The sequence below is a fragment of the Homo sapiens genome, chromosome 3 (genome assembly GCF_000001405.40).
Source record: "Homo sapiens chromosome 3, GRCh38.p14 Primary Assembly".
Lineage (NCBI taxonomy): Eukaryota > Metazoa > Chordata > Mammalia > Primates > Hominidae > Homo > Homo sapiens.
In genome coordinates this window covers 170,967,602-171,033,591 of record NC_000003.12, presented here as the reverse complement: position 1 = coordinate 171,033,591, position 65,990 = coordinate 170,967,602, and the positions used below count along the sequence as shown (strand labels likewise).

General features: G+C 38.0%; 1 protein-coding gene and 1 pseudogene across 5 annotated transcripts; both read left to right on the top strand.

The window, feature by feature from the left end:
* SLC2A2 (solute carrier family 2 member 2) lies at positions 6,872-37,245 on the top strand. 5 transcript variants are annotated; one of them, NM_000340.2, is made up of 11 exons: positions 6,872-6,936; positions 14,969-15,061; positions 18,861-19,123; positions 23,510-23,634; positions 26,329-26,444; positions 27,487-27,649; positions 28,120-28,307; positions 30,912-31,016; positions 34,426-34,527; positions 35,196-35,399; positions 35,489-37,245. In NM_000340.2, exons 1-11 carry the CDS (start codon positions 6,922-6,924, stop codon positions 35,687-35,689), a joined length of 1,575 nt encoding a protein of 524 aa, NP_000331.1. In that variant the 5' UTR covers positions 6,872-6,921; the 3' UTR covers positions 35,690-37,245. The 5 variants fall into 5 exon arrangements, with proteins under 5 accessions (NP_000331.1, NP_001265587.1, NP_001265588.1 ...); XM_011513087.3 differs by lacking the exon at positions 6,872-6,936 and adding an exon at positions 15,137-15,185; NM_001278658.2 differs by lacking the exon at positions 18,861-19,123.
* RNU1-70P (RNA, U1 small nuclear 70, pseudogene) lies at positions 38,560-38,722 on the top strand (annotated as a pseudogene).

The window sequence follows — 65,990 nt, the reverse complement described above, 5'->3', positions numbered from 1 at the left end:
GTACAAAAGCAATTCAGTGAAGGAAAGAGAGCCTGTTCAACAAATGGTGCTGCAGCAACTGGACATCCACAGGCAAAAAGCGAACCTCAACCCAGTTCTCATACCTCATATTTTAAAGAACTCAAAATGAATCATAGACTTACATATAAAATATAAAACTATAATAGGCTGGGCGCGGTGGCTCACGCCTGTAATCCCAGCACTTTGGGAGGCCAAAGCGGGCAGATCACGAGGTCAGGAGTTCAAGACCAGCCTGATCAACATAGTGAAACCCCATCTCTATTAAAAACACCAAAAAAAAAAAAATTAACCAGGAGTGATGACAGGTGCCTATAATCCCAGCTACTTGGAAGGCTGAGGCAGGGAGAATCGCTTGAACCTGGAGGGCGGAGGTTGGGTTGCAGTGAGCCGAGATCGCGCCACTGCACTCTAGCCCGGGTGACAGAGCAAGACCCAGTCAAAAAAAAGAGAAGAGAAGAGAAGCGAAGCAAAGCAAAGCATAACTTAGGAGAAAAATCTTCATAAACTAGGGCCAGGCAAAAAGTTCTTAAATCTGATACCAAAAGCAAAATCCATAAAAAGAAAAATTTATAAATTGGACTTCATCAAAATTAAAATTGTTTACGTGGTGAAAGATCCTCCTAAAAGGAGGAAAAGACAAGCTATGGAGTGAAAGAAAATACTTGCCAACCACATATCCAACAAAAAACTAGTATCTAAAATATATAAAGAACTGTTAAAACTAAAAAATACACACACACACGCACAAACCCCAAATAACAACAAAAAATTCAATTAACAAATAATCAAAAGACATTTCACCAGAGAGAATATACAGATGTCAAATAAGCAAATAAAAATATGTCCAACATCACTGGCCATTAAAGAAATGCAAATTAAAACCACAATAAGATATCACTACATACATTTCAGAATGACTAAAATAAAAAATAATGAAAATCAAATGTTGGCTGGGCATGGCAGCATGCACCTGTAATCCCAGCCAGAAAAACTGAATCATTCATTTATTGCTGGTGGGAAAATGGGACAGCCATTTTAGAAACAGTATGGCAATTTCTTAAAAAACTCAACAAGCAACTACCACATATAACCCAACAATTGCATTTATCCCAAAGAAAAGATTTATATTCACACGCAGAGTTTTTTATACAAATACTTACATTAGCTTTATTTCTAATAGCAAAAAAATGGAAACAACCCAGATGTCCTTCAAAGGTAAAAGGATAAACTGTGATCTATCCATACCATTGAATATTACTCAGTAATAAAAAGGAACAAGCTAACGATATGCACAACAAGTTGGATGCATCTCGAAGGAATTTCACTGAGTGAAAACAGCCAATCTCTAAGGTTACATACTGTGATCCTTAACTGTATGTGTCAACTTGACTGAACCATGGTGTCCAGATATTTGTCAAACATTATTCTGGATGTTTCTGTAAAGATGTTTTTAGATGATATTTACATTTAAGCCAGTGAATTTTGAGGAAATCAGATTATCCTCTATAATGTGAGTGGGCCGCATCCAATCCATTGAAAGCCTAATAGAATAAAAGGATGACATCCCTGAGCAAGAAGGAATTTTCTAGCAGACTGCCTCTGGACTTTGTGTACAACATCTGCTCTTCCTGGTTTTCCAGCAGACTGCCTTTAGACTCAAATGCAAGTCTTTCTTGAGTCTCCAGCCTACCAGCTTCTCCCATCAGATATTGAACTCACCAAGCCTCCATAACTATGTCAGCAATTCCTTAAAGTAAGTCTCTCCATATATACACACATTATATTGCTTCTATTTCTCTGGAGAACTCTAATACATATACTATATGATTCTATTTATATAATATTCTTGCAATGACAGAGTTATAGACATGTAATAGATTGGTGATTGCCAAGATTTAAGAATGAGTAAGGGTAAGAGGGATTCAGTGGGGCTATAAATGGGCAACATGAGGTATCCTCGTGGTGATAGGAATGTTCTGTAACTTGACTATTGGGGTTAATATCCTCATTGTGATATTGTACTATAGTCTTGTAAGATGTTACCATTGGAGAAAATTGGGTAAAGGATACATGGGCTGTGTTATTTCTTAGAACTGCATGTGAATCTACAATTATCTCAAAAACTCTGATTTTTTTTTTTTTTTTTTGAGACAGGGTCTCACTCTATTCTCTAGGCTGGAGTGCAGTGGCACAATCATAGCTCACTGTAACCTCAAAATCCTGGGCCTAAGTGATCCTCTCACCTCAGCCTCCCAAGTAGCTGGGACTACAGGCGTGCACCATCATGCCCGGATAATTTTTTTAATATTTTTAGAGAGACAGGGTCTCACTACGTTTCCTTAGGCTGGTCTTGAACTCTTGGCCTCAAGCAATCCTCTCACCTTGGCCTCCCAAACTGCCTGGATTATAGGCATGAGCCACTATGCCTGGCAAAAAGTTTAAGTTTTTAAAGTAAAACAAAATATATCTGTTTTCATTATTTTATAGTGGCCTTCTCTGAAGTCTAGAAGATAAACTTGGATTGCTACTCAGATGATTAAAGAATTCTACACCCATACTATTAAATAGCATCGTCACAGTCATCCCAGTTTAACAAGTAAGAAAACTATCTATCGGCTGGGAGCGGTGGCTCACGCCTGTAATCCTAACACTTTGGGAGGCCAAGGCAGGTGGATTGCCTGAGCTCAGAAGTTCAAGACCAGCCTGGGCAACACAGTGAAACCCCGTCTCTACTAAAATACAAAAAAATTAGCTGGGCATGGCAACATGCACCTATAATCCCAGCTACTCGGGAGGCTGAGGCAGGAGAATTGCTAGAACCTGGGAGGCAGAGTTTTTTTATGAGAACATAAAAAACTCTGTGTGTGAGCCCAGATTGCACCACTGTACTCCAGCCTGGGTGACAAAGCGAGACTCCATCTCTTAAAAAAAAAAAAAGAAAAAAAAAAAACTACCTATCAACCCGAGTTATCTCTTTCCATCCTCTCCCAAAAGCAATTATCAGCAAGTCCTATCTGCTTTACACACCAAAATATATCTTGAATGTACACTTCTCTTTCTCTGGTATCACTATTAGCCTTGGTGGTCAATAGCAAGCATGAATTGTTGCAATTGTACCTCTCCTCTTCCACAAATGCTCCCATCCAATCCACCCCTCACTCAATGGCATGAGTAATCTTAAGACATATATTGGATCATATCACTCCCATTCTTAGTTCTCTCTGGTGACTTCCCATTGCCCTTCACCTGAATCCCAAATTATTCCTATAGCCTACAAAGCCTTGAGGTCTCAACCAAAAAGGCACCCCTACACAGAACACTTTTCTGAGCACCTTTTCTAAAATGGGTGCCCCCTGTTCTCTTCCCCAGCACTTTTAGTTTCTTTCATACAATGTAAGCCCCACAAGATCAGAGACTCTACTCTGTTTTGTTCACTGTTATAACCGGTGCTTAGCAAAATGTTCAGCAAATACTACATTTACTGAATGTTAAATCAATAAATGTCCAAATCCCAGCCTGAGATACCCCTTCCTCCAACACAAGAAAGCATGTGACAACCCTTTTGGACTTAATTTATTAAATAAATACTTGTTGAGTGCCTGCTATGTACCAGGCAGCATTTTAGGCACTGGGGATAACAACAAGGTCTCCACATTCGTGGAATTTAGCTTTGGCAGGAAAGTGGCAAACAACAATAGACAAGCAAATAATAAAATTTCAAGCATAAGCATTAAGAAGAAAATAAAGCAGAGTAACTGGCCCAGGGATGAGTTGGAGAAAGTAGGTGGTATCTATCTTAAGAAGCCTGGTTAGGGAATCCTCACTAAGCCGTCATCTGAATGAAGAGAAGGAGCCAGCTACATACAAATCTAGGGAGAAGGGCTATAGGCAGAAGCTCATTGAGGACAAAGGTGCTGAACATGGAACATATTAGACAAGTCTGAGGCCAGTGTGGCTGGGCCCACGGAAGGGGAGAAGGTCTCAGAGCCACCCAGGGCCTATGTCAAGTCAACCTCTTGGGCTGTGGTGAGAAACGTGGGTTTCTTGCTAAGGGTGATTGGGAAGCCTTTGGAGACTTTTAAGCAGGAGTGTATTATGATCTAACTTTAAAAATATATCTTAACTACTGTGTCAAGAAGGTACTGCAGGGTAAGATGGGAGCAGGGAAGTCAGGTAGGAGGCTGTGAAGACATGTGGAAGAGATGCAGACCACAGAGATATCTAGGGAGAGGGTGTGGAGAGGCGAGAAGAGGATGTAAAGAGTTTGCCCTCTTTTTTGGCAAGCTACAATGGGGAAAAATTTGGCTCAAAAATCTTAAAATACACTGACTGTCCTTCAGGGACTGGGACCTTCCGATATTCTCTTGTACTCCTGGCTTGGCCAAGTTTGACCTCATTTAATTTGTTCCCAGGAGATGCCTTTGCACTTAACCACATCTGACCCAACTGGAGAGGAATGCAGCATGCTGAAATAGCTGGTTTATCTCTCCACTCTCCCCTCCTCATTTATGGAAGAAGAAAAAAAAACTAATTTTACTGAAGGAAAGGATGACAATGAAAAAAGGGGAGAGGGAGGGCGGACTCTTTTCAGTCCTGTCACCACCTAGAACTTCTGGCATCCACCAAGATTACATTAATCAGCGAAGTAATCCGAATGTGACCTAGAGGGCTTAAAAGTATGAAGCCTAAAGAACAACCACACAGAACTGGTTTCGCCCTGCCCAGTGGAAATCTCCGGGTGATTGCAGGCACTGGTGCACGTTATTGAATAGCGCCCACTCCAATGGCAAAGTGCGAAAAGACTGACTTCACCACAGCCAGGAGTGCAACGACCTGCAGCTCCTCGGTGGGCGCCAAGACACGCTCTCCTGAAAGGCTGGAATCGCTTATCAGTTCTCCGCGGGCAAAAGCAATCAGAGCATCAATGTAAATGAATCGCACCCCCTCCCCGCACGGAGATAAAGTTTTAGCATATCCCAGATGGTGCAGAGATTACTCATTCATTTCTGAGAAAGAGCAGAACCACAGAGGCCTTGGCTGAACCTGAGGAAACTGATCAGGGTGCCCCGAAGGCCCGCTAGTGAATGGCGGGTCGCGCTCCCAATGGGAGAAGAGAATGGTTTCCTGCCGCCGTGCTCCGCGCCGGCAGGCCGGGGCTGAGCACAAGAAGTTAAAGGCTCACTGGCCGCCCGCGCACTCAAGGCAAATTCCGTTTCTGAAAAGGCAGGTTCAAAAGACAAAGGTTGGTAAACCACACCGGTATCATTTACGACGCGGCACAGAGACGCTTTCCTGCAGAATGTCATGTCACTGGCAAATGCCATGGAACCGCTCCTGACTGTGGACCGCTCTGGCAATGGGGCGTGCTCATCACCAGCCAAAACTGATGCGGAAAGTCAGCGTGGCTAACTGGGCGCTTTAAAGTCTGACTTCAAAGCTGCTCCCCAAAGCTTGGCACTATGACACAGAGCACCTCATGTTATGACTAAACGAGTTAATCCATGTCAAGTGCTGAGAGCAGCACCTGGCACCCGGCAAGACCTCAGTAAAGATTAACCATCATTACTATTAATATTTGCTCACGCTTTTCCACTATGAAATTATTGTATTGTGTCTGCATTACATATGTCTCATCTTATATGTTATAAACACCTAGAAAGAGGAGGCTGTGACTTATTTATCTCAGTCATCTCGGAGCATGGAACTGTGCTGGACTCAGTAAAAGTTTGTAGTTTGATTGAATTACCTTCTCAAACCAAACATTTCAGGTGTGTCACCTTGCAGAGGTGACAGAAATGAAAACAGGGTGGCAAAATAAAAAGGTGAAATCTGAATCTCCTCTAATCCTTCATTTTCTCACCCTGTTTCTTCATAACACCCCTCATTGTGTTGCTGCTTGTTACATTTTTGTTCCGCTGGGAACTGGTTCCATTTGAGCCTCAGTGCAATCTGTGGCCCCAGTTGCCACACACACTTAAAGCTCAATAAATTTGATATCTCCTGAACCCCCACAGGGTTTGGATATCATAAGGGATACTTAGGCCCAAGATCAAGCCATATGAGCAGGTTTATTTGAGAACTCTACGTTAAAGCCTCCAGCAAGTGCTTCTTGACATATATGAAGCAATAATAATAACAACCGCTATTTGCTAAGTACTTATTATATGTTGAGATATGCCAAACACTTTCACATATTATCTCATTTAATCCACTCAACAAAACAAAATGTGTGTTATTTCTATTTTATCAGGCAAAAATAAAAAACTAATCAGAGAAAAGTCACAGTGAGCCACTTGCTTAAGGTTATACTCCCCAGTAAAATGTTGAGATTCAAACCCAAGTCCCTAACAATCCAAAGCTCATCCAGGTAACCATTCAAGTCAACAATGGTCTCCGGCCACACAGCTCAGCTCTAAACAGAAACACCACAGCACTAATTATCTGTGGAGCAGAGTGCAGTGTGCCTCCCATGCTCCACAGCACAGCACGGCAGCTCAGCATATCTCATCTTCTACAAAAGACTCCAAAGATTTCTCTTTTCACCAGCTCCCAATTACTGCCACATAACACATGCCTTGAAATGTGATTGCCTCTGGTTTGTAACTTATGCCTAAGGGACCTGCTCCCATTTTCTTTCCTAGTGGAACAAAGGTATTGAAGCCACAGGTTGCTGAGGCAAAGCACTTATTGATTAGATTCCCATCAATATTCAGCTGCCGCTGAGAAGATTAGACTTGGACTCTCAGGTCTGGGTAGCCCAACTCCTCCCTCTCCTTGCTCCTCCTCCTGCAATGCATAACTAGGCCTAGGCAGAGCTGCGAATAAACAGGCAGGAGCTAGTCAGGTGCATGTGCCACACTCACACAAGACCTGGAATTGACAGGACTCCCAACTAGTACAATGACAGAAGATAAGGTAAAGCAGCATTATATTCATTTCAAGTCTGGTTTTCAGGAGATAGTTAGGGGAATACAGTCAAGTCATACAGAGGATTTGGGGGAGGTTGGGTGTAGCTACCACAGATCAAAATTAATTCTCTTTACTTTGCCAATTGAAGAACTGTTTCTTATTCAGTAATTGGGGTTTTAAGGATTTTTGCTCTGTTAACTGACTAGTCTGCATAAGTTTTTTCAAGTAATTGTGCATAACCATATTACTAAAGAAATATGTCCCCTCCTAACCAAAAAAAAAAAAAAAAAAAAGGGGGCAGATTGACCTAAATTTAATCATGAAAACTCATCGGGAATCTTCAAAAACGTCAATGCAGGAGAGACAAAAGAGGTAGAAGGGTTGTTCTCTAGATTAAAAGGGATTAAGACAAACTGACAACCAAATGCAACAAATGATTTAGATTGTGGAAGGAAGAAAAAAATAGCAATAAGGGAACTATGGAGACGTTGGGAAATTTTAAATATGGGCTGCATCTTAAATAATATTACTGTATCAATTTCACACTCTTGGATATAATAATGGTATCTAATTATGTAGGAGGATGTCTTTGTTCTTTGTACATGCTAAAGTATTTAGGGGTGAAATGACACAAATATCTACAGCTTATTTGTAAATGGTTCAGCCAAAACAACACACACACACAAACACTACAGAGCGAGAGATCAACAAATTGGTGAATGTTAACCAGTGGTGAATAAAGGCGAAGGTTATGGAATGATCACTTCACTACTGTTTCAACTTCTCTCTAGATATGATACTTTAAAAAAAAACTTAAAAATATAAAGGATATAGTGTCCTTGCTCCCTTATACGTGGTTTCTAAACTCACCCACCCCTGTACACACAATCATATAAGTTGATCAATCTGTGCCCTGTAGGGTCTCACCTTTAAGTTCTCATCTGGTGCAACTTACTCTGCTGAACATTCCTTCATGTCATTAGATGGCATGGTTAGCTGCACTGGCTTTGGAGTCAGCCAGACTTGGATCTGGGTTCTAGCAATGCCACTAAACTGCTGTGAGGCCTGGGTTAAGTTATTTAACTGAGCTTTGGGTTTTCTCTATTGTGAGAAAACAAAAACATATTAGGATACAATATACCCTTTATAGGCAAAGAAACTTGGGCTCAGTGATATAATATGGGATATTCAGGGATTATACTAGTACTTTAGAGTTAGGGAGTAATTAAATGAGATTATATTAGAGAGGCTTAGACAACAATTTTAATGTTAATAGTTATATAATTATTAATAGTGTTAAATACATATTTAAATAGTATTTATAAATTATAAAAGATAAATTATATTATAATGTATAAACACTTTAAATACATATTATATAAGCACCATTTATATGTTTGATATTTAAAGTTAAATATAAAATGCTATTTATATAGCATTTATATAGTATGTATTTAAAGAATAATTAGCACATCATGATTTCATGAGTATTATAGCCCAGGATAAAGCTAAAGTAGTTAGAACTTTAAGGTCAATATAAAGACAAACATTAAGTTAACAACTACATAGATGGTATGTAGATTTGGCAAAATTCATGAAGGTAGTAATCAAATAACTAAAGTTTGAAAGCTACTGCAAAAAGGAAGGTAATGTGCTTAACATAGTGTCTGGCACATCGCAGATGTTCAAGATTCATTCAAAACTATCATTAATTTTCTTAGGGGCTTTTGAAATTACGTTGTAGATCTTTTCTTGATAACCAAGGAACTGCCTAACAATGGAACCCAGAAAGAATGAGAACTGAGGTAGTGCAATGTTTTTCAGCTTTGTGAATCTATCCAGACTTTGAAAGAAGTAGGATAAGCAAGGAACTGGGGTCAAGAGACCTGAGTTGTCACACTGAATATGCCCAAAATGCTCACAGAAATCAGACAAATGACATAAACAACTTGGCCTGTGAGACCTCAGTTTCTACAACTGAAGAATGGAGGAATTAGACAAGAATCCATTGTTCTCTAAGGTCTCTTTCAACTTAAAAATTCTGTGACTTGATAAGCCCCTGGCTTTTTCCAAAGTTGCATGCAAGATCACCTTTGGTTTAGGTTTTGGAGACATGTAGTTTAAAGAAAAGGGTATAAGCTTCTCCTCCCTACCTAGTCAATCAGTAATTGCTGGAAAAATCTGCTCTTCAGGTTAGCAGTGGCGTTTAAGACCATCAGCTCTCGGTTCCCACACTAGAGTATCTGTCACCAGCTGTGTAGTGTTAGGTATGCTCCTTAATCCTCTCTGATCCCTGGCTTCCTCACCTCTAAAATAGGAATAATTTCATGTACTTTGTGGTATTGCAAAGAGTATCGGTAAAGTATGAAAAGTTGACACATGGCTGTTTGACAAAAGAAATGAATGAGATGATAAAGACATGATTAAAGATGCATTTGTTCTGTAGCCCTTTTACTGTTTATAGGAAGACCACATTATTTATCTTAGTTTTTACAGTAATCCTATGCATTAACTAGTTTTATACCCATTTTATAGGCAAAGAAACTTAGGCTCAGTGACGTTAGGAGCCTAGCTGGGACTCTTTTGGAGCTTTTCTGACTCCCACATCTATTTGTTTTTTTCTAATAGACCCTATATGACTTATGAGCCACAATATAAACACTACATTGTTTTATGTTGAAGTTCAGCCATTTGCTTATTCTACCCTTCCACATTTATCCAGCAGCATATTTTAAATTGGATATGAAATCTAGTTTCTCTAACTTAAAGTTATTAAGCTCCTAATGAAGGTAGCATTTTTTAAAGTGCAAGCTGAACACCTTATAGCCTATGAGGAAGTTAGGAGAAAAGGCTTGAAGATCTTCTGCACTTACTAGGTTATGTGGACTTTGGACAAGCTGTTTACTCTTTCCATGTGAGCTCCCCCATATGTGAAATGATAATAATAATTCCTACCTACTGGGTTGTTGAGAAAACAGGCAAACCATCTAGAACCTCAGAACTTGGACAGGTTAAGATCCTCTCTAATTTCTTGCTATTTTCAGTAGCACTTATGTACTTCTTCTTGTGTCAACTTCTTGGACATTAGAGTGGATGAATGAAGGTTGACGGGGCTTATTAAGACTTGGTCGTGTTCAGAAATTTCCCCTTAGAAACAAAACCTCCTTTGACCAAGTCTAGAGCCAAGCCACATACAAGGCTGACTATAAACATTACTTCTTTTCATTTCACAACATTGGAGAAAGAAAAGATGAAGGAGTGGGAGCCATTTTAACATGGAGTTCAGAGAGGGCAATTAAACCTGAAAATAAAAGATAAAGAAAAAGAAAGCAAAAGGAAATGCCATTAAACAGTTTCAGAGATTTTGATATTTGGGATAATCACTTTTGTTGGAAATTCTCAGAAATTCAAATGACCTGCTTAAAATGGATGAGATTGCTCCTTATCTGACCAACCTGGTAAAATTCTATCTTGAGGAGTTAAAATAAGGAACTGCAGGCCCTGGGGTGGCAGGACCACAGTCAACCCTCAAAAAGAAACCAGGAAGGCCAGAGGATAAGGACTTTAATAACACGCTAAGATTTCTAAATGTTTAAAAACTCTCCTATCTCCTTCATAGTTGCTATTTTTGTTATTCTAATAAAATGAGAAACTGATCTTAGAGGCAGCTCCAGAATTTCTATACTATAGAACAATTTGATTGGAAAGAAATAGGATGGGAGATCCAGCATCTTTAAAAATTAGCTTTCATTTTTGTCAAAGTAATGTGGGACTTTGTGACTTAGGCTGTGTATGTAAAGTGACAGGGGTGAACTAATGGAGACGACAGGGGAGTACATGTGCTGCAGCTATCGCTATCACCCCAACTTCAATTTCTGTGTCGCCCCTGCTCACCATTAGCATGGCTACTGATTGGACTCTTAAAATAAGGAGAAATAAATTATATGTTTGTATGGTAGAGGGACAGGGAGAGAACCCCCAGAGAACAGAAATCCAGGGATGAAGCAGGAGGTGACAGTCACTAATAAACCAAGTGCCACAGAAGAAAAGAAAATGCAGGGATGAGACTGGGAAAGTATATTGTGGTCTTGGGCTTGGTGGTGGGAAGACCCTGAGGTTCCTCTTCAGCTCAGCTACCGATGAGCAATTGAGTAGGCTTTGCCTTTTTGGACTTTTGTCCAGAGACCTCACCAAAAGTTTCTACTGGTAAGTGGGGGAAAAGGGATTTGTGTGGTAGGTGGTGGGAAAATGTGGTTGAGATTTCTGTGTGTTTGAAGCCAAACAGCTAAACACCCACAAGTGGTAAATTCTGTGGATATGTATGCTCTTAGCTTTTTTAATTTATAAAGATTATGGTCCTAGATTTTTCAGATGTGCTTCGCTTTTGAATGTCTGTATCTGACTAATGAGGGATGCAAAATAACCAAGAAGTTAAAAGCGTAAGATCTGGAACCAAGTCATTGTTCTTTAATTTACTAACTGTGAGATGTTAAACTAATCTAGTTATCTATAAAATGGGGACATTAATGGTGCTGCCATGAAGAATGTGGTAGACAGAATAATCGTCCTCCAAAGAAGTCCACAGCTGCATTGCCAGAACCTGGGAATATCTTGCCTTATGTGGCAAAAGACTTTACAGATGAGATTAAGGTAATAGACCTAGAGATGAGATTTTCCTGGATTACCCTGATGGGTCAAATCTAATCCTATGAATTCTCAAAAGGGAAGAACTTTCCCAGCTACTTGTCAGTGCCAGAGAGATGTAACATGAGAAGGACCTGACCTGCCCATTACTGGCTATAAAGAGGAAAGAAAGATACCAGTAGCCAAGGAAATTTGGTGGCATCTAGAGCTGGGAATGGCCCTTAATTTATAACCAGGGCAAAACGACAGACTTTAGACCTATAACCAAGAGGAACTGAATTCCATCATCAACCCAAATTTTCTCCAACAGCCTCCAGAAAGGAACACAGCCTACCAACAACCTGATTTTAGTCCAGTGATACTTATACCAGACTTCCCATCTATAGATGTTGTTGTAGAGATGGGGATCTCGCTATGCTGCCCAGGCTGGTCATGAACTCTTGGCCTCAATTAATCCTCCAGCCTCAGCCTCCCAAACGCTGGGACTATAGGCATGAGCTGCCATGCTTGGCTATACTTTAAGATAAATAAATTTGTGTTGTTTAAGCTGCTGCACTGGTGGTAATTTGTTACGGCAGCAATAGAAAACTAATTTAAGAAGTAAATGAGATAATCCACATAGTGAACAGGCATGCAGTAAGCATAAGTAGTATTAGGCTTTGAATCTGTTTGTGTTGCATCTCACATGAGATTGTCCTGGTTTCAGTGATGGAGAGTATGAGGGAAGTGGGTTAAAGCCCTCCCAGGGTACTCCTTATCCCATCACTTCTGACAATGGCTACCACCTGTAAAAAGGATGAAAATCCCTATCCTTGGAAATAGCTTGAGGGGAAAAAGGATTTGAGGAGAAACCACCAACTAAGTAAATAAAATTCCATCTTAGATTTGGCTATCTAAGCCACTGAGTTTTAGATGTCGAGTTACATTTTAGATTTTAAATTCAAAATCTTTCATACTCACATAGACCATATATCATATAGTGTGTGTATGCATTTTATGTATAATATATATAATTCACGTGTAATAAACATAAAATGTTAATATATCTTATATGTAAGATATAAATGATATATATAAGTGATAAATATCAGATGTAAATGATATATAAATATATAAAATAAATATATATATTTTGAGACAGGGTCTTGCTTTGTCACCCAGGCTGGAGTATGGTGGTGCAATCATAGCTCACTGCAGCAGCAACCTCCTGGGCTCAAGCAATCCTCCCACCTCAGCCTCCTGAGTAGCTGGGACTACAGGCATACACCACCATGCCCTGCTAATCTTTGTATTTTTTTGTAGAGACAAGGTCTTGCTATGCTACCCAGGCTGGTCTCGAACTCTTAGGCTCAAGCCATCTGCCCACCTCAGTCCCTCAAAGTGGTGGGATTACAGGTGTGAGCCACTATGCCTGGCCAATTTATATCTAATAAACATATTATGCAATATTATATATCACATATATATTATTCTTTTGGGCAATATATATGTATCATATAACCATGTCTTTTGGGTCAACTTTGAAGTCCTTTCTTTCAGAGAAAGAAGTGTTAGGAGGGAAAGTCTGACAGATACCCCCTATATTAGTGAAAGGGGTGGAAGCTTTGTAAACCTACAGATTCCCTATCCCCACCCCAGAGATTCTAATCCAGTAGAAGATCTGGGGCTGTCTCCAAGAAGCTACATGTGTAACAGGCTCTCCAAGTAGGGTCTGGTTTTAGAACCACTGGACTAAATAATTTCAAGGGCTCCCAGGATGGTTCTGTGACAATACTTTGTGAAATTTCTGATCTCTAGCTTTTCAGGGTAATGAAGGGTTCTGGCTAATTTGCTATTCTTTATACTGGGGCTTTACACCAGGGTAGGGAGATTTACTATCACCCCACAATTTAGAGAAAAACTGCTCCTATAAGGGAAGTGGCTTGGGTCACATACCTACTAAGAGAGTGAGAACTGGAATCCATGTTGATGTGACTCATTCATTTACACAACAAAGTTCCTACTATATCCCAAGCTTTTTAAAAATTTATGTAAATGTACATGAAATATCTTCCTTATGAAATGTCTAATCATATGAATACAAGAAAAAATTTCCTTCACTCTCCTTCTCCAACCTCACATTCCTCCTCAAGGACCATCAACTCATTTGTTCTTCAAGAAAACATTCTATAAATTATATACGTCATGCACAAATCAAATAACTGTTTGATTTTTTAAATCAAACAAACTCATGTTTAAGCCTTTAAAAACATTAGATTACATAACTTCCTTCGCCACTTAAAAATAAGTCAGTACACATGATCATATTATTCCTTTTAACTGCTGCATAGCATATTACATGTATCTGATGTATGTATTATGATGTATCTGAATCTATTTGACTATTTCCCATTGAACGATATTTGGGTTCTTTCTACAATTTTGCTATCACATGCACAAAAAAATGCTAAACTAAGTATCCGTATGCATGATGTGATTTCTCTAAGATAGTTAGACATGTAAATATGAGTTCAAGGGGATGAATGTTCTGCCCCTTTTCTACACAGTTTCATTGTAACTACATGGAGTTGGGGAGTTGGGGAGAAAATAATGGCCCTTATCCTACAACTCTAGGCTGAACTAGATGCAAATCCTGAAAAGTACCCTTCCCTGGATGTTGATGCGGAACATGATAAAGGCTAGCTAATGCCTCTTATATGAGTATTTTTGTCACCATGGCAACATCCAACAGAGCTCCCCATCTCTTTATTACTGGTATCTTATTTTACCGCTCCCAATGATATAATGGCTCTATCTTGGCGGCTCCCTTCCGTCAGCAGCTATTCTAGTTCTCAGTCCTGATTCTGAATATATATACATACGTATATATATATATATATATATATATACATACGTATATATATATATATATATATATATACACACACACACATATATATATACACACACACACACACACATATCAACAAATATATATATATAAAACAAAGTTTGGATTTTCTGCATGAGGACTATTTGGGTGGATTTTTTTAATCAAGTAATTTCAATCATTTTTCTCATATATTTTATGCATCCCTATTCTGGTATCCGGTGAATAGTCAGGAGAGGTATGCTATTCTCATACACATATATGGAAAAGAATGTTTGTTTCCTCCCCTGGAAGAAGCTGTCCCAAACTTCTTTGAGTTTTAGCAGCATAGGGGAAATGATGAATGGCTCACATTCTTGTATGAACAACACCTGCCAGCCTGGAGCACAGGGCATACTGCAAATCGATATTGAGGGGAAAGAACCAGCCTGTGGAGCCTGTAAGAAGTTTAAGCTGCAGCCTGACAGAAAGATGGGAAACTAAAATTGCCTGGTGTTTCCCTGCCCTGTGTCTCGCCCCCTGCAGGTCACTGGGACCCTGGTTTTCACTGTCATCACTGCTGTGCTGGGTTCCTTCCAGTTTGGATATGACATTGGTGTGATCAATGCACCTCAACAGGCAAGTGAAATATGTAGAAGTTCTCTTTTTGGCAAGTTCTGTCAGTGATAGATATCATATGTTCCTCATACACAGAGATAAAGGGTGTCCACGTGGGAGACACAAGGCCATCCTGGCCTGTCAGGTACGATGTGCACTGTTCCAAAGCTGATAACTTGGCCTTGACTCCCTAATTAACAATCACGGGGGAAAAAAAAGGAGGCAATAAATAATTCTTAATCTCTGACTCTGCTGTTTGCTGAGCTCACAGAAAACTCCAGGCAGAATATCATGTGCTGAAGGATACTTTAGAAAAAAAAAAGAAAAAAAGAGCTTATTGCAACATTCATTCAGAGATCTCAGCCATACATGAATGAAAAGTGCCAGGGAATAAGGATATGTTTCACTCAGGGGACATTTTTTGAGCACCTGCTTATTTGCATCAGGTACTTTAACATATGATCTCCCCAGCTGGATCCTCTCAACAACCTTATTATGCCCATTTCCAGTCTACATTAAAACCTTAAGAAGCCCTAAACTAAAAGAGATTATGGTCCTTCCCCCTCCATTCCTGTCTCCCATAGGTGACCCAAAGTAAAATAATGTAAAACTTTAGAATAATATTCAAGAAGCTCAACAAAGTTTGGATTTTCTCCACGATGACTCCTTGGGTGAATTTTTAATCAAGTTATTTCAACCATTTTTCTCATATATTTCGTGCATCCCTATTCTGGTATTCAGTGAATACATGGGAGAGGTATGTTATTCTCAGCTCCCACAGCCCATAAGTCGGGGAACCAGGACTTCATTCCCCTCTGCTCTAACTCAGACTGTGAGGTCATTGAGGGCAAGACTGATGAATTGTTCCTCTTCCTATCACTGGTGCCAAGCACAGTAGTTGGCATAAAGAAGGTACTCAATAAAGAGGGGTGAATTAATGAAAGACAGAGAAGAGGAACCTGGGGAAGAGGTGGCATAAAGTGAAGGTACAAACATTTTTTCGGTGCCTTCTGTAAGTCCATTATATTTCCTCTGCTTCTTTTAGAACATTGAGCCCCAAGGAAAATGAAAGATACTGCAGGGTGTGGATATGTGAAATATGCGCTGACCATAATCCATCACCTGAAAAGGGCTGCTTCCTGCTGAAAGACGTGCTCCGATTAGGTGCTACAATCATCAGGAGTGTGGCAGGCTGAGAGATCCAGGGCATAGTGCTGGGGGTCAAGAGACAAGGGTCATATCTTTTTTGTGTGGGTGATGACAACACATGCCAATTTAGCAGGTTTCCTGGAATTTAACATCATTTAACAATTTAACATTCAACATCACCATGACTTGATTAATAGAGCCCCTTCTCTTTTTGTGGAAGACCTTATCACATCATTAATTGAACCATCCCTGGCCGGGCGCAGTGGCTCACTCCTGTAATCCCAGCACTTTGGGAGGCTGAGGTTGGCGGATCACCTGAGGTCGGGAGTTCGAGACCAGCCTGACCAACATGGAGAAACCCTGTCTCTACTAAAAATACAAAATTAGCTGGGCGTGGTGGCACATGCCTGTAATCCCAGCTACTCGGGAGGCTGAGTCAAGAGAATCACTTGAACCCGGGAGGCAGAGGTTGCGATGAGCTGCAATCGCACATTGCACTTCAGCCTGGGCAACAAGAGCAAAACTCCATCTCAAAAAAAAAAAAAAAAAAGAAAAAATTAAACCATCCCCTCCAGTCTTAGACGGAAGCTTAGGCTAAGGTTTCACCTCCTTCAATCCAAGTCCCAGAGCCAGAGCTGAAAACAGCGATCCCCATACTGGCGTCCAGGTTAGTGCTCTCTCTCTATATAGGCCCTTCCTTTTGTATTTAAAGAGCTGCTGAAACACCATTACATAAGAATGATTTTTTAAGCCTTTTTTTAATCAGCTGAATGACATTTGGGATTATTTGGAAGGATTTTAAAATCACACTTTCATATGGTTATGAAAATTACACATGCCTACTGAAGACAGTATTAGAAAAAAAAATACCCATAATTATTTGCTGAGAACATTTTGGATATTTCCTTCAGCTTTTTTTTCTATGCATATTATTCATATAAGGCAGCCTTCTAGTGAGGCAAATGTTTTTGTTTTAGTTTTTTGAGACAAAGTCTCACTCTGTCATCCAGGCTGGAGATTTTCACTTCAACCTCTGCCTCCTGAGTTCAAGCAATTCTCTTGCCTCAGCCTCCCAAGTAGCTGAGATTACAGGCTCCAGCCACAATGCCTGGCTAATTTATTGTATCTTTAGTAGAGACAGGGTTTTGCCACGTTGGCCAGGCTGGTCTTGAACTCCTGACCTCAAGTGATCTGCCCACCTTGGCCTCCCAAAGTGCTAGATTACAGGCATGAGCTACGGCACCCAGTCTGAGACAAATGTCTTGATCAGACTTCTTTTATAAGAGGATGCTCAATTCTTCCCCTCCCTCAGCTGGCATTACCAAACAGGCCTTTGCCCATAACTAGTAACCCAGAGCAGCTGCATTCCAGGTCCTTTTCAGAGAGTACCCTCCCAGCTCACTGATGCTAAATAGTGACCAAATCATCATTGAGAGGAATGACATGGGAGGAAGATGGCCTCGTCTTCCTCCCATGTCCTATAATTCATCTGAATTATATGAAGCATATTACAAAATATGGCTCCATGAAATTTAGTTTCCAATGTTGTCCATTCTGTTACACAGTTAACTCTATGAGGACCCACAGGAGAAACTTCCTTTGGGTCTCAATACCTTCTCAAGGGCCACTAACTTATTGTTATCTTAGGAATTCATCAATAATATACCCGGTTGTTTTCCTCTCTGCCCTGGTGGCTAGGAAGTTTACTGGTAAATCTATAGCTCACTTCCAACAAAGATACACCATCTAGTGTTTGAATTCTGTATGCTAACTTGATTTTTGACCCTCATCTTAACTTTCCCAGTCTTTTTTCTTATATCCACTTTTATGATTCTGTTAAAATATGTATAAGTCAATTTAAATCCTGCTGTGCAGAAGTAACACTAGCATGAAAATGTATCTTTTTAGCCTGCAGAATATATATATTTTTTGAGACAAGGTCTTACTTTCTCACCCAGGCTGGAGTGCAGTGGCTCCATCTTGACTCACTGCAGCCTCAACCTCGCAGGCTCAAGCAATCCTCCCGCTTCAGCCCCCTCCAAGTAGCTGGGACTACAGGCATGTGCCACCATGCCTGGGTAATTTTTAGTATTCTTCGTAGAGACAGGGTTTCACCATGTTGCCCAGCCTAGTCTCAAACTCCTGAGCTCAAGCAGTCCGCCCACCTCGGCCTCCCAAAGTGCTGAGATTATAGGTGTGAGCCACCGCGCCTGGCCTAGCCTGCAGAATAGTTTCAATTTCAATAGTTGCCAATATTTAAAACTCGAAAAAATTTACATAAAAACTCAGATTTCTGACTTTCTGTTAAAAAGTTAAAGGTCATCCAACACCAGTTTCACGTTTGCAGCTTCCTCTTGCTCCTCTAGTTCCACAATCCTGACCATTCCCTATTAGTCCCAAATAGTAGAAAATGTATTTTAGTCCCCTAGTCATCAAAGTATTACATGTTCCCTTCATTTATTTGTTCCTGCCTGGTTCTTGTTGGCAATGTAATTTATAACCTTTCTTTTATAGGATATGGCCAACTGTAAACAAATCTATCCATGTTTATATGTATATAAAACACATAATTGAGATGGTACTATTTAAACACGTAACAAACACTTTAAAGACAAAAACAAAAATACATAGAATGTTTGAAATAGTAAAGCTATTTTTCTTTATCTCCTAGGTAATAATATCTCACTATAGACATGTTTTGGGTGTTCCACTGGATGACCGAAAAGCTATCAACAACTATGTTATCAACAGTACAGATGAACTGCCCACAATCTCATACTCAATGAACCCAAAACCAACCCCTTGGGCTGAGGAAGAGACTGTGGCAGCTGCTCAACTAATCACCATGCTCTGGTCCCTGTCTGTATCCAGCTTTGCAGTTGGTGGAATGACTGCATCATTCTTTGGTGGGTGGCTTGGGGACACACTTGGAAGGTAGGCAAATTTCATAAATAAGCATAAACAGAAACTTTCATATTTTCATTTTCCTAACACTTGTTTAGAAAAATATTATCTTTCTTCTTGTGGAATAGCTTTAGAGTTGTTTTTTCAACTCATGACCCTATGAGGCATATCAGTGTTAGATCAAATCAATGAAAAAAGCTGTTGCGACAGTTTGGTTAATTGTTCAGACATTTATACCAAACATGAGTTTTGTGTGTATTTCTAGATAATTGCTTTGATCCTCTAGCTTTGTAAGTTATAAAATATACTAGGAGACCACTACACAAACGGTTAACTCAGGAACTCAGCAGAAGAGACTAATTAGAGTTTTTAACCTGGGAGTCCATTGTTTGCTTCACCAAATCACACTATGTCTCAAACATCCAGTTTTCCCTTTTTAAATTAGAATTTGGCATTCGGATCAGTCAAGTTCAAAGGTTCAGTCAACATCCCCAACTCCCAATTGCCCAATGTATTTGTTATGCGGTTTCTGGCTGCTGGTACTGCTTGCTATCTCAAAGCCCCAACCAGAGATGAAGCAAGAGATACCCCCATTTATCACTTGAGTTTCTGTTAGGTTTTTTGGATTAAAAACATCAGTGGAACTCCTTTACCCTCAAATTTTACTTATTCATGCAATGGACTACAGCTGTTAGGATTTCCCACCCTATATAAAGAGGAGATAAAACCAGAATATCAAATGATTATTTTTTAGATTTTCTCCTATTTGAGCCCACCTTTTGTGCATTACCTTTTTTTCTCATGATAAAAATAATATATGAAAAATTTAGAAAGTGAAAATGCCTTTAAAGATGTAAATAACAATTTAGGCAACTAGTTTAATAATTCTGGATTATAATTCACTTAGTTTTTCAATTCCTATTATAAATTATAATTTTTAGCTCTCTGGTTATTAAAATTCTGATAACTCTTCCTCTTATACTGGAGCTTTTATATAATATGACTATAAGTTTTCTTAACTACAATATCATGGTAACCCAAGTTTTATTATTATTTTTATTTGAAATGGAGTTTTCTCCACCATAAAAGACAGTGGTCAATTTCTTATATTTTAATCAACTTGCTGATGTTCAGTTGAACTTTAAATACGAATCTGTAAAATACGGATTAATAAACTGAATTTCATCATTTAAAAAAATTCAAAAATAATTTCAATGTGTATCAAGTTGGTTTAAGTAGTAAATGGAGAATTCTCTAGATTAATTATTTATTGCTAAAGTAAATTATTTCCTAGCAAGTGGGCTCAGACAAAAGGAAAAAGGAAAAATAATTTTAAAAAAAATTTTTAAGTAAATCAAATTAAGCAAAATTAAATTACGTTCTAAAATATGCACAAATCATTTAGCAACTACTGATATTTTATACTACTTCTCATTCCTGAAGAAAAAATGTAAACCCTGGTTGCCTCTCATTTAGAGGTAAGATTCTGATGAGTTCAGTGACTTAACCTAAAACATTTAATTAGTGTTAACATTTAATTAACATTTAATGGAGCCAATATACAAACCCTCTGAAGTCTTAGGATTTGGCATCAACAATGGTTATACCCCAAAACAATGTCAAATGACCACGTATCAAATGACCTATGGTAAACAAAAAGTGAGGTTTCTCCTAGCTTTTAGTAATAAAATGATCCCCCTTGAAAAGCAGCCCAAAAGTCCATAACTTCAACATCAAAATTAAGACAAAGTTATCAGTATCCCCATAAAATTATCTTTCTAGAGAGATTCATTGAGAAGTGACATGATTTTCATTATTACCAGTGTCATTTATCTACCAGTCAAAAGTAAATAAATAAAAATGTAATACTTCCATTATTGCCTTTAAAAAAAAAAGTGTTTCCTTGCAATTGTGTAATAGTCAACAGATGTCTGTGGCCACCATTTTATAGTTTTGGGTTTGCAAGGCCAATTTTTCCAACCTATGCATTTACAGTTTAATTACCAGGGTACGGTAGAGAAGACTATGGTCTGTGCAATCCACACTACCATGAGTAAAGGAAGCGATGCATAGCTTGCCTTTGAAGGCATGCATTCTTTCCCATCAAAAATGGAACTCATTAAAATGATACATTACCCTTTGGTTTCACACAGATCAAGTCCAAGATCTGTCACTTAATAGCTGTATGAAAATGAGCAAGTTATTAGGTTCTCTAAGACGTTTTCCTCCCATCTGCAATGTGAAAACAAAAATAATACCTACCTCATGGCATTATTGTGAGGATTTAATGACAACAAATATAAAAGGTTTAAAACAATGCCTGACATTTATTAAGCAAACACCAAATGTGGCCTCATTTTGATGATGATGATGATGATGATGATGACGACAATGACCATGACCACGACAATAATCGAGCCTATACTATCTGAAGTATTTAGAGTCAGATTTTAAGAAATATGCTTACATAGAATTAAGCTTCTTTTTCCCTGATTCAGCTATTTCATGTATTTTTTAAAGTATTTATTTGTGGCCATTTCTAATATCTGAACAGAAGTTAAAAGAATTTAAATTACATAAAGTGTTCCTGCATCCTTTGGTGGTAGGGAAAGGGGACTTTAGGGCATCAAAGATTCTTCCAGGCTATTTCTTTTATGACTTTTTATCTTTTTTCCCCTAATAAAAGAGACTATTAGCTAGGTGGTAACAACTTGTTAAGGTCAATTATTGAATTTGCCTGCCCTCTGTCCCTGTGTAGATAAAAAGCATTTCACAATAGTCTAAACTACTAAACACCCCTTAAACTATTTTTCTACTCTGTAGCTCTGGGGCTAGCCAGCTCTAAATCACTCTGTTTCCCTATACTCATTTCACATTGCTGCTGTAATGAATTATCCCCAATTTAGTGGCTTAAAACAACACAAATATGTTTTCTTATAGTTTTGGAGGTCAAAATTCCAAACTCAGTTTTAGTTAGCTAAAGTCAAAATGCCAATAAGGCTGGTTCCTTCTGGAGGCTTTGAGGGAAGAATGCATTCCTTGCCCTTTTCCAGCTTGCAGTGACCAACTATAGTTCTCTGGCTTGTGGCCCCTTCTTCCATCTTTGAAGCACAACATTCTAATCTCTACTTCTGTCATCATATCACCTGCTCCTCTTCTACCTTACTCTTATCAGGACATTTGTGATTACATCATTGGATTCACTCAGATAATTGAAGATAATCTCCCCATCTCAAGATTCTCAATCACATCTGCAAAACCTCATTTGCTATGTGACGTAACATTTACAGAGTCTGGGGATTATGCTGTAGGCTGCCAGGGGACATGATTTAGCCTATCACGTGGATGTTGGACAATCACTGCAGTATGTGACTTTATAGTTTTATGCTCCAGAAAAAAAAAATTCTGTTTGGTTGGTGTTAAAGATACTTGCATGGAAAAGGCCCACCTATCAAAGTTTGAAGCAGTGAAATAGAATATAACAAGGACGTTTACATTTCTTTTGGCACAAACATTTTCACACCTGTCTACTCAGGCATTTATTGGCCTTACCATTATCTGCTTGACTGCAAAAAAGGTTTTCTGTGTACCTCGCTTTCCCATTAATTAGAAATAAAAGTAACAGATATCTGCAAATGTTGTCAATTTTCATCTGATTAATTTTGAAAGTGTTTTTGTTGCTATTGTCAGCTCTATTATGTATTTTACATTGGTCACTAATAATTTATAGATTTTGGAAATATGCTGGCATACAATATTAAAATACAGATAATTATAATTCTCTAGATAAGGCTTAAAAGTATGTTTTAAATTACTTCCAAATAATTTATACAAAAGGAAATTTAACTTTGAAAGTTCCTTTCCTATCTAGATTAAAAACCTGTGCCATTGAAAGAAAAAAAAAGTTGTAGGTTACAACTATAGAATTGAATTTAGCTATCACCAGACAATTATTCTTTAAAACAATCAACTTAGAGAAAACTTAGTTAACTCTTTGAAAAACTGTCATAAGTGTTATCTTAAGCTTGTCCTCACCAGGATTGAATCATCTCTATCAAAATGTAGAGATTAGGCTTGAGCCTGGGAGGTCAAGACTTCAATGAACCATGATGGTGCCTTTGCACTCCAGCCTGAGTGACAGAGCGAGTGAGACCCTGTCTCAAAATAAAATAGAAAAATGTAGAGATCAGGTGGATGCAACCTAGGTTATCCCATCATAAGTCTTGCTTATTAGTAATACTTTAGTCCATAGATGAGTCAAATTAGCAATCTTGGTTCAAGATTCCCCAACTAGCTTTTACAGCAAAATTAAAATAATTGCTCTTAGGTTAAAAAAAATCTCAACATGCTCTGAAAGCGAATAATTTTAGCAAGTTTTGATGCTGAATTTATATTCCTTGCTTTTTAAAATTTCAGAATCAAAGCCATGTTAGTAGCAAACATTCTGTCATTAGTTGGAGCTCTCTTGATGGGGTTTTCAAAATTGGGACCATCTCATATACTTATAATTGCTGGAAGAAGCATATCAGGACTATATTGTGGTAAGTCACACACACACACACACACACACACACACACACACACACCTACCTTTGTCTGAAAGTAACTCTAAAGGCGGATGTGGTAGCACTCAGGGATATTTTTGAGTCTAGGGTGACATCACAGAGGGAAAGGCAATAGCATAAAGTTGAAATCCTGAGTTGGGAGGTTTGGGACCAGTAAGTAGGAATTATGATGCTATCAAGGTTCTCGTCCATGGCAATGACATCATTTCTAGTTGTATGATCACAGACAAATTATTTAACTCTGACTCTCAGTTGCTTCATTTATTAAATGAAGTGGATAATAATATCTACCTTATAGGGTGATTGTGAGAACATATGTAAAACGTTCCGCATAGAATCTGACATACAGTAAGCTACCAGTAAATGCTAGCCGTTGTTATTACTGCTGTGGTATAGCAGACAGTGGGAGACTGCTATACCACGACCCTTAATTCTGCCCTTATGGACTACCTGGCTGCCATGTCTCCATCTCTTCTATCTGACAAGACCTTAACACTCTGAACCCATCTCTTAGACCACATTCCCCAGCCCTGTATGATTCTAGACATGACCGAGTGAAGCATTACAGTGGTGGTGTCCATAGGGAAAGTGAATCAGAGAGAAGCAGCTGATATTTAAAAGTTCAGAATAAAGGAAGGAGGTTCCTCCCACAAACTTTATTCTGAATAGTGGGAATCGCTAGTTCTTGGAGACAGCTTTTCAAACATTCAGAGGCAACTAATTAGCAGACATCTGAAGAAAGGGAGAATCATTCAATCTCTCTCTAAAACAAATGGCTAAATCTGTAACTTCTGCCAATGAAGCTCTGATTTTGACGGTGCTAGGTTGAGATTTTAACCCATTTTCACAAGACGTAGTTGCCTTTCAAGGCACCTCTATCCATGGGGATGGGGAAGGAGTGGTGAGGACGTAAGATTTGTATATAAAAGTATTTTTAACACTTTTACCTACAGAAAAGACTTGAATTCCATGTATCTTCAATGATCAGTTGAAGCAAAAGACTAAAATATCAAGTTAACAGTCTAATTAAATCTCTTTTTATTATTTTCATTGTTAATAAAAATAACTGAAGATCAGTGTAGCTTTATCAAGGTAAAGAGTCAACCCCAAATGTGGAAAGGGCTTTGAATTCAGAGCAAATAAATTCTGGCACTGTCTCTGCATGGCCTTAAATATTAAATCTGAGCCTCAGTTTCTTCTCCCATAAAATGCAGATAATAACACTATGAACGAAGTCCCAATTATGATTCTTCTTTCTTTTCTCTCCATTTAAAAAAATACAGTGTGAAAAAAATATACAAAATGTTTTTGGTAAAATTGAAAACAAATGCTATAAATATATTGTAAAACAACCTCTAAGTAGCATAGCCAACCAACTTGTACTCCCTAACTATCTTCTAAAATTATGTTTGGCCCTATTCTGAGCATTAAAGTTCCTAAAAATTATAGGAAATATAATTTGACTTCAAGTTCATGTGACTTCAGACCTGTGAGCTTATCTACATTATTCTGTTTTTCAGGTATAGTATTAGCTATTACAGAAAGATAGTACAACTTAGAATTGAGCCAAATAAATGATTTTTTTCTTACTTAAGATCAACAGGCTACACATTAAAAGTCACCTGTAAAATTCAGCTGAAATACAGATACCTTATCACACATGTAAATGTTCATTTGAGACATTAAGAACAATTTGAAGCATTAAAAAATATATTTTGAAAACAATTGTCAAAGCATCTTTTACACAAAGATCATCCATTTCAATTTGATAGGCAGGTAGTTTCTAAGAAGAAGCCTCTGCAAATCCTATTTTTAAATAGTTAAGAAAATGCCAAACATTTAATTCAGCCTTGCCTGTCGATAGTCTCTGAACTTTTTATGCAGTCAGCAAATGGCTGGACATTCCACCATTTCCAGCACGACTGATTACATGTGCATTTAAGAAAGCTTCAGAAGGCAGAATGAGCTAGTGCTTTCCAATGTTTTGTATTCGTTTAAGTACCAAAAGTCTTTCTTCAAATAAAATTTTTTCGAAGCCTAATATTTGAATAGAATAAAGAAGCTGGGTTTCCCTGGTTTCTAACTGGGGAAGAGTCCTTAAGATCCTTAACCTCTTCTACCTCTCTGCACCTCCCCTCGCCCCTCGTCACCACCTTAACAGTGATCTTGAGGGCCCTCTACGTTGTGGAAATTCAGATAGGGCATGCTGTTCTCACACTAATGCTCTGTTGCTTGTGATCTTTGGCAAGTTGTTACTCAACATCTATCAAGAGGTTGGTGGAGATATGTTCTGATTTCCTTTAATCCCATGAGCCCTAATTAAGAATATTATTAAAACATTCTTCAATTTCTTTTCTGAAGATAACCTAAGGCATTATGATGTAAACTAAAAATTAACATGAATTTTAATTAAATAAGATGATGTAATGAAGAACTGTCAAATACATGACTAAGCATTTCTTTCTATTCATGTTTCCAACTACAACTGCATATGAGGTCATATCAAATATCTCCTGCACAAACTATGTCTATACCTAGGAACAAGGGTTCATCCTTCCAGTGAATTCAGGGAGGGGCTTTCATTCAAGATATATACTGTACTTAAACCAAATTGTTATTATTGAGATAGTCCTGGTTGCACTTTAACATTTATGTTTATGTTTCATGCAGGGCTAATTTCAGGCCTGGTTCCTATGTATATCGGTGAAATTGCTCCAACCGCTCTCAGGGGAGCACTTGGCACTTTTCATCAGCTGGCCATCGTCACGGGCATTCTTATTAGTCAGGTAAAAACTCCCCATCCTTATCCCCTACTGCACCCATCTACTTCATCCTCTACAGTACCACTACTACTATTGCATCCCCTACTGTACTTCCTCCACTTCATCCATCTCGTCCCTCCCTGACTGTCCATTCTCACTGTAGACCAGCACAGAGAGAAAAGCCAATTCTACCAGTGGTAGTGGAGGTGGTGTAGAGACATAGAGTTTTTCGTTCAAAGGTAAATTATTATCACTCCTCACTTTTCCCCTTGGAATTGTTGGTGGGATAGCACTGGAGGTGACCTGGCAAGCCAGGTCTTAACTTTAGAGCTATTCTAGAGTTAAATTATTCCATTTAGATGTCAAGAAATAGAAAACTTCGTGTTTGACTGCCTGGGTTTCCTTTGTTTTAAACATCTTACTTGGGAATCTAATATGTAAGTGATTGCCACAGGAACTCCTGTTCAGCTGAGTCTATCCTTCCCTTCTACCCTATGGTGTCAAAGGGAGTCTGGGACCCCACACCTACGACAATCCAGAGGGTAGTCTATAAACTGTTGCCATAGGAATCGCCAAGACAGTTCTCATCACAGTAATTGTTCTATCTATAAAACCCCTTTCTATAAGTTCTGGGTAATATAAGAAGGAAATATCAAGCAAAGGTCCAAAGTCATGGATGATTTTAACACAGTATTATTCTATCTGGTTGCCTGGAGAATACAGCTATGTGTTGCTTTAGATATCAAGTACGTATTTTTGCCTAAGCTTGGTTGATTCTCATCCTGACTGTCCAATTGGAGTTAATGAAACCTAGGGTAATTCCTTATATAACAAATAGTTCCTAATTTAGTTAAAGTGAGATAAAAAAACCTAGGTTAATTCCTTATATAACAAATAGTTCCTAATTTAGTTAAAGTGAGATACAATAGTAACAGTTTCCGTTTTTACTTGAACCAAAGTTGTCAGAGACTACTATTAAATAGCCAAAGTACTTTTTCAACAAACTAGTGTAAAAGGTAGATCCAAAGTATTATGTAGTTGATATACTTCCTCCTTGCATTTTCAGATTATTGGTCTTGAATTTATCTTGGGCAATTATGATCTGTGGCACATCCTGCTTGGCCTGTCTGGTGTGCGAGCCATCCTTCAGTCTCTGCTACTCTTTTTCTGTCCAGAAAGCCCCAGATACCTTTACATCAAGTTAGATGAGGAAGTCAAAGCAAAACAAAGTAAGTCTGTGGATGGTTTTTCTTTCTTCCTATTGTTTTGGCATTATCAGCTAATGTAAAACAGTGCTTTCCACATGAAGTTGGTGATTAAATGTAAGAAGAATGTGCAAAATCGCTTTTATATGACTGGTGCATGTCATTTGGCACCCATAGGCATTCACTTAAGCCGAAACCAGAAATCCATACACACGGTATTAGACTCAACCAGAGGTTTCTAAAAGATCCCTCCAGCATTATGCTTCTAATATAATGAGGATCATAGTTTTATTTGTCATAAGATGAAGCCAAATGTTCTATTTTTCTTTTAAATCAAAGAGCAGGATCTAATTTAACAAAAAAAGAATTTCCAACACCCATGCTATTAAGTAATACAATGGGGCATGCAGAAATGTAGCTCTTTCATTAACATAAAAATAAATTTCTTTTTGTTTTGGCCTGAGTTGTTTCAACCTGATCATTTTCTTGGACAGGCTTGAAAAGACTCAGAGGATATGATGATGTCACCAAAGATATTAATGAAATGAGAAAAGAAAGAGAAGAAGCATCGAGTGAGCAGAAAGTCTCTATAATTCAGCTCTTCACCAATTCCAGCTACCGACAGCCTATTCTAGTGGCACTGATGCTGCATGTGGCTCAGCAATTTTCCGGAATCAATGGCGTAAGTTTAAGAACACCCACTAACTCTTAAGAGCACAGTGAATTAAAATAGGGAAGGCAAGGGGTACAAGTTTAAATAGCTAAAAGATATTTTAAGGTATTGGCATCATGGGTCTTGCTATAACAAACGTACATTGAGTAAGCATTAATTTCCATTTTGCTTCAAAAGTTTTCTAAAATTACTTAACAATTTTTTAAAGTGTCAACAGTCAATGGTACTATATATCTATTAAGGTGAAGGCAAAAAGCAAAAATCTTAATACATACAAGGAGGGAAAAGGAGAATAATTATACAACCCTCCCCCAAAAAACTGCAAGGAGCTTCTACAGTTGAGTATTGAATTTAGGATTTCTGATAGCCCAAGCCAAATGGAGTCAAGGGTTCCCTTTATCTATTTAAATGAAGTATACCAGATAGCCAGGTGCAAAGAGCAGTTCCTGCCATCTAAGAAATTTTCACTCCATTTGAGGAGATAGCACACAAAATAAATAATAGAGTAAACTGGCATGATATTGTTGACTAAGGACGGTAGACAATACATGATTGAAAAACATACTGAGCATTAAACTAGCTAGCTTTTAGGTCTTACACTGAAACCCCTGCATCATGCAGACCAAGATGGTTCTACTGACAATTGACTACTAGAGGAAAAAATTAAGCATTTGTTAAGAAACTAGATTAAAAAAAAAAAAACACCACTTCTCCCCTTTTGTTGCTGTTAAAAATGTAAACTGGACATTTGCTGTAGTGAGCCAATGCCAAATCCACATGGGACACTTTGTGGGTGATTGAGAGATGGGCAAACACTTGGGGGAGGCAAAGGAAGTAATTCCCATCCATTGAAACAAAATGAGACCTGAACCTCACTCCACAAACTCCACTGTGGTCTCCGTCCTCCTTTAAGAGGTCCTTGATGTTTATTTTTATTAATACTCTGTATAACTTTGAGGCTCAGAGACCAAACTCATATCTCCCATCTCAGCTCTGTCTGTATATTCAATGGCATAAAATTTAATTTCTCTGAACCTTACTGTTTCAGCTTCCATCCCAGTGCCTGACTTAAAGAGGAATCTAGGAAATGTTGAACCTGAGGCTGTTGGGCAGCCTAAAAATGGTGGGATAGTGTGAAGCGTGCTGTAGGCCTCTATGCACTGAACACAGTTGGCACAGTCCTCTACCTCAGTCCTGTCTGCAGGAAGAGGTACCAGCAATAGGACACGTTAGGTGGGGAAGGAATGACAAAGGATGATGGATAGCAGAATGACCTAAAAGACATAAATATATAAACATAACTAAATTTTAAAAGGCTATTAGAAAGGTTGTGAACAAAATTTCTCCATGTCTACTGAGACTAGTGAAATTTTCTGGATTAAATGCAATAGCAACTAGACCTCTTATACATGCTGGTGAGACTGTAAAATTGTCATAACTTCTTTCAAAAACTATCTGGCAATATCTATCAAAGTTGAGCACATGCCTACACCATGGTCCAGCAATTCTATTCCTAGTTATAAATGCATACATATTCCACCAAAAGGATTGTACTAGAATGTTCCTAGCAGCACTATTCATAATCACTATTCATTATTACTATTCATAATCAATAGCTAAAAGACATTTAAAAATGTTGACATCATGATGTGTCTTGCTACAACAAATATATATTGAGTGAGCATTAACTTTCGTTTTGCTTCAAGTTTTCTAAAATTACAATTTTTAAAAACGTCAATAGTCAATGGTACTATATGTCTGTTTAATATTAAGGTGAAGGCAAAAGGCAAAAATCAAAATAAATACAAGGAGGGAAAAAGAATAATTACACCCGCCTCCCACCCTCCCCCCCAAAAAAAACTACATTGCAAGTGGCTTCTAGAGTTGAGTATTGAATTGAGGATTTCTGATAGCCTAATGAATAGTAAATTATTCATTTAGGAATGGCAGCTACCTAAATACTCATCAATAGAATAGTAGTAAATCGTGGTATATTAATATAATAAAATACTACATAGTAATGATAGTGAACTGTCTACAATACACAATAAGGATGATTCTCACAAAGGTAATGTTGACTAAAAGAAGCCAGGCACAAAATGATACATATTATGTGGTTCCATTCACATCAAGTACAAAAGTAGACAAAATTTATCTATGATGTCAGGAGTTGTAAGAGTGGTTTCCTTGGGATAAGTGATAAAGGGAGATTTAAGAAGTTTCTGGAGGGGTGGAAATTATTTATCTCTTGATCTGGGTGCTAGTTACATAGGTGTGTTCAGTTTGTGAAAATTAATTAAGCTGCATATTTATGTGTACTTTTCTATGTATATTATACTTTAACAAAACGTTTCAATTTATTTACAAAAATAAAGAAAATGCAGTAGCAGAGTTCTCAACTAAATATAAGGAGGACGTTTAAGCAATCAGAAGCTTTAAACACTAAAGGAAGACTGAGGGTTCTCTTCCTTGGAAGGAGAAAATCTGTACGAAGTTCTAGGGTGCATGCCGCTATAGAAACAACTAAAAATAAACAATCTAAAATATTTCTTGCTTTAAAGATATCAGTGCCAGACTTCTTAAGATTAAGGCTAACCTGTTTTTACTTTGCAGATTTTTTACTACTCAACCAGCATTTTTCAGACGGCTGGTATCAGCAAACCTGTTTATGCAACCATTGGAGTTGGCGCTGTAAACATGGTTTTCACTGCTGTCTCTGTAAGTCAATGCCCTAGATAAATACTCTGCTTGTTCCTTAGTCCAGAAATTGCAGGAGGGGTGGGGAACTTCGGCTCTAAAAGCAATCAATGACTTATTGTACACATGCTCTAAGTGTGTAAACCCAAGTGAGTCATGAGAAGAGTCCTGTTTGAATAAGCCAACCACTGCATTGAGATTAGGCATAACTGAGGTGAATCGCTGATTCTCTGCACTGCTGGGATGCCATTTAGTCACTCATTTGTGAATTTTTAACTCACTTGGGGACACAGAGAACTTCCTCCTTGTGCAGATTCCTAGGTTCCTTCTTTTCTCTGTACATAAACCCCTTGGGAGTAGCTGACAGCTTGTCATTTCTATTGATATTGGATGGTCTACTTAGATTCCTCTTTTTACATAGTTCAAATTCTTTTTTTTACCATGTGCCTTGGGGGAAACATATAAAAATAAATAAACAAGGCCCTCTCTAACAGACATTTAAGCCTTTAAGCAAAGTTAAACAGACTCAGCAAATGGTATTAAGCCATTGAGCAGAGCTTCCAAGTAGTTCACAAGGTTGTGGCTTCCGGTGATGCATGAGAGTATGTGTGAGATTATGAGGGAAGTGACATAGTAACTAGAAATGTTATTGTTTTCTTCCAACAAAAAAAAAAGTCATATACTCTTCTTAAAACCAAATAACTTTATATAAGAAGTGATGGTTCTTATATATTAAGGATATATAAGAAGTGATGGTTCTTATATATTAAGGATATATAAGAAGTGATGGTTCTTATATATTAAGGATATATAAGAACCTGACAACAAGAATATCTAACATAATAATCTAAGAAGTAAACAAACAACAATAAAGACAAAAACTCCCCAACTAATGTAATTCACTGTAGAATGAGAGTCATTGAGCTTATTTTTATCTTTGTTCAACAAGATAAAAACAGCAAAAAGTTTATTCTTTTCAATTTTAGTCACAATACTATACTCAATATAATTTAGTCACTTGTTTTTTATTCTCTGCACATGAACTCTTAACTATTACCTTAGGGTGATCAATAAATTACAGCCTGGCTACCCAGATCAAAAGGCAGGTTTGTCCAGACCACATTAAACAGTGCTGGACCTTGGAAAGAGCAGGAAAAACAGATAATAACGAAACACCAATGGTTCTGTAGACATACCTTTAGAGATAAGGCCTGTTTAAACCAAAAGGCCACTCTAAATCAATCAAGACCTGTTTCTGAAGTGCAATCCAAGGGACTATTCACCCTTTTGTCTCCTGGAATATTTTTTACAAATTCTTCAACATATTTTTTATGATAGATTATTATTAAAACATTTTGTGTATAATAGGATTTTCTATGTAAAGCATCAAATTGTCAAGATTGGGTAGCCTAAATTCTGAAAAAATCTAAAGAGGAAACTTCTGTAAAGTTTCATTTTTGCACCCTGCTCCCAACCCCACTGATGTGGGAGGAGTTGTTTAAGACAGTGTCCTAATTATTTTGAATGTACCTTTTTAGAGTCCATCCTTTGATTCTGTTTAAGTTTTTGAACAGGGAAGTGACATAATCTTTTAAAACCAGTCCAAATCATTAATTAAGCCTCCAGGACTACAGATCACATTTAAAATTTTTAATTATATTAATTTTTGAAACATTGTTTTAAAGTTCAAAAAGTATAAAAAGGATAGTCCCTCCGTCACCCAGTTTCTCTCCCCAAAATTAACCAATGTTACCAAATTGTGTGTGTACTTTCAAATAAAAATATGCAAATAGAAATATGCACTGAATATATTAATGTTTCACCAAATTGGAAGAACATCAGTTTGTTTTTGGGAAGAGAGACTTTCCCAACTCCACACTAATTGTGTTCCACATCCTATATTTTCTTCCACACTAATGGGCTGGTAGAAGAGGGCCTGTAATCTTGAGAGAAAAAAAGCAGAAAGAAAATGGAGGGATCTAGGAAGCAGGATGACACTGAGAAAGAAGCGGTGACTACCAAATTGGAACTAAGAGCCCAGGATTTGCGTGAGGCCCTGGGGCAAAGATGAGCGTTCTAATTGGGAAGACATCTCCAGCCACTGACCATGTCTCACTCCTTGTCACACTCATCCTGAGTGTACACCAGGCCTCAGGGACAGAGGCCAACTCAATTTTCAAGATGTTCAGTTTTAGAGTTTATAGTAAGGGAGCTTATTCACAAAGAAATGCTTCTATTTTCTTGGTAGCTTGACGTGGTGGCACCAAGCCAGTTTTGAACATCATAATAAAAGAGTTAAAATATAGAGAGAAATTTAATGAACTTGAGAAAAGTCTGTTTTTTCCAACTTCCTTCTCAATAATTAAATATGTGCTCTTAGCTTATCATCTTATCTGAAGTGATTTAAAACTCTGATATGAGTGTGCCTCTGAGAAACAGGCTTTCACTGTAGGTGAAATGTTTCTAAGATGTCTTCAGAGCCAGAGCTCACTATACTAAAGACATTGGATTGCTATTGATTTACTGATAGGCTGATGAGCCAGCCAACTTGCTCACCAGGTGCCAAAGTGAGAAATTATGACAGGAAGTTTTGTGGGGGGTGAGGGGGAGAGTGACTCACCAGCCTTGGTAATATTCCAAGGATCAGGCAAGAGTATAACAAACTCTGGTCTTGGCTAATTGTAAAACTTAACCATTAATGCAAAGGTCCACAAAACTAAAGGAATCAATGACGTATCTCCTCAGTTAAGATAAGAAAGCATTTTAACCCTTTGCTTTAAAGTGCTAACTTTTAAAACGAATAGTTCACTCCCAGCACAAGATACAATTAAGCATACCAGAAAAATGCAGGCCTATTTTGGTTCAATTATCAAATTCCACATGTTGCTAGGTGAGTGGTCATAATAGGACTTTATTAAGCAGTGAGAAAATTGGATGAGAATAGTTGACACCTGAACAGTTGTACTGTTTCCGGTGTCAATAGTGCACAGACCCTTGTAATTATAACTTAGGATAACTATTAGAAAATAAGTTAATGTCATGTTTAAATGTGGAACCTTCAAATTTTAAATGTACAGGACATCTATTGGAAGAGACCCCAGCTGTACAGTCTGTGAATATTGTACCCAAAGTGATAATCCTGGAGTAGTGGTAACATTATGGTTCTATCTCTATAATGGTCTATTCAAACCAATGTGACTAAATTAAGCAGATATTTGATCATTACCCGCTGTCCACTGAAACTAGCTCTGCCACCTGGGGCTAGAGTCACTCCCCACCTTGATCTCACTCCTGTAAAATGGAAGGATGGAATTGCCTCTTATCTGTTATATAAATTAAAATGACCTCTTTGGCAGTAAAAATGATTTAAGTAAACAGTCAATATTTTGTGACTCACAAAACTGAGATAATTTCTTTAAAATTGTCCTAGGTATTCCTTGTGGAGAAGGCAGGGCGACGTTCTCTCTTTCTAATTGGAATGAGTGGGATGTTTGTTTGTGCCATCTTCATGTCAGTGGGACTTGTGCTGCTGGTAAGTTTGGTGCCTGCACTGAGGTTTTTCATTAACATATGATGGTACCTGGCACCTCTGTGGTCCAGGTTAAAGTGCTTTGTATTCAAAAATATTTGAGACTGACTTACGAAATAAAGCCAGAGCAACAGCATAAAATCAAAGGAGATATATAAAGAAAAGATGAACTAGTTTCTTGGGTTTAAGACTGAATATCAGCATGTAAATTCTGGTTGTCATCCAGGGAGGCCATGTACCCATGGTTAGAGCATAGGCTCTGGATTCACCGCCAACTGGGTTTTAATGCTGACTCTGCCACATGGCTTCCTGTGTGACCTTGGGCATGTACCTGAACCTCTGCCCTCCTGGCATTGTCATCCACTACTTCACAGGGAGCTAAACATCTTGTCTGGAAACCTTAGTATGAGCAGAAGCAAAGGTCACTGGATCCTTGCCCTGCCTCTTTTACAGGAAAATCCTAATCCAGAGGATTTCCTTATAAGAAATCTAAAGAGTTATGCATGATTCAGACTAGAATAATTTCTCTCAGAATAGAATAACTTATACTTGCTTGAACAAAATACATTAGAAAAAGTTGTATGCCGCCTGTGAACTCAGAGGCTACTTAGCTAAAGGAAAAAGCAGCCAAATGATCTCAGTCCCACTATTGTTTTTGTTTTTTTCCTCAGAATAAGTTCTCTTGGATGAGTTATGTGAGCATGATAGCCATCTTCCTCTTTGTCAGCTTCTTTGAAATTGGGCCAGGCCCGATCCCCTGGTTCATGGTGGCTGAGTTTTTCAGTCAAGGACCACGTCCTGCTGCTTTAGCAATAGCTGCATTCAGCAATTGGACCTGCAATTTCATTGTAGCTCTGTGTTTCCAGTACATTGCGGTAAGCAGCCTAATATTCCACAGATTTACTGAACAGAAGAGAGGGTCAAAAAACTGCTAACTCAAAGTCTGTGTTTGCTTTCTATCCAGGACTTCTGTGGACCTTATGTGTTTTTCCTCTTTGCTGGAGTGCTCCTGGCCTTTACCCTGTTCACATTTTTTAAAGTTCCAGAAACCAAAGGAAAGTCTTTTGAGGAAATTGCTGCAGAATTCCAAAAGAAGAGTGGCTCAGCCCACAGGCCAAAAGCTGCTGTAGAAATGAAATTCCTAGGAGCTACAGAGACTGTGTAAAAAAAAAACCCTGCTTTTTGACATGAACAGAAACAATAAGGGAACCGTCTGTTTTTAAATGATGATTCCTTGAGCATTTTATATCCACATCTTTAAGTATTGTTTTATTTTTATGTGCTCTCATCAGAAATGTCATCAAATATTACCAAAAAAGTATTTTTTTAAGTTAGAGAATATATTTTTGATGGTAAGACTGTAATTAAGTAAACCAAAAAGGCTAGTTTATTTTGTTACACTAAAGGGCAGGTGGTTCTAATATTTTTAGCTCTGTTCTTTATAACAAGGTTCTTCTAAAATTGAAGAGATTTCAACATATCATTTTTTTAACACATAACTAGAAACCTGAGGATGCAACAAATATTTATATATTTGAATATCATTAAATTGGAATTTTCTTACCCATATATCTTATGTTAAAGGAGATATGGCTAGTGGCAATAAGTTCCATGTTAAAATAGACAACTCTTCCATTTATTGCACTCAGCTTTTTTCTTGAGTACTAGAATTTGTATTTTGCTTAAAATTTTACTTTTGTTCTGTATTTTCATGTGGAATGGATTATAGAGTATACTAAAAAATGTCTATAGAGAAAAACTTTCATTTTTGGTAGGCTTATCAAAATCTTTCAGCACTCAGAAAAGAAAACCATTTTAGTTCCTTTATTTAATGGCCAAATGGTTTTTGCAAGATTTAACACTAAAAAGGTTTCACCTGATCATATAGCGTGGGTTATCAGTTAACATTAACATCTATTATAAAACCATGTTGATTCCCTTCTGGTACAATCCTTTGAGTTATAGTTTGCTTTGCTTTTTAATTGAGGACAGCCTGGTTTTCACATACACTCAAACAATCATGAGTCAGACATTTGGTATATTACCTCAAATTCCTAATAAGTTTGATCAAATCTAATGTAAGAAAATTTGAAGTAAAGGATTGATCACTTTGTTAAAAATATTTTCTGAATTATTATGTCTCAAAATAAGTTGAAAAGGTAGGGTTTGAGGATTCCTGAGTGTGGGCTTCTGAAACTTCATAAATGTTCAGCTTCAGACTTTTATCAAAATCCCTATTTAATTTTCCTGGAAAGACTGATTGTTTTATGGTGTGTTCCTAACATAAAATAATCGTCTCCTTTGACATTTCCTTCTTTGTCTTAGCTGTATACAGATTCTAGCCAAACTATTCTATGGCCATTACTAACACGCATTGTACACTATCTATCTGCCTTTACCTACATAGGCAAATTGGAAATACACAGATGATTAAACAGACTTTAGCTTACAGTCAATTTTACAATTATGGAAATATAGTTCTGATGGGTCCCAAAAGCTTAGCAGGGTGCTAACGTATCTCTAGGCTGTTTTCTCCACCAACTGGAGCACTGATCAATCCTTCTTATGTTTGCTTTAATGTGTATTGAAGAAAAGCACTTTTTAAAAAGTACTCTTTAAGAGTGAAATAATTAAAAACCACTGAACATTTGCTTTGTTTTCTAAAGTTGTTCACATATATGTAATTTAGCAGTCCAAAGAACAAGAAATTGTTTCTTTTCAGTGTGATTTGTTTTTCATTTGGGCCAATTTGGGATAAACTATTTTCACTTGGGATTTCAGGATACAGTCAAAATAAGCTTAAATAACTCAGGACATCTTTGTGCTAAACTGTGAACTCTGGACAAAAATAGAGAGTCTCTGAATAGGGCAGGAGCAGGAAAATGGCTCCTGGGTGGCTCTTGTATGCTTCTTCAGGATGCTGATGGCCTTTGGGAAGCCCAGTGTAAACAATGATAAAGGAGCTTAACACTTTTATAGGTGATACATGTGATTTAATCAAATCACTATTCCTGATCTCATTTACTAACAGAATAAAGTGGTAAATATTTAAATTAAAAATTCCAAAGACCACTTTTAAGTGCTTCTTCACTATTTTGACTGGCCCACAAACACCAGAAATTCAGACCCTGAAGTTTTCTGCCTCAGAGAAATTTAAGTACCTTATATTGTTCCCCTTCTACAACTTTTTCCTTGCAGAGATACATGTGAGTTGACAAGAAACATTAAAGGGAAATAAGAAGAAGCTGATAAAGCTTTATAGGAGGACCAAAGAACTAGCTTACTATAATAAAAAAATTTTAAGTCTTCAAGGGTATACATCATAATAAAAAATCAAATTGACAGTAATTAATTAAATTTAATCCCAGGGAAATTAGATGTGAATTTGAACACCTAACTTTCCATGTACTCTCTCATTTTTGTGGAAGTGTTTCTATACTCTAATGCCTTTACAAATGTGATTTTTCTCTTAGCTCATTTGAAGTATGAGAATTAGAGTTTTTGGTCTCGCATTCACCTGCTACATCTAGGATTGCCCACTGTCATGACTCCCAGGAAAAGGTCCTATCTTAGCTTCCTCCTCCCTACTTTCCTCTACATGGTCAGCACTGTAATGTAGCTAAGATATAGTAAGGCATTGCTCCCTCCCCCTACACTTCAAGGAGTTCACAGTCTAATGGGGAGTTCAGGAAGGCCAGAGTATTAATATCCCCATCTGTGTCTTTTGCCTTCCATGAACCTGGGTTTTGAGCCCTCTCTTGTAAAATGGGCACAGTAATATTACCTACCTCAGGGAGTTGTGAGGATTAAACATGAAGTGCTAAGCATAGTGCCTGGTACAAAGACAGTACTCAATAAGTGCTACCTAAAACTAGTATTCATAGCAATACTGTTAGGATAAAGAATTATCATATATGAGATAGTTCCAAATTTTTGTTTTTTTAAAAAAAAAAGAGTTTTATAAGTTCAAGATAATATTTTCTTACTTCAAAGAAACAATCTCACAACGAGGGAATGGTAAGAATCAGGAGAGATTACTAACCTGGCAGAGGAGCTATCACAATCACAAAGGTGGTTTTTCCAGGGCACGGCTCATCCATTACACTCCAGATGTGCTGACCCCTGCCATTTCCCCAAATGTGGGAAACCCAACTGCACAGTTTGTAGTAGTGGGTGACTGTGTTCATGCGCTCCCCTGAAAACAACAACAACAACAAAGAATCAGAAGAGATACTAGGCTATCTAATTCCTAAATCCAAACCTGATATTTCTAAGTAAGATTATAAGAATTTTTATTGCATTTTCTGAATTTGCTTTTGCATAAGTTATGTTATTTTTACAGGGTCTATATTACTATTATTTCTTAGAATAATACTAATTATAAAACAAAATTCTGTATATCACATTTAAATGTAATTTAATAGAATTATAATCACAAGACAAGACCAAACTTTGTTGATAATCCTCAGTAATTGCGAAAGGGGTATATACATGTAGGCCAGCATACATGCATAAACTACTTCTTATTGCTAGTCTAATTGTTCCATATGTAGCAAATACAGCAGTTCAGCAATATCTTGTGCTTACAGGGTCCTAAGCAGAGGTGATGAGTCAAGTGTAAATATATATATATATTTTTTTTATTTTTCATGGCAATTGTATATTAGTAACCTGGGGAGAAAAGGTTTATTGACAACCACTCTGATCCATCTGCTGCTATTTTTACTGCTAATTTGGTGCACATTAAAAAGAATGATCATGAAAAGATATTACTTTGAGTTAAAAGTATATATATATATATATATATATATATATACACACACACATATATATACAATAGTTTGATGTCAATAAATACATTTCTGAATGCTTAGTGTTGCTTCATTTACATAGAAAAAAACACACTTTAAAAACTGATATTGGTTTATTATATATATTCATTTCCTTCTCACAGTACTTTCCCATTCTCATTTTAGAAATAAAATGTGAATGATTTTTTAAGGCCAAATTTTATTCCCATCTGGCAGTTGTTTTGATTATAAGTAGTGGAAAAACTAACCTCAAGATTAAATAAGAACAGTAGAAGAGAAATGAATGACTCCGTTTGATGGAAATAATTTAATTGAGCAAATATTTAGTTGAGTTCCTTTTATGAACAAGATACTTTGTTAAAGTTCTGTGAAACATAAAGCTCTCATGAAAGAGCTAAGATTTGAAAACAACTAGTTATAGTACTATAAGGAGTGTAGTAAGAGTATAGAAAGTATACATAAGTGGTTTTCAAATTTTTAAGTTGACACCTTAAATTTTTTGTCAAATATTTAAAAATCTGCAAAAGATGCAATTTTTTAGAATATAGTATATATTGGCATTTTAAAAAATTACCGTGCTATTTATTTAATTGAATTTTAAAACTATAGTAATTTGTTACTACCCATCATCAAAAAAACAAAGACATTATGTATAAGCTTTTCATATCTATCTATATCTAGATATACCGATATCTAGATAGATAGATAGATAGATAGATAGATAGATAGATAGATAGATAGATAGATGCCTCCAGCTGCAAAGGACATGATTTCTTTTTTTTGCCTGCATAGTATTCCATGGTGTATATATATATCACACTTTCTTTATCCAATCAATCAACTATTGATGGACACTTTGATTCCATGATTTTGTTGTGAATAGGGCTGCATTAAACATACAAGCTCACATGTCTTTTAGACATAATATTTTTTTTCCTTTTGGTAGATGCCTAGTAGTGGGATTGCTGGGTTGAATGGTAGTTCTATTTTTCATTCTTTGAAGACTCTCCATACTGTTTTATTAATACATAGATGAACTAATTTACATTCCCACCAACAGTGTATAAGCATTCCCTTTTCTGTGTGTCCACACTAACGTCTGCTGTTTTTTGACTTCATAGTACTCATTCTGACTGATGTGAGATGTATCTCATTGTGGTTTTAATTTGCATTTCTCTGATGACTAGTGATGTTGAGAATTTTTCATATGTATGTTGGCCACTTGTATGTCTTCTTTCGAGGACATGTCTGTTCATGTCCTTTGCCCACTTTTTAATGGATTGTTTTTTCTTGTTGTTTGTGTTCCTTGTAGACTCTAGATATCAGTCCTTTGACAGATCCATAGTTTGCAAATATTTTCTCCCATTCTGTAGGTTGTCTGTTGACTCTACTGATTATTATTTTGTTGTGTGGAAGCTTTTTAGTTTAATTAAGCCTCATTTGTCTATTTTTGTTTTTGTTGCATTTGTTTTTGAGGTCTTAGTCATAAATACATTGCCTAGCCCAATGTCCAGAAGAGTTTTTCCTAGGTTTTCTTCTAGGGCTTTTATAGTTTCAAGTATTACATTTAGGTCTTTAATCCATTTTGAGTTATTTATATATAGTAAGAGTTAGGGGTCCCATTTCATTCTCTTGTATATGGCTGGCCTATTTTCCCAGCACCATTTATTGAATAGGGTATCCTTTCCCCATTGTTTATGTTTGTCAAAGATAAGTTGGTTATAGGCATGGGGATTTATTTCTGCGTTCTCTATTCTGTTCCATTGATCTATGTGTCTATTTCTGTGCCAGTACCATGCTGCTTTAGTCACTATAAGCTTGCAGTATAATTTGAAGTCAGATAATGTGATGCCTCTGACTTTGTTCTTCTTGCTTAGCATTGCTTTGACTATTCAGGCTATTTTTTGGTTCCATATAAACTTCAGGATTGTTTTTTCTAAATCTGTGAAGAATGATGTTATTAATTTGATAGGAATTGTGTTGGATCTGTATATTGCTTTGGGCAATTTGATCATTTTAATGATACTGATTCTTCCAATCCATGAGCAAGAGATGTTTTTCCATTTGTTTGTGTCATCTACTATTTTTTTCATCAGTGTTTTGTATTTCTCCTTGTAGAGGTCTTTCACCTCCTTGGTTAAATGTATAATCCTACTTTTTGTGTGTGCATGGCTATTGTAAATGGGATGGAGTTCTTCATTTGGTTCTCAGCTTCAGCATCATTGGTGTATAGATATGCAACTGATTTTTGTGCATTAATATTATGTCCTGAAACTTTACTGGAATTTTTTATAAGGATTAGCAGTCTTTTGAAGGAATCTTTAGAGTTTTCTAGGTATAAAATTATGTCATCAGTGAACAGAGATAATTTGACTTCCTCTTTTCCAATTTGGGTGCCTTTTATTTTTTCTCTTGCCTGATTTTTCTGGCTACGACTTCCAGTATTATGTTGAATAGAAGTCGTGAGAGTGGACATTCCTGTCTTATTCCAGTTCTTATGGGAAATGCTTTCAACTTTTCCCCATTCAGTATGATGTTAGCTGTGAGTTTGTTATATATGGCTCTTATTATTTTGAGGTATGTTCCTTCAATGCCTAGAGTCTTGAGAGTTTTTATCATGAAGGGATGTTGGATTTTGCTGAATGCTTTTCCTGTATCTATTTTTATGATCATATGGTTTACGTTTTTGTTTTCATTTTGTTTTAATTATCCATTCTTCATATTCAATTTTGGGGTTTTTTAAAAGTTTTTATTTTTAATTCTGCTTATGTGGCTAATCACATTTATTGATTTGCATATGTTGAATCATCCTTGCATTCCATGAAATAAAATCTACTTGATCACAATGAATTGTCTTTTTGACATACTCTTGGATTTGGTTTGCTAGTATTCTGTTAAGGATCTTTGCATTTATGTTCATCAGGGATATTGTTCTGCAGTTTTTTGTTGTTCTTGTTGTGTCCTTGCCTGATTTTGGTATCAGGGATACTGATTTTGTAAAATGAGCTATGGAGAAATCCCTCATTCTCACTTTTTTGGAATAGTTTCAGTAAGATTGGTACTAGCTCTTCTTTGTATATCTCGTAAAATTTGGCTGTGAATCTGTCTGTTCCTGGGCTTTTTTTGTTGAAAGACTTTTATTATTGCATCAATTTTATTAACTGTTATTGGTCTGATCCAGATTTCTGTACCTTTCTCATTCAGTCTTGGGAGGTTGTGTGTTTCCAGGAATGTATCCATTTCCTCTAGGTTTTCTAGTTTGTGTGCATAGAGGTACTTATAGTAACCTTTGATGATCTTTTATATTTCTTTGGTATCAGTCATAGTTTTACTTTCATCATTTATGAGTGTGCTTATTTGGTTTTGTTTGGTTTGTTTTTTGATACAGGGTCTTGTTCTATTGCCCAGGCTGGAGTGCAATGGCATGATCACAGCTCACTGCAGCCTCAGCCTTCTTGGCACAAGCAATTCTCCCGACTTACTCTCCCAAGTAGTTAGGAATACAGGTGTGCAACACTGCACCCAAGTAATTTTTTTTAAAATTCTTTTGGGGAGACAGGATCCCACTATATTGCCAGGCTGGTCTTGAACTTCTGGGCTCAAGCTATCCTCCCACCTCAGCCTCCCAAAGTGCTGGATTACAGGTGTGAGCCACCATGCCCAGCCTGTGCTTATTTGAATATTCTCTTTTTTTCCTGGTTAAAGTGGCTAGCAGTCTATCAATTTGTTTATCGCTTCAAAAAACCAACTTTTTGTTTTGTTGATCCTTCATGTCATTGTTGAGTTTTGTTTTGTGTTTTTTTGTCTCAATCTCATTTAGTTCTACTCCAATCTTTGTTACTTCTTTTCTTCTGCTAGCTTTGGGTTTTGTTTTGTTTTTCTTATTTTTTCCAAGTATCTTACTTTTTCTTCTTCTCCCTCAGGAATTGTTTTCCTGATTTCTTTGTGTAGGTTTTCATCTTTCTCTTGGATCTCACTGAACTTTCTTACAATCCAAATATTGAATTCTCTATCTGTCTTTTCAAAGTTTTCATTTGGGTTAGAATCCATTGCTAGAGAGCTAATGGATTCCTTTGGGGATGTCACAATATTCTGTTTCTTTATAGTGCTGAAGTTCTCATGCTGGCTCCTTCTCATCTGTTGAAGCTGTCACTTCATATTTTTTAATTTACTTTCATTTGGGTAGATTTTTTCTTCCTTCCTTGAGAGTGTGACTATTACATATATCGGGTAGGGTCCTTTGCTTTGCTTCTGTAATTTTTTCAGGAGACCAACGTCTGAATTTCATGGTTATAGATAGCCTTAGTGTAGTGGTTTTCTCAAATGCTAGTTGTAAGTTGTAGTAGCAGTGTGGTGTGTGTGTGTGTGTGTGTGTGGCCAGGCACACTGTCTACTACACATATGGGGAGGTGGAGGTCTCAGGAGGTTTATCTCATTTCTCAGTCAGCAGGAATTATATAAAGTTGTGCAGTTCACTACCTGCTAGTAGGTAGCACTTGTGGGTAAAAGTTGGTTGAACACTGTACAATAATGTCAGCAGAAATTGTGATGAGTTGTACAGCTTGATTTCCCAGCCAGTAGGTGGTACTTGGAGGAGAGAGGCAGTTGCAGTGGTGGCAGTGAAATTTTTACTTGACCTTTGTTGATTGGGGAAAAGTACTGGGGTACCTCTGGCACTGGACAGGGTATAGGGTTCCCAGGGGTCCCTTCCCAAGCTCTGCCGCTAAGGTAGCCACAGCAGGCAAAGCTGGGCTGGTCCAAGCACCAACCTTGGTGGGGACCTGGGGAAGCTCTCAGGCCACGGGGCCCCTCGTCCAGGGAGGAATGGAAGTGCCTCTACTGTGCCACAGAGCCCACTCAGGGGAAAGGGGCAGCCCTGGGTTTTCAACCCAGCAGGGGGCTGGGGCACACCCAGCAACAAGCCCAACTGGTTGGGCTAGTCACAAGCCTTCTGTGCCCAGATTTTCAAGGTATTCCAGGTATTCCAGACCATGAGACTCCCTGTGCAGAAGCTGTAGCTATCAGGTCATAGCTTTTGCCGTCCAGTCTCACAAAGGGAGGGACGCCTAGCTCCCCACCTCCACATGAACCCACACCATACTTTTCTCTGTGTTTTGACAGTGGGGTCTCTGCCCCTGCTCAAAATCAGGCCACAGACCTCATCTCCATACCTCTGGGTAGTGTGTTCAAGTCCTGAGGACCTGGGACAAGAGCAGTGGATTTGTCCTCTTGCCCCTCAAGGTCAAGCACTGGCTGTGACAGGGGGATGAACTGCTCCCAGGCCACCAACAAACCACTCAGGGGGAGCAATGGAGGATATACTGTGACCCTCCACCCCTACTCCCTCCAGGAGACCAAGCAAGCAGTCTTGAAAGGGACCATCAGGCATAGGGGTGTGTGATTCAACTGTAACCCCAGTCCTGTGGCAATGGTGATGAGGCCTATCTTGGGCATGTGAGCATACACTCGCCCTGCTCTCTCTCAGCCAGCAAAGAGCTGGAGCTGTAGCCACTTAGATCCAGACACAGAACTCTGGGGTGGGTAGGTGACCAGAGTCACATTTTGCTTCACTTGCCCAGCATACTGAAGCTTTTTGGGCTTCATGCAGATTCAAGCAGTGCCTCTGTGTGTTCTTCAGGCTGTTCCCTCTGCCAGGCCAAAGGTTTGTTGATGTCATGTGAACTCCTGTAGCTAGTATCTCAGAGGTCCACAGCGGGAACGTGGTGCTCTGAAGTTCCTTTACTCACTCCTTCCTTGGGTCTGGTCCAGGTCCAGGAGCAGGGTCCTGATGCCCAGTGATGCTGAGCAGCCAGCCCCGCTTCCTTCCTCTTTAACCATGCTGTCTTCTGTCACCTCTCTGTTAAATTTTGTTTTTTTCTCTTAAAACACTTGTTCCAAGTGTGAAGGTTTACTCAATATTTTGGTTCTTCTCCATGAGAGAAGGCACAATCCAGCTGCATCTAGTCAGCCATCTTTTAATCTCTCTACAAATCTTGATAAAATTTATTTTATCAAACTGTAAAAGTACTTATTTTAGAAATAGATCTCAATGAGAAATGTGGGGTTATTTTTCAATTAATTTATTAATAGATGGATATTCCTTATTGCTAAGGTAAAGCAGTATTAGGCATAAATTCTATTATTACTTTTTGCTAATATAGATGTAAGTTTTGAAAATCTTGTTTTTATTAATAAGTAGATAGGAATGGAAGGATCAATGTCATTCAATTGCATGAATCATTTCCAAGTTATAGCCAAAAAGCTCATAAAAATTAATCATAAAAATAACTTTTAATAATCTATCAGCTAATAACTCAGTTGGGTTCTTCTTCAATTTTTTTTGAAGAACATATATTGCAAAAGAAATTGTTAGTCTTTTGTTACAGTCATTCCCTCACTTATTTTCTGGGCAAAAGGGCTTTACTAAGACTTAACAAAATACTAATTATATTGTTGAATCACTTACTTAGAGGCACTTTGATTAACCTGATATACTCAGAAAGAGTTGGGAGAATTGAAATATTATTAATTTTATGCATTTTTACATATATAAAATAAAACTCTTGTATCTTATCACATGCTCTATTTCCATTAAATTATTGGAACTTGGATTTTGCTTGTTAGCTTGTTCAGTTCATGGAAAATGTCTGTCATAACCTAATGAGCAAATCCAGTCCTCATCGTCAAACTAATTTTCCACATCAGACTTACTTTCTATCTGACTTCATTTTTCAATTCCAGTAAGTACCTTAATACTTACCTGTAACAACTATCTCCTGTCTGAATCCCCATGCTTACATAGGTAAACACTGATGAGGCATGGATACTTGCCATAAGCCTGTCTCCTGCATTTCTTACAGATATTTTGTTTTCTTTACCTTTACTGATCTTTCCCTCAGGAGCAATGTACTTTAAAAATAATTCGGTAAGATCTGCTACACAAAAGTGGACACTATCCAGTTGTACAATGCCTGAATTCAAAATATCCTAACCCAGGCCAAAATATACAATTTCTTATGGCACTTTAGCTGAGGTATGCAGCATAGGTAAAATGATTTCCAATTATTATTTGGCCCTCTAAAGATTTAATATTCTGAGTGCACCAAGGTGAGTGTCAGGATCCAATGAGGATTATGACTTTCTTTTGCAAAGTGGGAGGATAATTATGAAAGAAGTATTGGAAAGAACTAGCCTAATACCCAACTGCAGCCACATTATTGAGCATGAAAGCAAACACTTTTGTCCACGAACAAGGGATAACATTTCCAATTTTGAAAATAGTTATACAACTTATTCATAAACTAAATACTATTGGAGGTGGGATTGAAGGTAGGGAAAAAACAAAACAAAGGATCCACCCAGAGGAGCCGCCATCCAAACAACAGAGTTTTGAAAGAGGAAAAACAAAATGGAGGGAAGGAAGTTATCAAAGATACATTATATTGACATTTTGCTGAACTGAAGAACAGGACTTGAGATTGAAAGTTAATTGTATGCCAAACACAACAAACAAACAAACAAACCCCAAAATTTCATCATGAAATTTCCAAACAGCTGAGATTAAGAAAATATAATAGCACATAAACACATCTAGAAAGGAAAGCCAGATCACAAAGGAACAAAACTCATAAAAACCATGTAATAGCTGATCAGCAACTGTAGAAGCTAAAAAGCTGAGGAGAAATGCCTTCTGAAGAAATTCTGAAGAAAAACCATTTTCAATCTAGAATCCTATGTCTGGACATATTGATAATTGAGTGCAAAAGTAGAATAAAGATATGTGTGACATGCAAGGATTCAAAATTTTATCTCTTTTGGACATTTTCTCATGAAACTTGTAGAAGGTATATCCTACCAAAACAAAGTGTGGGGGAAAGGAAGACATGGGATTCAGAAAAAGCAGAGTTATGAAGTTCCAAGAGAGAAGTCATAGGTAGACAGCCAGCATCAGGGCCTAGAAAGCAACCAATTCAAATTGAAGCAAGGAAAATAAAGTTCTAGGGAAAAACAGAACTTAAGGATTATCTGATGTGTGTGGCTATATGAAGAATAATATGGAGCATTTAGAAAAAAAATAGTGATAAATACATAGAAAGCTAAACAAATGAAAATATAATTATTAGGTCCTGGGAAGAGAGTAGCATAAGAAAGAAAACATTATAATACCCTACTTGGCTTGGCAGTGAATGATTATTTACATAATTATGGAAAACACTGGATATTGTTATAATCCTTGTTTTGGAATAAAATTTATAGTAGGACTATATTATGAGATATGAGGAAAAGAAGAATGAGAAAGTATGGAAAAGAAAGCTCAATTATTGTTTATCATAATAACTTGTCAACACAAAACAACCCAAATCAATAAAGCAAGAAATACCAGCAAATATACTGGTATATGTGCTGGTAATTTTTCCTTTGCCCTTCCAAATCTATTTCTGTCCTTTCCAATGGGAGAGTGTGAGAATGTCTGTGTAGGCTGAGGGAACAGAACAAATTGAGAAATAATTTTAGGGTGAGTGAGAGGAGAATAAGTGGACCATGAGAAACTTTGATATAAAAAAATCACAGGTAGCTATATTAGGAAGGAGGCAGAAAGGTAAGAGGAAAATCAATAAAGCTGTAGAGACATTTTTAGACAGAGTAGGAAAGTTAAGGATGCTTGTATTAGGTGGACTAGCTCTTTTCAGCAGAGAAAGTATTACATAAGCTCATAACCTAGGCAGGTACGGGCTCCTATAAACCAGCTGCACCATAAACTTGAGGCCTGATTATGGATTTATCAGCTGAGTCATCTTGGGTGGATCAAATAATCTAAAATTTCAATCATTTACTACCACATAAAATGAAAATAAAGGTAGCATGCTTGACTCGTAGGATTTTGTGAGAGAGAAATAATTGTTAAATTTTAAAAACTGAGATGTGCTATGCAACATGCAAATAATTTAGTCTTCAAATGGTGCATTCGTCTGCTTGGGCTGCCATAACAAACACCATAGGCTGGATGGCTTAAACAACGGTAATTTATGTCTCACAATTCTGGAGAGTGGAAATTCCAAGATGAAAGTGCCAGCTTATTTGGTTTCTGGTAAGGGCTCTCTTTCTGGCTTTCAGGTGGCCCCCTTCTCCCAGTGTACTCACATGGTAGAGAGGAATAGAGCTCTGGTATCCCTTCCTTTTCTTATAAAAGCATCAGCGGTACTGATGAGCCCCATTCTTATTACCTCATTTAACCTCCTTATAGGCCCTACCTCCAGATACAGTCACATTGGAGGTTAGAGCTTCAACAAATGAATTTTGGGGAGACACAAATATTCAATTCATAAAAAATGGTAAAGAGCTTTTATCTCCAGGAGAGAAAAAGAAAAGACATACTGTGGGAGGATGGGGGTAAAGGGCCAACCTGCTTTGGAGAAATTAGCATGTTTTAATATTAATCTATTTTAAAGAATGAAAATGTTACCCACTTTTGTTTTCTTTTGATGTTGTAGCCATTAAATAACACTGAAATACTTTCCAAAAAAAAAAAACCTACCCATCAGTTTTCAAAGGACTCTATTTAAAAAAAAAAAAAAAAAGATATTTTGGAAAACAAGACTGGAGACAACTTGTATGGCCAGATAATAGAATTCAGACTTGCCAGATAAAATACAAGACACCTTGTTATATTTAAATTTCAGAATCTCAGTACGGAAGCACAAAAGACCCGGAAGAGTGAAAGCAATCTTGATCAAAAAGAACAAAATTGACAGCATCATACTAATACATTTCAAAACATATTAAAAAGCTACAGTAATCAAAACAGCATGGTACTGGCATAAAACCAGACACATTGGCCAATGAAATGGAATACAGAACCCAGAAATAAACCCACACATCAATAGTCAATTGATTTTCAACAGAGGTACCAGAAACATACAATGGTGAAAGGATAGTCTCGTCAATAAATAAATGATGGGGCCAGACACAGTGGCTCATGCCAGTAATCCCAGCACTTTGGGAAGCCAAGGTGAGAGTATTACTTGAGCCCAGGAGTTCAAGACCAGCCTAGACAACACATGAGACCTTGTCTCCATAAAATAATAAAAAATAACTAGCTGGGCATGGTGGCACACACATGTAGTCCCAACTACTTGGGAGGTTGAGACAGAAAGATCACTTCAACCCAGCAGTTTGAGGCTGCAGTGAGCTATGAACATGCCACTGCACTCCAGCCTGGGTGACAGACTGAGACCTTGTCTCTAAAAGAAACCAAAAACAAATAAATAAATAAATACAGTTGGAAAAACTGGATATCCACATGCAGAAGAATGAAATTGGACCCTTATTCCATCCCTTATAGAAGAATCAACTCAAAATGAATTAAAGGCATAAACACTAGATCTGAAACTATAAAACTACTGGAAGAAAACATAGGGCAAAAGCTCCAAGACATTCGTCTAGACAGTGATTTCTTGGATATGACCCCAAAAGCACAGGCAACAAAAGCAAAAATTGATCATGGAATTTCATTAAAGTAAAAACTTCTGCACAGCTAAGGAAACAATTAACAGAGTAAAGAGACAACCTACAGATGGGGAGAAAATATTTGCAAATCACACATTGGATAAGAGGCTGATATACAAAATACACAAGGAACTCAATCTACTCCATAACAAGAAAACAAATAACCCGATTTAAAAATGGACAAAGGACCTAAATAGAAATTTCTCAAAAGAAGGCATACAAATGGCCAAAAGATATATGAAAAATGCTCAGTATCTCTAATCGTCAAAGAATTGCAAATTAAAATAACAATAAGATATCACCCCATACCTGTTAGACTGGCTATTATCTATTATCAAAAAGAGGACAGATAAGAAGAGTTAGTGAGGATGTGGAGAAAAAGAAATGCTTGTACACTGCTGTTGGGAAAGTAAATTAATATAACCATTTTGGAAAACAACATGGAGGTTCCTTTAAAATCAAAAACTAGAATTACCATATGATCCAGCAATCTCACTTCTTGTGTTTATAACCAAGGAAATTGAAATCAGTGTGTCAAAGAGATGTTTGCACCCCCATGTTCATCACAGCATTACTCACAATAGCCAAGGCTTGAAAAAACCATGATGCCCATCAACAGATGAATGTTTAAAATGTAGTGTATACACAAAATAGAATACTATTCAGTTTTTAGAAAGCATGAAATTCCATCATTTGTGACAACATGGATGAACCTGGAAGATATTATGCTAACCGAAGTAAGCCAGGTACAAAAAGACAACATTCTGCATGATCTCACTTACATGTGGAACCGAAAATAGTCAAACTCATAGAAGCAGAGAGTAGAATAGTGGTCACCAGAGCCTGTGGGTGGGTGCAGGTAAATCATTGATCCAAGAATACAAAGTTTCAGTTACACAGGAGGAGTCAGTTTTGGTGACCTATTGCACATAATAACTATAATTAATAATGTATTTAATGTATTGTAATATTTCAAAATAGCTAAAACAGTGAATTTTGGATGTACTAATCACAGAGAAATGATAGGTACTTGAGGTGAATATGTTAATTAGCCTGATTTGATCATTCTATAATTTATACATGTATCAAAGCATCATATTGTACTTCATAAATATATACAATTATTACTTGTCAATTAAAAATAAAATATATAAAATAAAAATAAATGAAATTTCAGAATCTTTTTTTTCTTTTGAGACAGGGTCTCACTCTGTCATCCAGTCTGGAGTGCAGTGGTACAATCTCAGCTCACTGCAACCTTTGCCTCCTGGGCTCGAGTGACCCTCCCAACTCAGCCTCCCAAGTAGCTGGGACCACAGATGCATGCCACTACCAAGCCTGACTAATTTTTTGTATTTTTGGTTGACATGGGTTTCACCATGTTGCCCAGGCTGGTCTTGAACTCCTGAGCTCAAGTGATCCTCCCACCTCGGCCTCCCAAAGTGTTGGGATTACAGGTGTGAGCCACTGTGCCTGGCCAAATTTCAGAACTGTATGCAATATCTGGAACATATACTAAAAAAAAAATTGTGTATATATGAAATTCAAATGTAATTGGGTGTTCTGTTTTTTCATTTGCTGAATCTGGTAATACTAAAAAGTTTTCATTATAAAACTGTGGCATGGTAAAATATAAATACACAGGCACAATATTAAAAACTCAGAAACAGGCACAACCTCATAAAAGTAATTAATACTTAACCAAGTGTGGTAGCACAAGCCTGTAGTCCCAGCTAGGGATTCAGGAGGCTGAGGTAGAGGTATCACTTGAGCCCAAGAGTTCAAGTCCAGCCTGGGCAGCATAAGATGACCCTGGCTCTAAAATAAATAATAAAAATAATTAATACTTGATAATGTAGGTATTGCAAACAAGGAAGAAGTATATATAAGTTAATGTTGCTGAACATGTATTTACTAGTTAGGAAAATAAACTTAAATGCCTACCTTATGCTAACCAAAACAATTAGTGGCACATGGAGAAAAATGCCAAATTTATTTTTTTAAGAACCAAAAGAAAATGTGGATATTTATCTGATCTTGGGGTGCAAAATATCTTTCTAAATAAAAGCAAAAAAGAAAACAACTATAAGAGGAAAAAAATGACAGTTTTTCCTACCTACAAATTAAATATTTGTATATGTTTTGTAAAAATAAAAATAAATAACAAAGTGAAAAAAAATTCACCATGTATAACAAAAGGAAGATATTCTTTTTTTGGGGGGGCGGGGCAGGGGACAGATTCTCACTCTATTGCCCAGGCTGGCACAATCTTGGCTCGCTGCAACCTCCAGGGCAGATATTCTTAATGCCTAAAGAATGAGATACCATTATTTTCCCCATCAAATTGGCAAAGTTAAAAATGGTAAGGTTGGGTATCCCTAATCTGAAAATCCAAAATCTGAAATGCTCCAAAGTCCAAAACTTTTTGATCATGAACATGAGGCTCAAAAGAAATGCTCATTGGAGCAATCTGGATTTTCAGATTAGACATACTCAACTCGTAGGTATAATGCAAATAATCCAAAACCTGAAATAATATCAAATCTGAAACACTCTGGTCTCAAGCATTTCAGATAAGGAATATTCAACCTGTATTACTGAGGTTGGCAAAAATGCTAAGAAAACAGGACCCTCATACACTGATGGAAGCATAAATTGGTATATGTAGCAAACATATATTTCTGTAATGAAGAGTAAGAAAAGATATTTTCGGATGAAGAAAAGCCAGGAGATTTTTGTTGCCTGCAGACCTGTTCTAAAGGCTTAAAGGAAATATTAAAAAAAAAAAACTGGGAAATTCAGGAATGAAGGAAAAGTAAAACAAATAGCAACATCTGGATAAAATACTTTTAAAAACTATTTTCATCTTAAGTTCTTTAAAACACATATATGTTTTACTGTTGAAAGCAAAAATTATAATATTATCTAGTAAGATTTTCAGTGCATATAGATATAATACATATGACCACTATGACATAAGGGCAGAGAGACAAAGTAACCTGTATGGTTTTAAGGCTTCTACATTTTACTTAAGTGAGTAATAATATTAACTTTAAGTAGACTGTGAATGGTTAGCTATATATGTTGTAATTCTTACAGCCACCACTAGAAAAATAATACAAATAATACAAAGAGATATGACAAAAAGCCAATACATAAAATAAAATGGAATACTTAAAAAAATCAATAAAATGGTAGACATAAATCCAACTATAGCAATAATGATAAGTATAAATGGTCTAAACAATTAACAGAGATTGTACAATTGGGCATTACAGTAAGACTCAACTAACTATATTCTACCTACAAGATATCCACTGTAAATATAAACATATAGGTGGATTCAAAATAGAAGAATGAAAAAAAAAGAAGAAAGCTGGAGTAGCTATATTAATACCAGATAAAGTAAACTTCAAAACAACAAATACAATGGAAGATAAAGAGAGATCTTATATAATAAAAGGTCAATTCACCAAGAAGATATAACAATCCTAAATATGCATGTACCTAACAAGAGTTTCAAAATATGTGAAGAAAAACTGATAGCAATGAAAGGGGAAAAAAATAGACAAATCTACCTTGTAGTTGAAGACTTTGACACCCCTTCTCAGTAACTGATAAAAACAAGTAGACAAAAAATCAGTAAGGATGTACAAGACCTGACCAACAAACAAATTAAGCTAATCGACATTTTAAAAACACTCTCCCCTTTAGCAGCAGAATACGCATTCTTTTCAAGTGTACATGAAAGATTCACCAAAGTAGATCATATTCTGGGCCACAGAATATATCTTAACAAATATAAAAGAATTGAAATCATACAAACTATATTTTCTAACCATTAAAAATTAAATTAGAAATCAATAAGAGAAAGATACCTGACAATACCAAGTGCTACTAAGGATAGAAAGTACCTGGAATCCTCATTCACTGCTGGTGGGAATGCACAATGGTAGAACCATTTTGGAAAACAGTTTGGCAGTGTCATAAAGTTAAATATACGCTTAACGTAAGACCCAGCAATCTCACACCTAGATATTTACCCAAGAGAAAAGAAAATTTATGTTCCCATAAAAACTTTTTTATGGCTTTTTTCATAAACATCAGAAACAGAAATGCCCATATGTCATTCAACTGATGAATGGATAAATTATAGAATACTTCTCAATAAAACAGAATAAACAGCTGATACATGTAACAACATGGATGAATCTCAAATGTGTTAGGCTAAGTGAAGGAAGCCAGACTCAAAAGGCTACATAATCTGATTCCATTGATATGACAGCTACAAAGTGTAAAAGTATAGGACTAGATAACTGAGTAGTACATGCAAGGAATTGGGGTTGACATATAAAGCAGCAGTAATTTGGGAGAGTGATGGAACTGTTCCTTATCTTGACTGTGGTGGTGGTTTGCTGAACCATGTATTTGTCCAAACTCATAAAATGAAATACCAAAAAGTGTAAATTTTAATGTATGTAAATTTTTTAATTAAATTTAAACATTTTAAAACATTTGGATAAAATGAAAAGCAATGAACTTCTCTTCTCAGGTCACTTGACGAGAAGTTTTTTCCCATGTTTTCTGCTTGTGGTCAATCATCAAAACATGAATCAAAACCAAACCAATTAAACTTGTTTGTTCTGTTAAGTCTCAGTAATTTGTGGCAGAAGAAGAATATGCCAATCATCAAAACCCAGAGATAATCCTAAAGCACAATTTGAGCTTCTCTTCATAGCCTCTGCACTGACACTCAAAACCTCTTTCCAGAACTGCCAAGGAGGCTTGATTGAGTTTCAGCATCATTTCCAGGCCTCCCCAGGTGGAGCCATTAATAGTCAGTGAAATGGCCCAAAAAAAAAAGCACTGAAAGGAATATGAGTTTCAAAAATTTGCCAACTACACTGTAAATTTCTGAATGACTGAGAACTGAAGCCCATGGTACCATCTTCCCTGCCTCACATCCTACTGCAGCTCCAAAGTAAAAATCAAACCCATAACAATGATCTTAGGATATTGTGTAACCCTGAAGATGTCGGGGTGAGGCTGGCTGGGTCTAGAGCTCCCGTCAATCTACACAGTCAAGAACATTTGTACTCAGAACCTCTGAAAACCAGTTTCAGTTTGGACTTGTTCCCAAGCAACAGCGACGATTATTTTTATCTCTTAACGTTATAGTTTAACGAATTCACTAATGATTAAGACAATTTTAAAGACCAAGTAGGCCCCACTAGCTAAACGGCTGTTGCACTTTAGTTAACGTGCAAAGGATGTCCACTGCCTGCAGTTAGCTAATAACGCATTATAATTAATAGTACTTGGGAAAAGTGTCCTGTCAGCGGGAGCCCTGAGGCTGTTTTCCTAATGCACCAAGATGATCTCAATCAGGCTTCTTCTGTTTCATCAAATAAGCAACTGGTGCTGTCCCTACTCTCATTCTTTTAATTCTAAGAGTAATTTGGGTTCTAATTCCACAAACTCACAGCACTTTCATTAGAATTTCCTTGAACCGACATGTGGGGTACTGTGATGATAAAAGTGAATAACCCCCTTCTTATTTACTCACCTCCAATTCTGCTTTGCAAAAGCACATCTATCTCAGCAGGAGGGCATCAGCAAGCAAAATCCCAGGGGAAGTCAGGGTAATGATTCATCCACCCCAGTGTAGATTTCTTCATGTGCTTGCATTATCTTACACTCTTCTCATGAATAGTTCTTTTTATATAATTTTTATTTTCCTGTGTATAGGATCTTGTTTGCCCTATTATTCTTAATAGGTCCTAAAAAGCCTATTTTGTATGTAGGAAAAATAATCTTGGATGTCTTACCCAATTAACTATTACATCACCTGCCACCACTTTCCTAGAATAAGAAACAGGTGATGGTTTCTGAGAACAGAGCACTTCAGTGAAAGACAAGCAGATGAGGAGCAAGTAATACCATGACAACATGGCCAAAGACCTACCCCCTTCCCCTGCATAATTATTGCTATCAAATAAAAACATATATGAAAATATTTTTTGAAAGTCAGTGCCCATCCTCAAATTCACTTTCCCATCTCTGTCATCATCCCTTGCCCACCTCACATTCCTGGGGAAGTAGTACAAGAAGGACGAACAAGGTAGATGTCCTTCATTTGCACTTCCCAAAGGGAGAAAGTATCTGAATGCTGTAAATACAGAACTATGAAAAGGAAAAAAACTCAAGATAAGCTATATACACAGTGAAACAAGAATCACTGTCCTATTGGTTCTACAATTGTTATAAAATTTCATTTTGTATCAACTTAGCAATTACAGACCAAAAACAAATAATAACCTTCCAGTAACTTTGGCACTGAATCATCTGGTGGACAGTCTAATTGTGTTGTCTAAGTTGTGGGGTAGCGTGTTCTATGAATGTGAATCAAGTCAATTTGGTTGATAAGGTTGCTCAGATCTCCTATATCCACACTGATTTTTCTATCTACTTGTCCCATCAATCACTAAGACAGAAGTGTTGAAATCTCCAACTATAACTGTGGATTTGTTGAGTCGTATAACCTGTGCCACTGTCAAACACACTCCTCCCCAACATTTTTACAATTCTAAACTCTACTATTAGTACCACCATATTTTAATGAGGAAACTGAGGCACAGAGAGGTCAAGTGAATTGTGCAAGGCCACTCAACTAGTAAATGGTAAAGCAGGATTCAAACTGAGGTAGTCTGAATCCTACTTTACCATTTACTAGTTGTGGAAGCCCAAGTCCATGCTCTTCACTTCCACAATACCCTGTATCCTGCCTCATCTATGAATTTCAAGAGCAGCTAAGATGAAGCCATGACTTTATTTGCTCTTTACAAGGTGTTTGTGGCACAAGCCAACTTTCAGGGGAGCTCAAACACCATCCCTCTCTCTACTCTCTCCCATCTCCACCCCCACTCAACACAATCTCATCCACCCCTCAAGGGGCACTGATAGAGAACACTCCAAGAGTGTGTTGTTGGGAGTTGCAGCTTTTGGTCAGAAGAGGGTAAAAGCCCTTGCTTCAGCAAGAAGGACTCTTTGGGTTAATTTCTCTCTTTCCAGCTTTTCTTGGTTCTCATCTCCCTTAGCTTTGTTCTCTTCCAGGATGATGTTGAGGATAGGTCTGAGCTCTGCCTTAGGAAGGGCTCCCCAACCCTAAAGAGGACTGGAAGGTGGAGAAAAGCCAAAACTCCTCCAGGGTTTAGCAACTCACCTGTCCTTGCTTCTTTTTGTCACCAGTGTGGTAAGACCTCAGTGGTCAAGTATGGAGTGTGAGCAATAAGGGAAGGGCAACGAAAATCTGTTTTCGGATTTGGCGTTATGCTAGAAAGGCAAAAGGAGTCCTGGTTCTCACACAGTTCAGCCTAGTTCAGCAAGGCCAGGATGCCTCACAGGATTTGTGGTCAAATTTATTCAGCAATGAGCAATGCATACCCTCCTAGAATTTGGCTTCTATGTATGACTCTCTCACGGTGCCTGTAATGGTGGGCTACTGGCCACCTCTGTTTTCATTAGAGATAAACTCAAACTATACTATTCTCCATAGGAATGGAAAAACCACTTTTAAACAAGAAACGTAAATCCTTGTTCCGAATATGGCAGAAGAACTGTTCTGCCGTAGGCCTCAGAAATTTTTTTTTTCAGACCTAAGGGCCCTCCCTTCCTGTTTAGATTAGGGCAAAACTTGGACCCAATGCAGTGTAAGCTAAAAGCCTCAGTGAAGGCCACTGCACTGGATATCTTCAAAGCAAGAGATGACCCATGACTTTCTTTATTCTATTGACAATGAACTGGAAGGTCTAAACTCCAAGCAAAGCTGATATTCAAGCACTTCAGAAGACCAGCTCCCAAAGGCAACCAGACAAGCCCAGCAAAGTGGTGTAATCTTGCCACATTTACCAGGGTCTGACCTCAGCCTTGTGGGCTCAGAAGTCATTCTTGTAGGTCCCAGAGCTGCCTACTTCAGGGATGCAGCATATGTGGCGATAAAGAACAGAAACTCCTGGATTGCTGGCAACATGGCCGAATAGGAACAGCTCCGGTCTGCAGGTACTCAGCGAGATCGATGCAGAAGGCGAGTGATTTCTGCATTTCCAACCGAGGTACCCCGTTCATCTCATTAGGACTGGTTGGACAGTAGGTTAGCTCACAGAGGGCGAGTCAAAGCAGGGTGGGGCATCGCCTCACCGGGAAGTGCAAGGGGTGGGGAATTTTCTCCCCCACCCAAGGGAAGCTGTGAGGGTCTAAGCCTGAGGAACTCCAGCACAGATACTGTGCTTGTCCCACAGTCTTCACAACCTGCAGACCAGGAGATTCCCTCTGGTGAATCTCCCCACCAAGACCCTGGGTTTCAAGCACAAAACTGAGTGGCCATTTGGGCAGACACCAAACTAGCTTCAAGAGTTCTTTTTTTCCATACCCTAGTGGCGCCTGGAATGCCAAGGAGACAGAAGCGTCCACTCCCCTAGGAAGGGGTGCTGAAGCCAGGGAGCCAACTGGTCTGGCTCAACGGGACCCACGCCCACGGAGCCCAGCAAACTAAGATCCACTGGCTTGAAATTCTCACTGCCAGCACAGCAGCAGTCTGAGATCGACCCAGGATATCCAAGTTTGGTGTGAGGAGGGGCATCTACCATTGCTGAGGCTTGAGTAGGCGGTTTTACGCTCACAGTGTAAGCAAAGCCACCTGGAAGTTCGAACTGGGCGGAGCCCACTGCAGCTCAGCAAGGCCACTGCGACCAGACTGCCTCTCTAGATTCCTCCTCTCTGGGCAGGGCATCTTTAAAAAAAAAAAAAAAAAAAGGCAGCAGCCCCCATCAGGGACTTACAGATAAAACCTCCATCTCTCTGGGACAGAGCACTTGGGGAAAGGGGCGACTGTGGGCGAAGCTTCAGCAGACTTAAACGTTCCTGCCTGACAGCTCTGAAGAGAGCACAGGACCTCGCAGCACAGTGTTCCAGCTCTGCTAAGGGTCAGACTGCCTCCTTAAGTGGGTCCCTGACCCCTGTGCCTCCTGACTGGGAGATACCTCCCGGTAGGGGCCGACAGACACCTCACACAGGAGAGCTCTGGCAGGTGCCCCTCTGGGATGAAGCTTCCAGAGGAAAGATCAGGCAGAAATCTTTGCTGTTCTGCAGCCTCCGCTGGTGATACCCAGGCAAACAGGGTCAGGAGTGGACCTCCAGCAAATTCCAGCCGACCTGCAGCAGAGGGGCCTGACTGTCAGAAGGAAAACTAACAAACAGAAAGGAATAGCACGTCCACTCAAAGACTCCATCCGAAAGTCACCAACATCAAAGACCGAAGGTAGATAAATCCACAAAGATGAGGAGAAACCAGAAGGCTAAAAATTCCAAAAACCAGAACACCTCTTCTCCTCCAAAGGATCACAACGCCTCGCCAGCAAGGGAACAAAACTGGGCAGAGAATAAGTTTGATGAATTGACAGAAGTAGGTTTCAGAAGTAATAACGAACTCTTCTGAGCTAAAGGAGCATGTTCTAACCCAAAGCAAGGAAGCTAAGAACCTTGAAAAAAGGTTAGACGAATTGCTAACTAGAATAACCTGTGTAGAGAAGAACATAAATGACCTGATGGAGCTGAAAAACACAGCACGAGAACTTCGTAAAGTATACACAAGTTTCAACAGCCGAATTGGTCAAGCAGAAGAAAGGATATCAGTGATTGAAGATCAACTTAATGAAATAAAGAGAGAAGACGAGATTAGACAAAAAAGAACAAAAAGGAACAAACAAAAGCCTCCAAGAAATATGGGACTATGTGAAAAAACCAATTCTACATTTGAGTGGTGTCCCTGAAAGTGACGAGAATGAAACCAAGTTGGAAAACACTCTTCAGGAGATTACCCATGAGAAGTTCCCCAACCTAGCAAGACGGTCCAACCTTCAAATTCAGGAAATACAGAGAACACTACAAAGATACTCCTCGAGAAGAGCAACCCCAAGACACATAATCGTCAGATTCACCAAGGTTGAAATGAAGGAAAAAATGTTAAGGGCAGCCAGAGAGAAAGGTTGGGTTACCCACAAAGAGAGGCCCATCAGACTAACAGCAGATTTCTCCCCAGAAACCCTACAAACCAGAAGAGAGTGGGGGCCAATATTCAACATTTTTAAAGAAAAGAATTTTCAATCCAGAATTTCATATCCAGCCAAACTAAGTTTCATAAGCAAAGGAGAAAAGCCTTTACAGACAAGCAAATTCTGAGAGATTTTGTCACCACCAGGCCTGCCTTACAAGAGCTCCTAAAGGAAGCACTAAACATGGAAAGAACAAACAGAACCAGCAAAAACATACCAAATTGTAAAGAACATCGACACTATGAAGAAACTGCATCAACTAATAGGCAAAACAACCACCTAGCATCATAATGACAGGATCTAATTCACACATAACAATATTAACCTTAAATGTAAATGGGCTAAATGCCCCAATTAAAAGACATAGACTGGCAAATTGGATAAAGAGTCAAGACCCATTGGTGTGCTGTATTCAGGAGAGCCCATCTCATGTGCAAAGACACACATAGGCTCAAAATAAAAGGATGGAGGAATATTTACCAAGCAAATGGAAAGCAAATAAAAGCAGGAGTTGCAATCCTAATCTCTGACAAAACAGACTTTAAACCAACAAAGATCAAAAGAGACAAACAAGGGCATTACATAATGGTAAAGGGATCAATGCAGCAAGAAGGGCTAACTATCCTAAACATATATGCACCCAATACAGGAGCACCCAGATTCATAAAGCAAGTTCTTAGAGACCTACAAAGAGACTTAGACTCCCACACAATAATAGTGGGAGACTTTAACACCCCATTGTCAATATTAGAAAGATCAACGAGACAGAAAATTAACAAGGATACTCAGAACTTGAACTCAGCTCTGGACCAAGCAGACCTAACAGACATCTACAGAACTGTCCACCCCAAATCAACAGAATATATATTCTTCTCAGCATCTCATCGCACGTATTCCAAAATTGACCACATAGTTGGAAATAAAGCACTCCTCAGCAAATGCAAAAGAATGGAAATCATAACAGTCTCTCAGACACAATGCAATCAAATCAGAACTCGGGATTAAGAAACTCACTCAAAACCGCACAACTACTTGGAAACTGAACAATCTACTCATGGCACTAAGTGCCCACAAGAGAGAGCAGGAAAGATCTAAAATTGACACCCTAACATCAAAATTAAAAGAACTAGAGAAGCAACAGCAAACAAATTCAAAAACTAGCAGAAGACAAGAAATAACTAAGATCAGAGCAGAACTGAAGGAGATAGAGACACAACAAACCCTTCAAAAAAATCAATGATTCCAGGAGCTGGTTTTTTGAACAGATCAACAAAATAGACAGACTGCTAGCCAGACTAATAAAGAAAAGAGAGAAGAATCAAACAGATGCAATAAAAAATGATAAAGTAGATATCACCACTGATCCCACAGAAATACAAACTACCATCAGAGAATACTATAAATATCTCTATGCAAATAAACTAGAAAATCTAGAAGAAATGGATAAATTCCTGGACACATACAACCTCCCAAGTCTTAACGAGGAGGAAGTCGAATCCCTGAAAAAAACAGTAACAAGTTCTGAAATTGAGGCAGTAACTAATAGTCTACCAACCAAAAAAAGTCCAGGACCAGACTGATTCACAGCTGAATTCTACCAGAGGTACAAAGAGGAGCTGGTACCATTCCTTCTGAAACTATTCCAAACAACAGAAAAAGAGACTACTCCATAACTCATTTTACTAGGCCAGCATCATCCATGTACCAAAACCTGGTAGAGACACAACAAAAAAAAGTAAATTTCAGGCCAATATCCCTGATGAACATTGATGCAAAAATCCTCAGTAAAATACTGGCAAACCAAATCCAGCAGCACATCAAAAAGCTTATCCACCACTATCAAGTCAGCTTCATCTCTGTGATGCAAGGCTGGTTCAACATACACAAATCAATAAACGTAATCCATCACATAAACAGAACCAATGACAAAAACCACATGATTACCTCAATAGATGCAGAAAAGGTCTTTGACAAAATTCAACACAGCTTCATGCTAAAACTCTCAATAAACTAGCTATCAATGGAACATATCTCAAAATAATAAAAGCGATTTATGATAAACCCACAGCGAATATCATACTGAATGGGCAAAAACTGGAAGCATCCCCTTTGAAAACCGGCACAAGACAAGGATGCCCTCTTCCACCACTCCTATTCAACATAGTATTGGACGTTCTGGCCAGGGCAATCAGGCAAGAGAAAGAAACAAAGGGTATTCAAATAGGAAGACAGGAAGTCAAACTGTCTCTGTTTGCAGATGACATGATTGTATATTTAGAAAATCCCATTGTCTCAGCCCAAAATCTCCTTAAGCTGATAAGCAACTTCAGCAAAGTCTCAGGATACAAAATCAATGTGCAAAAATCACAAGCATTCCTATACACCAATAACAGAGAGCCAAATCATGAGTGAACTCCCATTCACAAATGCTACAAAGAGAATAAAATACCTAGGAATCCAACTTACAAGGGATGCGAAGGACCTCTTCAAGAACTACAAACCACTGCTCAAGGAAATAAGAGAGAATACAAACAAATGGAAAAACTTTCCATGCTCATGAATAGGAAGAATCAATATCATGAAAATGGCCATACTGCCCAAAGTAATTTATAGATTCAATGCTATCCCATCAAGCTACCACTGACTTTCTTCACAGAATTAGAAAAAAACCACTTTAAACTTCAAATGGAACCAAAAAAGAGCCCGCATAGCCAAGACAATCCTGGGCAAGAAGAACAAAGCTGGAGGCATCACGCTACCTGACTTCAAACTATACTACATGGCTACAGTAACCAAAACAGCATGGTACTGGTACCAAAACAGACATACAGACCAATGGAACAGAACAGAGACCTCAGAAATAACACCACACATCTACAACCATGTGATCTTTGACAAACCTGGCACAAACAAGTAATGGGGAAAAGATTCACTATTTAATAAATGATGTTGGGAAAACTGGCTAGCCATATGCAGAAAACTGAAACTGGACCCCTTCCTTACACCTTATACAAAAATCAACTCAAGATGAATCAAAGACTTAAACATAAGACCTAGGACCATTAAAATCCTAGAAGAAAACCTGGGCAATACCATTCAGGACATAGGCATGGGCAAAGACTTCATGTCTAAAACACCAAAAGCAATGGCAACAAAAGACAAAATTGATAAATGGGATATAATTAAACTAAAGAGCTTCTGCACGGCAAAAGAAACTATCATCAGAGTGATACAGAATGGGAGAAAATTTTTGTAATCTATCCATCTGACAAAGGGCTAATATCCAGAATCTACCAGGAACTTAAACACATTTACAAGAAAAAAACAAGCAACCCCATCAAAAAGTAGGCAAAGGATATGAACAGACACTTCTCAAAAGAAGACATTTATGTAGCCAACAGACACATGAAAAAATGCTCATCATCACTGGTCATCAGAGAAATGCAAATTAAAACCATAATGAGATACCATCTCACACCAGTTAGAATGGCGATCATTAAAAAGTCAGGAAACAACAGATGCAGGAGAGGATGTGGAGAAATAGGAACGCTTTTACACAGTTGGTGGGAGTGTAAATTTGTTCAACCATTGTGGAAGACAGTGTGGTGATTCCTCAAGGATCTAGAACTAGAAATACCATTTGACCCAGAGATCCCATTACTGGATATATACCCAAAGGATTTTAAATCATTCTATTATAAAGACATGTGCACAGGTATGTTTATTGTGGCACTATTCACAATAGCAAAAGACTTGGAACCAACCCAAATGTCCATCAATGATAGACTAGATAAAGAAAATCTGGCACATATACACCTTGGAATACTATGCAGCCATAAAAAAGGATGAGTTCGGCTGGGCGCGGTGGCTCACACCTGTAATCCCAGCACTTTGGGAGGCCGAGGCAGGCGGACCACGAGGTCAGGAGATCGAGACCATCCTGGCTTACATGGTGAAACCCCGTCTCTACTAAAAATACAAAAAAATTAGCCGGGTGTGGTGGCGGGCGCCTGTAGTCCCAGCTACTCGGGAGGCTGGGGCAGGAGAATGGCGTGAACCTGGGAGGCGGAGCTTGCAGTGAGCCGAGATCGCGCCACTGCACTCCAACCTGGGCGACAGAGCGAGACTCCATCTCAAAAAAAAAAAAAAAAAAGAAAAAAAAAGGATGAGTTCAAGTCCTTTGCAGGGACATGGATGAAGCTGGAAACCATCATTCTCAGTAAACTATCACGAGAACAGAAAACCACCAACACTGCATGTTCTTACTCATAAGTGGGAGTTGAACAATGAGAACACTTGGATATGGTGGAGGAACATCACACACCAGAGCCTGTCAGGGGGTCAGGGGCTAGGGAAGGGATAACATTAGGAGAAATACCTAATGTAGATGATGGGTTGATGGGTGCAGTAAACCCCCATGGCATGTGTATACCTATGTAACAAAACTGCACGTTCTGTACATGCACACCAGAACTTAAAGTATAATTAAAAAAAAAAAAAAAGAACAGAAACTCTGGAGTCAAACTACCTCTGTTTGAACCCGGGCTCTACCCTTTACTAGCTGCAAGTTACTTCACCTCCCTGTGTCTCAGTTTTCGCATTTGAAAAATGGTGATGATAACAGCAGCAGCTACCTTCTATGATTGCTATGAGAATGAAATAAGTTAATATTTGAATAGCGTTAAGATCAGTGTCTGGCACATAGTTCATGCTATATGAGTGTTATTAAAAGATTGATAAGAGACTGGTCTTAATATCGGAGTGGGAAATTATTTGACAATAAGGAAATAAAGTTGTGAAGCAAGTAGAGACTCATGTTGACCCGACCTGGTCCCAAGAGAAGACAAATCTACATGGTTCTTGGTAAACGTGGAATATCAGCAAGCAAGAGGAGTTGTTATAACTTAAGTATCTAGTAGCATTAGGTTCTAAGATAGTTTCAGGTTGGACAGTCTTTCTACAAATATATTAGTCTATTTATGAGGCAAAAATTGCAGGCTCGAGGGGCCTATCTGGTTGCTATAAGGTTATTTTGCATATCTTTGCACTGATATATGTTAGCAGTATAATAATATAATAATAATAATTTGGTAAGGATTTGCTCTGTCCATTATAAACATAAATATTTTCTTACTTATTCCACACAACATTCCTATAAAGTAAATGCTGTTACAGAAGAGAAAACCACAATGTAGAGAGATACCCGTGGTCCCTCTGGGATTTTTCCCTTGCAGTTTCCTTGCCTGGAACACACATCTATCAGTCACTTGGATCACTCCTATTCATCCTTCAAGATTCAATTCTACCGTTTCCTCCTCTAGAAAGCAGGTCCCAACTCTCCCTCTCTGGAGCCTCCTCTGAGCCTGGCATCCTTCCTCACTTCCCTGTTTCTTCCTCTGCATTACCTCCACAAAGCACCCACGACATCATATTAAAATGTTCTCAGCTATCTCCTCCACTAGGCCAACCTGTGCATTTTTATGGCTAAATCTTTTTTCTTTCTAGAAGATGCTCAATATTTGGCAGAAATTATTATTTAGCAGAATGAGCAGAGTACCTGATATTGAGTAAGTGCTCAAATACTTGGGGAATCACAAACTATATGATGATAAAGGGTTCAAGCACCAAATGGGTGGCTGAACTAAGTATCCTTTAAGGTCCCTTCCAATTCTGAGAATGATGGCTCTGAGACTCAGGTTAGAGCCTGGCTGGCTTGAATAGCTGGCACCAGCCTTCACTGGAAAAAGAGAAGTGACTTTAAGAGGAAGATAAGGAAGTCAGTTGTGAGTTTAAATAAGCCAAAGAAACTGCCCCTTCGAAACTGGTAAACTCACTGGATGTGGTGGCAGGTGCCTGTGGTCCCAGCTACTTGGGAGGCTGAGGCAAGAGGATTCCTTAAGCCTCGGAGGTTAAGGCTGCAGTGAGTCATGATCATGCCACTGCACTCCAGCCTGGGTGACAGAGTGAGACCCTGCCCCTCCACCAAAACAAAGGTAAACTTATCTAAAAGTGAAGAGCTGAAACATTTTCTTAAAGAAAC

What these genes read in the sequence shown, in the direction of transcription:
- SLC2A2 (NM_000340.2), top strand. An exon ending in CGGGCATTCTTATTAGTCAG is followed by an intron (nt 26,445 to 27,486) that starts GTAAAAACTCCC and finishes TTGCATTTTCAG; the next exon opens with ATTATTGGTCTTGAATTTAT. An exon ending in TGGTTTTCACTGCTGTCTCT is followed by an intron (nt 31,017 to 34,425) that starts GTAAGTCAATGC and finishes AAATTGTCCTAG; the next exon opens with GTATTCCTTGTGGAGAAGGC.